The following is a 69,033-nucleotide window of genomic DNA, read 5'->3' as shown; positions in this document are numbered from 1 at the left end:
TTCAGTGGTAAAGAATCCTCCTGCAATGCAGGGGATGAGGGTTCGGTCCCTGGGTCAGGAAGATCCCCTGGAGAAGGAAATGGCAACCCACTCCAGTACTCTTGCCTGGGAAATCCCATGGACACAGGAGCTTGGCAGGCTACAGGCCATGGGGTCACAAGTCAGATATGAAGGAGCGACTAAACAACAACAAATTTACTTATTTGTTCAATCCCCTTATGTGTAACCAATCTGCAAACCCGCCAACCAAGGACTCTTCAGCTTTGTGGCAACTACACGGGCCACCAACACAGAGGGGGAGCGGCAGTGCTTCGGGTTTTGACTCTGTGACTCCATAGCGTTGTGTCAGTCCTCTGATGCTCTCAAGAGTTGTTTACTCTTTTCTTAACAATTTTTTTTCTTTTAAAAAAATTTTTACTGAAGTACAGTTGATGTACAGTTGAAGTACAGTACCCTGGAGAAGGAACTAATAATACCCACTCCTGTATTCTGGCCTAGAAAATTCCATAGACTGTATAGTCAGTGTGGTCGCAAAGAGTCAGACACGACTGAGCAACTTTCACTCACTCACAGTTGATTTATAACGTAATGGTAATTTCTGCTGTTCCGCAAAGTGATTGTTTCCTCCGCATTTCTAGTTGTTTTTAACAAGACTACATAGTATCCAGAATAAAACTGCCTGCAATATTCTCATCAATTGAACTAAGTCTTAGTTTTATGTGCTCTTGGAGGAGAGATGGTCGGGAAGCACTTCTTCGGATGTTGTCCATTCTTCATGTCCAGTTTTGCCTGGATCAGGGTTAGTTGTGTTCCCCACAATCTTGCCAACTTTAGACAAAATCTTAAACTGAACCACTTTCATTATATCCAGTTTTTCAATGGTAGTTCAGTTGAAATTCTCATCCAGAAAAGGAGAAGCAACACACAGCTCTCACTAGCCTACACCTGCCTTTCCGAAATGCTCCAGAATCACCCAGAGATCTGAAAATGCTGAATCTGTTTCTCCTAGTCTGAAGTGGAGCCTGAAATTCTGCACGTCTCACAGGGTTTTGGGTGATGTGATGCTTGTGGCTGGAAGACTCTGCTTTGAGTGACAAGAGTCTTCATCACCTTTATTCCAATGGAAAGTATATAAAATTACAAACCAGCAAAACTTAAAGATGTATTTTTAACCTTTTGATTTTTTTTTCATTTTCAAATGCACAGAGAAGAACAGAGTGAACCCCTAAGTACCACTGGCATTTACCAATCTTATTTTATAAATTTTCCCTGCCTCTGACTTTTCTATTCCTAGAGTATTTTTTTTTAAGAAAATCCAACCATTACATTGTTTCAGTGTGCACGTCTGACAGACAAGGCTTAAAAATGATAACCAGTGTCATTTTCACATAAAATGAATAATATATAACACAAAATTAACCATAATTCCTTAACATCATCTAATACTCAGTTCCTATCTGTACTCTCAGATGCAGGCAATAGATGAGTGTCTGCTCAGATACTCCAGCACCTGGTTCACATCCCTTAGCTGAACATCTGTTACCATGGTGCTCCGGATTTCCTTCGAGGCTGAGGGCACAGATATATCCCTCCCCAAACCATCTTTTATGGCCTGCCAATTTCATTCTTAGCTTTTCTGATGGCTCAGACGGTCAAGAATCTGCCTGCAATGCAGGAGACCTGGGTTTGATCCCTAAGTCAGGAAGATCCCCTGGAAAAGGGAATGGCAACCCACTCCAGTAATTCTTGACTGGAGAATTCCATGGACAGAAGGGCCTGGAGAGCTTCAGTCCATGGGCTTGTAAAGAGTCGGATACAACTGAGCAACTAACACTTAAATTTCATCCTTGAAAGAACTCTGCTAGTAAAATAATAACAGCGCAACCTACCTGGGTCTCCTCTCAGTCCTCTAGCCTTGCGGCTGGGATAGGAAACAGGAGGCCTGGACAGTTGACCCTGTCACAGGTTGGCAGACAAGGTGACTGTGATGTAAACATTTGAAAGAGAAGAGGCCTGGGGGGATCAGGCTTCCCAAACTCTTCTAGCTACAAACTCTGAACTCTTCCCAGGCATCCTCCCACTGCCAGGACCCACTAGGTGGTGAAGGGTCGTCTGACTCTCCACCTGTCCAGTCTTCAGCTATGGGCACAAAAGACTTCCCTTCACAAAGGATCACACGGAATTTTGCTCCTGCCCGGCTGTAGGGCCACCTGCTGGGCTGGTGCTTGTCTCCCTCACAGCCCATCCCTGAAGCAGCCGGCACACTCTGTCCCAACATTTTCCAACCAAGTCCCAAGCCTCTGGTGATCCCTGAACCACAAGAGACAACACATGGCTGTGTGTGACAGAAGTCAAACTCAAAACCGTTTCAGTGGAAAGGGGTTTATTTATTTACCGGGAGGGTGTGGTGTTCGCACGGAACAGCCTGGTCTCAGGAAAGGCAGAGGGAGCGGGGCTTCCTTTCTGCCTTTCGAGACTGCCTCAGAGGGGCAAGAAATGTGGCTGTCACAGCCCCGAGCTTCACAGAAGCTCTGAGGCCTCACAGAAGTGCCCTCAGTGTGCTGACCTTGGTGCCCGGGTCCACCGCATGGCCACCTCAAGTCCATTAGGTTGGGATGCCTGGAGGCGGCGGGGAGGGCTGGACATCAGCTCCCCAGGTGACTTGAATGTGCGAGCAGAGCCAAGAACCCCTGCGTTACAGTGTCAGGCACCCAGAGAGACCCTGCCGTAGCTCTCGTTCACCTCACCTCGTTCGAGAGGCAGGGCTCTGGTGAACCCATTTAGGCGCAGCCACCCACCCCTTCTAGCCCCTCAGGCTCCCCCATGTACGCACAGCTGCTGCCAGGCCAGGCCGCCCGTGGACGATCCCCCAGCAGCTCTGCCGTCTGCTTCTCCCCTCCCTTCTCCTGGAGCAGGACGGTCATCTCGTCTTACTTCACCTCTCAGAGGCATGTCTGGGGGAGACGGTTGAGCTGCGCCCTTGGGATCTTGACTGGGTAGGAGATGTCGCTGGACGGGTGGTGGAGGAAGCCAGAAGAGAACTGGCTGAGGAGGGCAGGGGAAGGCAAGGGACAGTTCTTCCCGAGAGCTGTAGTCAGCTCCTTCTGGTTGGGAGAGACAGAGGGCAGAGGCCAGAGAGAGACCCAGGGTCCCAGGAGGACGTCTGGGGTGGGCAACACCTGAGCATGAGGGCAGGGGCTCATTTTCCCTACATTCCTTTGAGGACGTCTCTTGCTTCTATTGGAAAAGGAAATGGCAACCCACTCCAGTATCCTTGTCTGAAAAATCCTATGACAGAGGAGCCTGGTGGCCTACAGTCCAAAGGGTAGCAAAGAGTGGGACGCGATTGAGTGACTAACCCCGCGCACACACTTGTTTCTGTACTAAGGAGGTGATAACTGTATTTCAAGATCCAAAGCCCTCCCAGCTCTGCCCGCAGCCCTGTGTGAGGCCACAGCTCCAGCCACTGTCTCAAGCAGCCTCAGGCTGCCCCCCCCTACTCTGGTTCCAGGGCAGGAACGGTGGGGTCTCAACAGACTGGAGAGGAAGAGGACAGTGGCTGTGGGAGAGGTGGCAGCCCTGGGCTGGGAGCAGAGCTGCCGCCACTCCTGCAAGGCCCTAACGTCCTTCCCTCAGGCACTTCTCCCGGCAGCCAACGCCTCCTCGGTGTGCTCTCACCCGGCTCTGACCCCCAGCACCAAGTGAGAGGGCCTCCCCGGGATCACCCCCTTTCCCAGGAGGGCTCCAGGACAGCCAGAGCAGCAGGGCTGCGTCTCTGACCAAGGAGGTGCTGGTGCCAGCCCAAGGACGGTCAGGGAGGATCCTGACCAGCTTGCATGTGCTGTGTAACCCTTCCTGGACCTGTCTCCCCGTCTTTGTGCCCAAGGAGCCCAGGGTCCAGCTCTGCCATTCCAGAGACGGATCAAATGACACCACACTCGGAGCTGGATGTTCACTTTTCTTTCCAAAAAAATATCAAGCACATAGTCTAGGTGTGGCAGGGCGGGGCAGAGCCAGGCTGGGGACCTGGACATTACACACCCAGGGGGCCCTTGGTGGAGGCAGACAATTTAACAACTGGTCTGAAAGTCAAAAGAGAGGAGAGCTAGTTAGTGGGGTGAGCAGAGGGCAGTGGGGCTGGGGCAGGGGCTGTGGGGTTCAGGCCCAGACCCAGGGACTGGCAAGTGCAATTCACAGCAGCCCTGCGGCGGGAGCCCATTTCTGGGGCAGGGGTGACATGGCCTGGCTCAGCCATCTGTGCGAGTGTCCACGCAGCTCCAGGCATACTGGAAGACCTGAATTCAGAGGCAGCAGGGCCATGCCTCCTGGTCTCTCTGAACCTACTTCCTTGTGTGTGTAATCGGGGACAAGTGTCATCCTGGCGCTACTTCCTTCCTGGGGTTGTGAGAAGCCCCGTGGGCCAGGGGGACAATGGGCTCTGGCCACCCCCAGGGCGTCTTTATTGCTGCGTCCTCCAGGCCCAGCACAGAGTAGTCACTCCCTCAACCGGTGGATGAGTAAATAAGCGGCCATGAAAGGAACTGCAGCTGGCTGGGGTGTGGACAGGTCCCTGCTTGTCCCTGGCCCTGGCCCTGGCCCCAGCGGCACAGGAGGGCTGAGGCCTGCCTCCCTCCTCTCTCTGAATGTCTGGGTCTGAGTCTCAGAACCCAGACTGGGTGCCTAGGTTGGGGACAAGCTGCTCAGAGCCCTAACTGACCTGGGGGACCCCCTGAGCCCCACCCAGGGTGCTGCACGGGCCGGCGGGTGCTGGGCAGGCTCAGACGTACTCTCGGGCTGCCGTGGAGGGGCCTGGCCGGTAGGGCTGTGGGCTGTTGTTGGCTCGTTCAGGCTCCGGACACGTGCAGCAGAGGAAAGAGCCGCCCAGCAGGGCCAGGCCAGCGGCCGCCCAGCCCACAAACAGGGCCGGGCCGAACTCATACCTGCGAGGGGTGGAGGACACCATCAGGTGTGACTGTGCCGACCCCCGCCCTGCCCCGACCTTCCCCGGGGGACTCCCAGCCTCCACCTGGCAGAGTGGAGGGTGGGCAGGGCATGGGGAGCAGAGGCTGGGGCCTCACAAGCCTCCTCGGGCTCTCTGGGGAAGCTGGGGTGAACCCACATCTGGGGAAGTTGGGATGAACACACATCCTTTCTTCAGCCCCTGTCCCAGCACATCAACACCACTGACCCAGAGTGACCCAGGTCCAGGCTGTTCTGCTCCGTGCAACCTCAGGCCTCTTTCCTCCTCTGGCCAGTGCAAGGGTGTGTGTGTTGCGGGGAGGGGGCGGGGGAGGGGAGGTGCCCGCCAGGCCATCAGGGAGGGGAGGAACGGGGCAGTCCAGCCACCCCTCTTGGTCCTGGTCTGGCCCATGGAACTCGCACTGAGCTCCCACTGCCCTCTGGAGAAGGCCAGACTCCGCCTGCTCCATCTGGCACTCCAGCCTCTCCACCCCTAGGCTAGGTGGGACGCGTCCACTCTGCAGCACCCAGGTCTCCCCACCTTTGGTTCTGAGGCGCCCCCTGCTGGAGGGTCCCGCTGCCTGCATCCCCTCTGCCTCCAGAACCCAGTGCAGATGCCACCTCCTCCAGCAGCTTTCGCTGACCCCTCTTTGCTCGCCACCTGGCACTGACTCTCACATGGTGGCTGATCAGTTTCTTGCTTGTCTGGCTCCCCGGGGAGCACCTTGAGGGCAGACAGCACCAGATTTGTCCATGTCCCCAGGGCCCAGCACAGGGCCTGCAATTCAGGCAACCTTGAGGAGTGCTGAAGGGACAGGCTGAGTGTCAGCCTGGCATCTCTGAGCTGCGCTACCTCTTGCTTGGCAGGTTTTCGTGGTTACAGCTGCCAGCCTCGGGGAATGAACCTCACTCCTGAAGTCTCCTTCTCCTCCCTTCTCCATATCGCTGCCTCCTCCAGGGAGCCTTCCAGACTGCAATGACCCAACCATCTCTCCTCATCCTCCACCCCAGGTCTTAAGGTCTGTTGGGATATCTGGGGTTGAGACTGTCCCATTCTCTGCTCCTTGCAGAGCTGAGAGGTAAGGGGAGCCTTCATAGAGCCCCTTATTTGGCCCCACACCTTGACCTTACAAGTCCTGACCATTTTAGCCTCTAAATATCTCTGCCCCTTCAGCCCTAAGCCCTCTGCTCCAGACCTCTGCAACAGAACCTTACTGGCCTTGCCCATTCCCCATCATTCTCACACCACAGCCAGAGGGATTGTCCTGCCTTCCACCCCAAGAAGGGAAAAGAAAGCTTCCCATGACTTCAGGGCCTCTGCCATCTGCCCTTAAGACTTTTCCAACCTCAACTCTTTGGCTCAAAGTCATTGTGCCTCCTAGAGAAATAACAACCCAGGCACTGTGCTAGGCCCCTCCTTACCTGCACCGTCTCACAGAACCCTCCCAACCACACTGAGCTGTGTCCCTGGTCCTAGCTGCATGTTCCAGGGCAGGAAATCAGGCACAGAAAGATTAAGGAACTTGCCAGTCAGACAGACAGCCTGTGTGGAGCTGGGATTTAAATCAAGAGCCAGGGCGTTACTCCTTGGGGTGGCTTCCATAGGCCTCCCACCCCGTTGGAGGGCCCAGCCACATGCTGTCTGCTCCCCATGCCAAAGAACTTCTCAGTGACAGCTCCTGGGGCCTGTCCCTTGTTTCCCCTCCAGTCGCCCTGCTGGATGAAGGCCAGTGGCCTCAGAGAAGGTGGAGCGAGAGGCCCAGCCTGTCCCCTGGCTCAAGCCATGCCCTGGCACTCACCTGGCGTTGACAGGTGTGCTGGGGTTGAAGAACTCTTGGGTCACCAGGGTGGCATACCATGAGACGGCCGTCAACGTGCAGAGGCCTAAGGACAGGGGAGGGAGGTCTCAGCTCTGCTCCGGCCCCCAGATGACCACCCAGCTTGGGGCTACTTGCTACGGTCAAGATGGTGCGGGAGGAGCTGGGCACTTACCCGCCAGGAGGAAGAGGGCACCCCCGGCGATGGCGACACGGCCCTTGGCGACGGGGTTGCTGTCTCCGACCCGGGTGCACTTCATGCCGATGACACTGAGGACCATGCCCACGAAGCCCAGGAGCACAGCCACCACCATTAGGGCTCGTGCTGACTGGATGTGACCTGGGAGGAGCGGGAGGGACTGAGCGGGGGTGGGAGCAGTAGGCGGGTGGGAGGAGCCCAAGATGGGGGGCCTGGAGCTGAAGCTGGAGGTGCTACTTGCGGCAGCTGTGAGGGGAAGGGGAGGGTGTGAGAGCAGGGTGCGGAGCTGAGCCACACCAGTGAACTCCACCACTCACTCTTGTGTGGTGACGGGGGGCATGAGTTCTCCCATCTGCTGCTTTCTGGCCAGGCGACTCCCTTTGGGGCCTGGCACAGCCCTCGCAGGCAGTGAGGTTGGGAGGCAGCTTCTCCTGGGGCCTTTCAGATCCGGCAGAAGGAGGAGCTGAGGGATCTGACTCTGGTCACCTTTCCCTATGCCCCTTGAGTCACCCATGGTAGCTGGATGCCTGCTGCTGGGGTCAGTCCCGGGCCCAGGGGCAGCTCAGGGGATCTGGGTCCCTGATGGAGGCCAGATGACCTGTCTGGTCTGCAGTGGCAGGGGCCATGTGACAGTCGCCTGGCTCAGGCCTGTGGGGCCCTGGGCAGAGGGCGGTGGGTGGGCTCCCAGCCAGGGTAGAGCTAAAGTGGTGTCTGTTTACGAGCCAACTTGTCAGACGCAGCCCCACACCTCAGGAGGAGGAGAACTACCTGCCTGCTAAAGTGCCTGTGTGTGGATGTGCATGTACATGCACATGTTCGTGTGTGTTAGTCATGCCTGACTCTTTGAGACCCCACGGACTGCAGCATGCCAGGCTTCCCTGTCCCTCACCATCTCCTGGAGTTTGCTCAAGTTCATGTCCATTGAATCGGGGTGTGTGTGTGTGTGTGTGTGTGTAGGTGCACCCAAGTGCCCACATACTTGTCTACGTGGCAGGACTGACAAGAAGATATGTGCACACAGTGTGTCTGCACAGAGTGTGGGGAGAAACAGAGGGAAGGGTCTTGACTGAGCCCCTCTGAGTGCTGGCAGTCATCTCCTCTGACCCTCCCAGAGCCCTGCCAGAGTCCTAGTCCTCCCCTTTCCAGATGAGGACAGAGAGGGTCAGTGACTCCTTCAAGGTTACAGCGGCAGAGCTGGCATGTGGACCCACAGTTGCCAGAACCTAGAGCCCCTGTTCCTGGACAGGGGACAGGCTGACCTGGTTCTTCACGAGTGCACAGGGGCAGGGGCTGGCGAGTGCAGCCCAGGGCAGACAGCAGACTGTGGGAAAGCCTGCTCTGGGCCCCCCACCCCCACTTCCCGCCTCCCATCCCAGCGGGCATGAGGCCTACCTTCCAGTGCGAGCAGCGAGTCATAAAGCTTGCACTGCACCTGACCTGTGCTCTGGGAGGCGCAGGACATCCAGAGCCCTTCGTAGAGGCCCACGGCGGTGATGATAGCGTCGCCCGCGTAGGAGGACTGCTTCCACTGCGGCAGGGCTGTGCTGGCGATGATGCCCACCCAGCCACCCATAGCCAGGAAGTAGCCCAGGAGCTGAAGGCCGGAGTTGGCCATGGCCAAGGGAGGGGACTGGGGGTTCCAGGGCTCAGGGCTGGGCCAGGATCCCTGGGGGGGCCGAGGTTATGGCCAGGTGACAGGAGCAGCGGGGTGGGGGTGGGGAGCAGCAAGTGGTCAGAGGCTGAAGAGGAGAGACGGCAGCCCTGCAGTGGCAGCAGCAAAGGCAGCGGATCCAGGCTCTAGAATGCAGGGGGAGGCCCAGGCTGGAAAGGCCAGGGGCCCGCCCACAGTAGCCGCCTAAGCCAGGGCAAGGTCCCCAGCAAAGCTCCTCCTGCTCAGCCCCCTTGGGGGTGGGGGGTGGGGTGGGGCGTGGCCAAGGTGGGTTCCCCTCTCCAGGGATAGAGAAAGGAGGGGCTGGGAGGAGTGACCTGGGCTGGCTCTCAGGGCCTTTCCCCCAGGGGAACCCCTTTAGAAGCTGATACAAGTGCCCTAAATTTCTCATTCCTACCCCAAGCATCAGCCCTGAGATGATGGATGTTGCCATCGAACAGTTGATCTGACCCTTGGGATTTTCTGTCCCCTGCCTGTAGGACGGAAAGAGAATGGAATTCCAATTTGCAAGAGGTAAGACTAGGGTTAGACATCAAGGAGAACTTTTCGGAGCAGGTTCTGAGGTCAGCTATGGAGAGACTGGGCTGGGGAGGGGGTGTTGGGGAGAGAGGTCCTGGGTCCCTGGGACCATGTGTATCAAAACAGGGGAGGGCCAGACTCACTCAAACAGGGGTCTGTTTGAGATCTGAGGTGGGGGGCAGAAGAGAGACCCATGAAGGCTGGGACAGAGCTGGCTGCCAGCCAGCCAGGAGCCTGGCAGGGAGGTGGGAGATATCACCAACCTTTGGCATCAGCCTGAAGGAGGGCAGACTGCTCAGGCTGCTAATCTCTTTGCTGGCTGGCTTAACACTCCTGCTGGGGCCTGAGGCACCAGGCCCTGGCCCCCAGCTCCAGAACAGCCTGGTGGGGAGCAGTGGCCTCTGCACATTCCTGCTGTTCAGGTTGTCCCCTCCGAGAGGCCCCCCTCCCCTCCTCTCTCCAGTCCCAGCTCAGGTCTCTGGAGCAAGGGAATGTTTAACTCTCGTCGACCTCATTAGCAATCCCCTCACGTTCAGTTCGGCTCGCCAGGCGTGGGTGCCGGGGAATGTCACAATCCTGTTCCCGCTCCCGCCGACCCCCCCCCCCAAACCCGCCCCCGCATCCCCTCCTACCCAAGCCTCCCACTAGCCTCGCCTTTCCTCTTGCTGCGCTGGGGGAAGGCAGGGTCCTGCCACCGACCCTGGGCTCCAGGCACCCTCCACCCAGAACCCCTCCGCAGGGGCAGCCCCGCCCGCTCCCTCGCATTCTTCACGTGGCTATGCAAACGAGAGGGACAGGCGCTGGGGACAATGCTGCCCTGTGAGGCCGCCGGGGCGTGGGCCCTGGTATGGCCCGCGGCCCCGTGGCTGCCAGCTGGGGGCAGGGCCTGCCCTCAAGGGGGCGGTGGGCGCTGCTGGGCCTGTGGTTCCCGATACTGCTCCCTCCACCCCCTCACCGCCCACCGCCGTCCTCCAAGCTGGAAAGTCCCAAGCCACGTGGACCTGGCCGTCCCGGGGCCGCCGGCGAGTCCCCCAAAGCTAGCCGGGCCTAGAGCCATGGTACAGTCAGTCCCCAATTCCGATCCCTCCACCACGGACAGCAAGAGACTGACGTCGAGGAGCAGGGGACTGCCGGCGCCCAGGGTGGAGACTCCAGGCAAGGGTTTCTAGGCCTTATCCCTCTAATCGTAGACAGCCCCTCACAGTGGGCGCCCCTTCACGGATAAGGAACCTAGACTGAAGGAGGTGGCCTACCCCAAGCTAGGAAGCTGGGGTCAGGGTGCTTTCCTATCAGGTCTGTCTAGCCCACACCCCACCTTTCTTGCAGCACCAGGAGGAACAGGCCTGAGCTGGCTGGCTATGGAGCCTGTGTCCTCACCGCTAAATTATGGAATTAGATTCATGGAATCTAATTAGCTTCATGGAATCACCCAGAGAGCTGCCCAGTGTTTGAGAGAGTGTGGGCTATCTGCATGGGGCTGCCACTCAGCAGTTATTCCCGAAGGACTGACTGCCCTCTCCCGGCTGGGCTGGGCTTCTCCCAGCCGTTGTTGTTGCTAAGCCATGTCCAGCTCTTTGTGACCCTATGGATTGTAGTCCTCCAAGGTTCTCCGTCCATGGGATTTTCCAGGCAGGAAAACTGGAGTGGGTTGACATTTCCTCCTCTGGGGAATCTTCCAGACCCAGGGATGGAACCTGTGTCTACTGTGTCTGCTGCAAGGCAGGTGGATTCTTCATGGCTGAGCCACCAGGGAAGCCCTCTCCCAGCCTTATGCAGGGCTTCCTCTGTAAGGAGGATCCAGGGGTCATTCTGGTCCCGAGTAGCGCCTGAGTCAGGTCTCTGAGCCTTAGGATCCTCAAGGCCACACAGTCTGGGAGACCAGGGACTACAAGGCCCTCCACTGACAAATGAAAAGCTGAGAATCAGAGACAGGAAGCGAGATGCTTAGAGTCACCCAGCTGCCCCCAGGACATGCTCGCTCCTCCTGGCTGGGCCCCCCACCCCCGAGCCCTCCCCATACTGGACCAGACCCACTTTATGACCCAGAATGATGCTCACATCTCCCTTGGAAACTCTTATCCCTTCTGTTACTTGTGGTCTTGAGTCTGTTCTACCAAAACATTCTCTCCTACAAAGGCCTTCTCTCACCCATGTCCCAAATCCCTTCGAAATCCGGATCCTGCTTCTGGAGTTGAGTTCCCTAACCAGGCGCAGCTTCTCCACCCAGGGCTTCTGCCACCCCCATCGCCTCCTGCAGTCCAGCAACTCCCAGGCATGTGGGGAGAGCAGCAATGCTCAGGAACCCACCCCAGCCTCCATTAAGAGCTAACTAAAAACTTCCCTGGGGTATCACACTTCACTGTTTAAAAAGTGCTTTCACTTACATTACAAGAAACTTAGGGGTACTAGCTTCATCTCTGCCACTGAAAAGCCGTGTGATGCTAGGCAAGTCCCTTAGCCTCTCTGGTCCTGGTTCCCCAACTGAAGAATAGAGACAATAGCATTCATCTGTTTGGGTCATGAGGGAGTTTAGAGGGATCAAAACGGGTGAGAAGTGCTTTTGGAAAACATAATACGCCTGAAGAATTGTGGCTAATGAATGCTCTGTTCCCCCTGGGCGATCTGCCCCTCGTGCCCTCTCACCGTGGGTGCAGCTCGGCAGCCTTCTCACCCTGCGTGGCTGAAGACCCACTGCCCCTTCCTGCCTGGCAGTGTCTGGCGGGGCGGGTGCTTAGTAGGTAGATCTGTGCTGACCACTGACTGATGGGTGTGGAGATGACATTTCTGCCTCCCTCCCAGTGGGACAGAGGAGCACCTCCCCCCGTCCTTTCCCCCTGCCAGTTAAGAGGGTCTGACTCAGTTGGTTGCCGTCCAGCACATTCTCTGCAGCCACCATCTGAAACGCTGGCGGCTTAGGTGGTGGTGCTGGCCAAACACCCCCCAGCTTGGAGTCTGACTTTCCCGTGGAATCCAGGGCTCAAAATGGAGAGGACTTGCCCTAGGCGCACAACTAGAAAGCAGTGCAGCTAACAGCGTGGCCACCCCAATGTGACCCAGCAGGGTGGCCACCCCAGTGTCTCGCCCGCTCCAGCAGGGTCAGGTGCTCTGGTCTGGATCCGTCATGTTCTTTGCGTATTTCCTTTCACAGCACTTGGCTCATCGTTCCATTGCCTCCCTCCCAAGGACTAAGAGATTTGCTGGCCCTACCACCAGCCTCATTTCTGTGTCCCACGACTAACTCAGGGCAAATAGATGGGGGAAAAGTGGAAACAGTGACAGACTTTATTTTCTTGGGCTCCAAAATCACTGTGGACAGTAACTGCAGCCACGAAATTAAAAAGATGCTTTCTCCTTGAAAGAAAAGCTATGACAAACCTAGGCAGTGTATTAAAAAGCAGAGACACTTTGCCGACAAAGGTCCATCTAGTCAAAGCTATAGCTTTTCCAGTAGTCATGTATGGATGTGAGAGTTAGAACATGAAGAAAGCTGAGCACTGAAGAATTGATGCTTTTAAACTGAGGTGTTGGGGAAGACTCCTGAGAGTCTTGGACTGCAAGGAGATCAAACCAGTCAATCCTAAAGGAAATTAACTCTGAATATTCATTGGAAGAACTGATATTGAAGCTCCAACCCTTTGGCCACCTGATGCGAAGAACTGACTCACTGAAAAGACCCTGATTCTGGGAAAGACCGAAGGCAGGAGGAGAAGTGGGTGACAGAGGAGATGGTTGGATGGCATTGCTGACTCAATGAGTTTGAGCGAGCTCCAGGAAATAGTGAAGGACAGGGGAGCCTGGCGTGCTGCAGTCCATGGAGTTGCAAAGAGTCAGACATGACTTAGCAACTGAACAACAACTAAACCAGGGTGCGGGTGTCTGGCAGTGCCCTCTTCTCCTCCCCAAACAGTCCTGAACACTGGCTCTCTTTGGCACCTCTGCTGAGAGCTCTGCCAGTTGCCCTGAGTGCTGAGACAGACGTCTTCCACGTCCACATCCTCCCCGAGTTTGCTGAGTTGCCTCCGTCCCCTCTCATGCTCCTGTGGCTGCTCTCTCTTCATTTCAAGCAGCCTTCCCCAGTGCTGACCCGCTTGTGTGCATGAGTTACACACACAGGCCAAGCAGTCTTGGCTTGGACCGTGCCATCACCTCCTGCTGCTGGGAGGACTCACCCACCATAACCATATGCACTTATTCCAATTCTGCTGCCGCTGAAAACATCTGGCGTTTCATGAGCTACACTGAGACGGTCTGTTGTCTCTATGGTTTAGCATGCTTTAAAATTGTGAAGTTCATCTGCCTTGAGGTGAAAACTCCTGGAAGACCACAATCAGGCTGATTCGTTTTCTGTGATGTTGAGTATCTCCTGTGTGCCAAGCGTCATGCCAGTCTCTCTATGAATATTCCCTCATTGATACTCTCAGCCATCCCAGGAGCTATGGGCTATAATCTCATGTTATAGCCCTTGAGTGTGTGAGGAAACACACTCAACAGATCACACAGCCGGAAGTGGTGGGAAGTGAAAGTCTTGTCCAGCTCAGCATGTGGGTGAAGTTGGTGTTCTTTCCATTAACGTGGTCCTTTCTCCATTGGGCAAGTAGGTCATCCAAACAGGACACCAGACCACCAATGACTAAAGGAATAGTGACTGTCCCTACAGGATGGTTCCCACGAGCAGAAAAACAACTGTTCCTTCATATCTCCCTCCAGCTCATCCTGCCCCCGAGTAGAGCTAAATTCCTGAGAAGAGTGGTCTGCGCCCGCCAGCACCACTCATTCTCCTCCCCTTCTCACTTGAAAGACAACTGAAACATCTCTTGCTAAAGTTCTCACTGATCTCCACGTCCATCCCCAAATTCAAAAGCAGGTTCCCGGTTCTTAGCTTGTTCAACCTCTCAGCAGCTTTAGACACCACTGCTCACCCCCTCCTTCCTGAAACACTCTCATCAGCTTCCAGGACCAGACATCTTGGCTCCCTGCTCATGGCTGGTCCTCATGTCCTCTGCTGGACCTCACTGCCCTCCAGCCACCTGCAGCCCGGCCCAGTCTTCTGACTCCTTCTGTCTGCACTGACCTCAGCTTCCTGGCTCTGAACACCCACCATGTGCTGATGGCAACCTCCAAAATGTCAACTCCTGCTTCCACCTCTCCCTGAACTCGATTCAGGAATCTTCTGCTTAATAGGCTCTTCAAACTTGAGCAAAACACACAAAACCAGATTCCTCATTTCCATGCCCATAGCCCTCTCGTCTGCAGTCTGCCCAACATGGGGAAAGGGTGGCTCCACTTCCCCAACTGCTCAGGCTAAATCCTTGCTGTTCCTTCTTTTTGTGCCAGCCAACCCATCAGTGACTCCTGTTGGCTCTACTTAAAAAAAAATTTAACAATATTTATCTACTTGGCTGTGCCAGGTTTTAGCTGTGGCACGTGGGATCTTAGTTCCCTGTTCAGGGATCAAACTCTGGCCCCTACAAAGTCAGGAATGCGGGGTCTTGGCCACTGGACCACCAGGGAAGTCCCTTTCGGTTCTATTTTGAAGAGATCCAGAACCTGACCTTCTCCACTGCCAACGCCCGATCCACACTGCCTCCATCTCTCCCCAGGGTCCATGCGGCAGCCTTTGCTATGCTCTCCTTGTCTCCATACTTGCTCCTGTAGCCCATTTTCCACCTACATTCTTCACCGAGGCCTTTAGAAGTCAGACGCCCCCACTCCCTGCTCAAAATCCTCCAAGGGCTCCTGTCCCACTGAGTCAAAGCCCAGGTGCTTCCTATGGCCCCCAGGGCCCCCAGGACCCTGACCTCACTGGCTGCCCTCCTTGCCCGCTCTGTGCCACCAGGCTGGCCTCTTTGTTGCTGCTCCCCACTTAGGGCCTAACCTGCTCTCTTATCTACTTCAAAGGATCACACACACACATATACACACACATTTATGTGTTTGTTACCTGTCTCCCTTACTAAAGTATAAGCTCTACAAGGGCAGGGACTTGTTTTGTTTGGTTCCATATTCCCAGCACCAGACACTTAGCTGGTGCTCAATAAATAAACTCGGCTTAAATGAATAAATGGGCTCTCAGACTGCAGGTTCCCAACTTACGACCCCCCTGCCTCTCAAGCCCAGGATGGGAGATGAGCTTGAGGCCAGAGGAGCTGAAGCTGTAGGTCTCTCACTCTGCCTCCTAGAGGCGTGTGTTGTCCTGCACATGGAGACCCTGAGGTCTGAGGACCCAGAAGCCAGACAGCAGAGCAGGATGCATGTGGCCGACACGGGGGCACCACGCCAGGGCACTGCTGACCGATGCTGGCTGCCAGAGAAGGATTAAAGATAATCCTTGCCATCCACCCAGAGCGTTCCAGTTTACAAAATGCTGTCACATCCGATACCGCCTCTGGGCCACCAACTGCCCAGGAGGTGGGCAGACCGGGGATTATGGTCCCCCTCGTACATATGACAACCCTGAGGTCCCCGAGGTTAAGTGTCTGGCCTGAGGCTGCACAGGAAGTGGCCAAGCCAGGTGCCTCCTCACACCGGGCCTGCCACTGCGTCCTGCCCAGAACAATTTTCATCAAGTGAGACCTCTGGGGCCAATGGGCATATTTCCACACTGAACAAACCACCAGGTAAAAAACCACGAATCATTTATTCTTTGGTCGTCTACACAGGCACTTAAATACTGTATTGCTGTCACGTGGCTGCCTGTGCGGGCCCCCAGAGTGGCTCGTGGCCTGCGTCCTGAGCCCTCAGTCAGGCCCGGAGGGGAGAGGGCCATCCCGCCATGTCCACTCCGAGAGCAGTAGCACCATGCGGATGGCCGTGAGCAGAGCCCCCTCAGCTGGGCGGCAGGCCTAGGTTCCCACTGCTCCTCACCCGGGGCTGGCCAGTCCAGGGTGCAGGACAGAGTCCCTCGTGTGGGTCTGATCACCATCCATGGGAGCTGTCAGAGCTCATCCTTGTGCCCTGACTCACTGCTGGAGACGGGCTCCTGTAGGGGATTGGAGGTCCCCTCCTGGGCTTCCTCGGGCTGCTCGTGGGGGAGGTCCATCTCTTCTGGGCTAAAGAGCATCTTTACCAGGTCATCCGCCTGCACTCGGTCCTGCAAGGACAAACCCTTGGCTGTTCAGAGAGGCCTCTGGACCAGGTACTCACCATCGCCTAGGTGCTACTTCCTGGAGAACAAGAAGGTGCTTCCTCTGCGGCCTCCGATCTCATCCTCTTCCTAGCAGGTCATGGGCAGAGGCAGCAGAGATGGTACCCAGTGAGGGACCGAGAACTAGGGTCACCCCCCAATCCTGTCCCCCTAGGTCCCTACCTGGAGCCCTACTGACAAGGAAGGAAGGGCCGGGGACCACGGTGACACAGTGCCAGAGCAGAGTCTCCCTGGACCCCCCAGCCCAGCGTTTCTTTCCCGCCTAAGCATCGGCAGTGGGACTGGGGAAGGAGGAAGCAGAACAGGGGCCCCACCAGCAACAGGCCATGGCAGCACCAGCTGCTCTCACCCTCTCGCTGTGTCGAGCATCCAAAGTGAACCAGAGGGCGATGGCACAGCGCTGCCCTCTGGTGACGGCCTTTACTCCATGCGGGTTTTCCGTGCCGGAAGAGAATCCCACAGCCCTTCCGCACTGGGGCTGCACCTCTGCCTAAAGGGGACAGCGAGGCGGGTGCACTGGTCAGAGACTGGAACCTGCCTTCAGAAGGGACATGGGGTCACTCAGGTCGGGCTGGGGGGTGGCTCCTCTGCCTGGCTGCCCAAAGCCCAGCACTAAAGAGGAAAGGTGACGGGTCAGAGGCCTCCTGGTTTGGGGAGGGGAGTGCTGGCTACCAGGAAGGCCAGTCGGCCATTCTGCCCACTGCACCTTGAGGGTTTCTGTCTCCCACGGACGGGTGCACTCACCGTCACGGTCTTGGCATCTAGTTCAGTGAAATAGAAGTTTCCTCCATCGAAGTCTCCGTTCAGATAAAGAATGGCACTGGGAAAGGCAGAGAGGGCATCTCGACACCAACTTCCTCCTCCCGCCCCCGAGAAAACCCGCAGCTCCAGTGCCTTCACCTCCAAGTGCTCCCAGCCAGCAGCTGGAGGGGGGCCTTTCATAGGAAGAAAGCTTTCCAGAACCTTCTCTGAAGCCTCACGAACAGGACTCCTGACCTTCCTGCCTCCTGACCCTCAGCCCTGAGCACCCAGCATGCCCTTCTCTGAACCACGTCCTCCTCTCTCCATTCTGTTCTCCCACTACACTGTAACCATTCCCATATTGTCTGATTTCCAACCCAGAGGGTCCTGGACTCTGGCAAGAGCTGGTCCCAAGCATGCATGTGTTTGAGGAGGGAGCAAGGCACGGGGCCCTGGGGACCTGAGGACCACTGGCACCTGAAGTCCCGGAAGGTGTAGGCAGGGGGCTCCTTGATGCACACGAGGGCCTCGGCGTTCAGGATACAGTTGTCCACGTGGACGGGGTGGCTCCCGTCCTTCCTCTCAGCCTGTGCCTCTGCGGCCAAGGGGACACACGTCAGCACCGGGGCTCTCAGGGGACTGCCGTGCAGCTCTCCTGCTGGCCTGGGGGTGAGTTTGGGTCACTGCCAACCAGCTTCCCTTCCTCTGGTTTGATCCACACCTTCGAGTCTTTTGACACAGCAGCAAGACCAACCTTAAATCCTCAACACTGGTGGAATAAAGACAAGGCCTGATCCAGCCCTCCCCTGCCTGACCACTGGCCTCCTGCTGGCCAGGCCCCAGGGCGCCCCCACCTGGAGACCGTGCATATTGCAAGCTTGGCATATTCCTTTGGTATGCCCAGATTATGGCAGGATTCCAGACATTCTGAGGGACAGTAAAGCCCTAACCTCTGCCACCATCAGTGGAACGTCAGCGCCGGGCCACTGAAGGCTCTGGCAGGACAGACCCGGCTGTGGGTCATATGTGAGTCCTGGACACTGGGCGTACCTCACCCCTCCGCAAGGACGCAAAAGGGAATGTGACAGAGGGGGAGTGAACGGTGAGTGGCCGCCAGTGTGCCCTAACTCATAAAATAGGGAGTTCCCTCACAAATGTGGTACTTAAAACACAGCTCATGGTTCATCTAAAGACACCTGTATGCCCAACCCTGATGCTGAGAACCACTGACTTAGAGGATGAAAAAGGCTCTTGAAGGTTGTTGTTTAGCCTCTAAGTCATCTCCAACTGGAAGCACCCTGCGATTCGGCCTCTGAGGCCCTGCCAGCCTCACCTGGCTGCCCGGTCCCCCTACCTCCCTGACCTTCCTCTCCAGAAATGGCAACTTTCTTAGTTCCCCCCAACTCCTGGTGGATCAGTGCTGCCACTCCTTTGTACATGGCTGCGGTTCCCTCTGGCTTAAACATCCTCCATCGCCCCATGTACTCCACAACCCCCATTCATCCTGTGTAACCGCCGTCACCGCCTCTGGGAAGCCCTCCTGACTGCCCAGGGAGACTGCCTCTAACTTCCTCCGCAGCGCGGACTGCGCTCGTTTATGCTGGTTCCCCAGCAGGATGAAGGGGCCCGTGCCTGCTCTTCTCCCCGTCCCGGCGCGCCCGGCCAGTGCCTGGGGGTCTGCCGGGCGGGGTTGCAGGGTGAGGGAGGCCCACCTTCGATGGCGGTGCGGCACACCAGGTGGGAGTAGGAGAAGTAGAGCGGGGTGTCCAGGCGGAAGTACGACTCCATGACGCGGCGCACCTTCTCCGTCACGTTGTAGTACAGGTGGGCGCTCTGCAGAGGAACCTTCCCTTCCTGCCCCAGCTGCCGAGGAAAGCAGTGGTCAGCCTGGGTCAGGGGCCCTGGGCGCCCCTCTCTCTGGAGGCCGACAGAGACCAGGGAGGCACCTGGCCCCACTCCTCGAGCTCGTGAAGGCGCAGTCCCTCTGCTTCCCGCACGTGACCCTCTGCCATCGCCCGCTCCCCTCCCCTCCACACTTCTCTTTATAAGTAACTCATGCATCCTGCTCAGAAGTAGAGCCATTCTGGGACTTCCCTTGTGGTCCAGACTCTGTGCTCCCGATGCAGGGGGCCCAGGTTTGATCTCTGGTCAGAGAACCAGATCCCACTGCTGCAACTAAGAGTTCGCATACCACAGCTAAAGCTCTCGCATGCTGCAACTAAGGCCCAGTGCCACCAAATAAATAAAAATAAATATTTTTCTTAAAGTATAGCTGTTCTTCAGAAAGCACTCTCAAACTCGGGGTCTTTAATGTGCTTACTTGCTTAGTCTTACTTGCTTGCCTCAATTTTATTACACTTAAGAGCCATGGTTCAAAGGTCAGCCTCACCCAGCGTGGTTTATCCTGCCTCGGTGGCAGCCGGAATGCTGACAGGCAGATACTTTTCCCCTTCCCGCCACCATCTCCAACTCCCCATCAAAGCCTGGGCACCTTCTCCCTCCTCTCCACACTTAGAACAGAGTACTGACCCTACCTTGAGGGCCTTGAAGACGGTGACACCGTAGAACTTCTCGCTGGGGGTGTGTGGGGAGGTCTGACCCCGGTAGCCATCTCCTGAAGTTGCTGCTGCCTAGGAGGCCCCCAGAACAGGTAGAGTTAGCCAGGCAGCTGAGAGCCCGGGACGAGGCGGTCGACTGCCCAGAGCAAGGGGCAGGCAACTGTCCAGACCTAAGAGGCACCCAGTCGGGGGATGCTGGGCCCTCAGGGAGGCAGTGTGGCCACCGGGCTCCCTCACATTGGTCAGTCTCTGCAGCTCCTGGCACTCCGCGTCGGAGATGACGCCATCCATCACTACCCGCTGGGAGCCATTCAGGACTTTGGAGTTCATGGTGAGTCTGATGCCGTCATACAGCAGGGGGCCACCTGCAAAGCAATGACAAGACTGGCTAAATCCAGCAGTGGTTCAGACACTCTCCATCAGATACTACCTTCCTGTAAGGAATAGAAATTCCAGTTGATTCCTGTTTACCAGAGAAACCTTCCATTTGGTCACTTCCAAAGGTGGGCTGAACCAGAGGACGGAACTTAGGACAGGAGGTCCAAGCACTGTTCCACAGCTGCTGGCTCCTGGGCCTTCACACATCGTTGGGGAAACATCATAGACGTTCCTATAACGTGAGCTCAAGACCAGAAAGAACTGGATCCTCTACTTACTAGCTGTCTGACCTTGGCAAGTTACTTAACCTCCCTGAGCCTTATCTCATCTGCAAAATACTATCTTAAAGGCCAGTCCTTCTCTCTTCAATTTCTCCTGGTATATCATAAGCTTAATATAAAGAATAATAAGACAACTTAAAAAGTTTAGCACAATATTTGGCATGGAGTAAATGCTTAAAAGTTTACCTATCACCAGCACCACACTGTAAAGTGATTATCCTCCAATTAGGAAAAAAAAAAAAAAAGTTTAGCCACCATCATATCATCATCTATTTAAAAATGAGGATTTTACAATCTGCCCAAACCCACCTCTCAGGCAGTTATGAGAATCAAGAGAAATAACAGAGTAGAGTGAAAGCTCTCTGAAAACAAACGAACAATGAACAAGTTCTTTAATGTGCTAATCTTCTTAAATTAACCACTGTTCATTGAAGCAACCATAACGACCAGTCTTTCTCTCTTCAGTTCCCCCTGGTATCTCTTTGTGCTGGGGACATACCAGAGACCAAATCAATTCTATTTACTCCAGCCCCAGCATGTGCCAGGCACTGTGCTAGAAGAGGTGAAGGATTAACACCTGAAGACAGAACCTGTTTCAATACTCACACAATAAGCGGCACAAAGCAGGCCTTGTGAAAGCACAGATTGTCTTGAAAATTCAACAGAAAGGAGGAGGGGAGGGAATTCCCTGGTGGTCCAGTGACTGAGACTCTGTGCTCCTAATGCAGGGGGACCTGGGTTCAATCCCTGGTCAGGGAGCTAGATCCCACATGTTGCAACTAAAGATCCTGCATGCCGCAACTAAGACCCAGCGCAAACAAATAAATAATAGGCAGGGGCTCCTGACTGGCCTGGAGTTTAAGAAAGACTCTGTGGGGGTGTATCTGAGATGCCGCATGGGTAGGGATGGTAGGAAGTGTGTAGGAGGACAGATAGACCTCAACAAGGACTTGTGGGCGGAGAGAGGCTCAGGATGAGGAAAGGTGTAAACAAGGCAAGAGTGGAGCCTACGGTTAAAGGGGAGACAAGGAGGATGGTGTCAGAGTCCCAGTGTTCCGAGACTGGTCTTGCCCCCCGATGGGAAGGGGCAAGGACAGACTGGAAGAGGAAAGAAGGGTGCAGATGGGGGGCCTGGGAGCCTGTCATTGGCCTGAGGCAACGGGACAGGAAAAGGATTGGGGAGATAGACAGAGAGCAGAGTCCCACTTGCTAGGCCTCGCCAGTGGACTGGAGGGGACAGGCAAGGGGGGACCAAACGACATCTGAAGATTCTGAGGCTTGCTGACAGAATGGATGATGGCAGTCGGGAGGAAACGGTCAAGGAGACGAGTTTTCTCCTCTAAATACTTACCGAAGTGAACTAAACTAATGTCCCCGTGACACAGGCGTCTTATTTCTTAACCAAAGGCCAATTCTCAGTTATCTTTGCAGGCAGAAGTCCCGTGGGTGAGTAAGGAAGGGTGACCCTGACTGTGACCCGTGCCAGCTCAGCTCCTGAGGCTGCCCTCTCACGGGAGCTGCCCAGCGGACATGGGGACCCTGGCCCTGCTGCCCCCACGATGGCCAAGGTGGCCCCGAGCCCATCCTCTCACCTTCCCGGGTCAGCCTGCTCACGTCCAGTGACTCCTTGGTCTTCTCCTCCACGAGGGTCTCGATCTCCTTCATAAGGTTCCCGATCTCCTGGGAGATGCGGGCGGCTGTTTCCCGTTCTGACCTGTGAGCACAGCCACTCTGAGCGCTGCATCCCAGGGCCAACCCAGGTTTCCACCCCGGCTCCCCAGACTGGACCTGCCCACCCCTTGCCAGGAGTTCACATCTGCCTGGGCTCGGGAAGCCTCAAGTGCTTCATCACACCGATCCACTCATGCAGTTTCTTCAAGGGCCTCACTTCTGTTTCTCTTGCAGTCTCTTAGGAATCACCTCCACTGGAGTCCATGAATCCTAAAAGCAGAGCAGGAGGAAATGAACAGTGCCAGAGGGCCTGGTGGATCCTTTAGGTCTTGATGCGTGGACCAGGGCCTACAGGAAGCCCACCTCCTCACCAGACCCCTTCCAGGAGACAAAGGGAGATGTCTTTGGGACCAAGTCACCTATAACTAGCCAGCCAGAATTCCCCCTTGTCTCTTGTCCACCGGTCTTCTCCCCGGGGTCACCTGGTGTACAGCTCACCCCATCCCTTGCCCACCCCTCACCCCCACACCCTGGCTCACCGGATCAACAAAGGGAATTCCGAAAGCGTCATAGGCGAAGAAGAGCAGCTCCTTCTCCAGCAGGCTCCGCTGGCGGTACTCCTGGGCACTCTGAGGACACACAGCGGGAGGGACGCTCTGGAACTCAGCCCTGCCGCTAGCTCTCAGCCCCCCACACCCCTGCCCTCCACCCCGCTTCTACACTTCTGCTCCCAGTGCGGCCCGAGGCTTCCTCTCCTACCACCATTCGTGTGTCCGTCCCCGTCTGGGACAAAAACCTCACTTTTGTGCTCGAGGGTTCCTCTTGCCTGTCACAAGCAGCGTATCTGAGGGTGGCGTAGCCAGGCTTCCCTTGAAGGGAAAATGTCCCCTTCCTTCCTCTGCCATTACTCTCTGAGACAGAAAACCTGAGGATTCTCAGGAACACTTAGTCTTCAAAGAAGGAGTTTGGTACTTTTACAGGAGTTTGGTACTCAGGGAAAAACAAACAACTTAAAAACTAGGTGTTAGGTGACTCCTGTGTTATTCATTCAGTCTTTACTGCCACCTTGAGGCTGATCTGACTATCCCCATTTTACAGACGGGGACACTGAGGTACAGAGGGACAATATTGTGTCCTATTGTGGTGTGACACAACAGGAAACAGCAGAGCAGGGACCCATGTCCAAGGCTGGGTCTCTCTAGTCCTAAAGTCCGTGTGCTTTATCCTGTGTCATGTGCCTCCCCTCAGACTTGGAGCAGAGGGATCTCTCCCCGGAGCCAGGCAGCTGCAGAAAGAGCACTGGGGTCCAGCACCCGGCCCTTCCCACTGGTGGGCTTACCCGGGGTAGGCAAACTAAGTGCCTTCCGGATCCCACCTTTCCCTTGGTGCCCTGCTAGTCTCCTAGCAGCAGAAGAAGGAAGGAAAAGAAAAAGAAGACGGTGTCAGTTGAAACAAAAGATGAGGGCAATAAGGAAAACTTCAAAGGCGTCAATGAGGCCTACCTATAAGAGGAAGATGGAAATTTTCAAGGGAGTTCATTTTTAAAAAATTTTAAGGGATAAAATTATTTTAAAAAATATTTATTTATGTGGATCTTAGTGTCAGGTCTTAGTTGTGACACTCAGGATCTTCGCTGTGCATGCAAGATTTTTTTTTTTTTAATGGAAGATCTTTAGTTGCAGCATGTGAACTCAGTCATGGCATGTGGGATCTAGTTTCCTGAGCAGGGATGGAACCTGGGCCCCCTGCATTATATGGAGTCTTAACCACTGAATCACCAGGGAAGTCCCTCCTGAGGAGCTGAAATGATTGGCCTCCTGCACCAAGTGCTGGACACAAAGCTAGATATGTGTTAACTCCTTTAACCCTCTGCAGCAGCCCTATGAGGCTCAACCCCCACTTCTACCACTTACTCTTTAAACACTGATTTTCCAAGTGGCAGCTTTGTGTCAGAACTATGCTGGCACTGGGAGAAAGCAGGGGAGCAGAGATTCTCATCATTATAGGCAGTGACAGGCCACCGTGCAGGTTAACTCATTTCTTGGAGCCTAAATGTCCTCATCTCTAAAAAAGAAAGAACAGTGCCTACCTCACAGGGCACCCGTGATGACAGAATGAGATGATGTGCGTTAACACCCAGCTCAACGAGTTGATGGGTGTAAAGATCTGGCTCAATTCTTGGCCTGGGATGGGGCTCAACAGACGTGAGTCACCTTCTTACCAGAAGGGTGGTGCTAGTTAGAAATGGTAGACTGACCACTCATTTTCTCTTTCTGCCCAAGACTCACTAATATGGCCATCAAGGGCAAGGGTGAGGGGAATCTTAACTGAGCAAAGAGGCCAGAAGTGTCATCTCAAAGCCAGGTGGCCACCATCTGGCAGCCAAAGCAGACCATGACAGTCTCCGCACGGCAGGGGATGGCAAGAGGAGGACTCCTTTTACTGGAGACTCTCAGGACGCCAGATCTAGGAAGGAAGAACCTTGGTTTCTAACTTCAGGGTAGGTTGGTGATGCCACCTCACGGGACTGTTATGAGAATCAAATGAAAGAAAAGCTATGAAAGATTTTTGTAAACTATAAAATGCCACACACATTTAAAGGGTGCTTATTTTCAACACGAAAGTGCCCCAGCAACCAGAATGGGAAGTCTGTTTCTACCACATCATGTACCTGCTTCTCCCAGTGAACAGAGGAAAAGTTAGCCACCCTGGGCTGGAGAGCGGGCAGGAAGGGAGGCTGTGCGTCCCTTCCACCCTGCCACCTGTACACTCTGGAGCCCTGTGGCCAGCAACACACACAGGTCTCCCAGCCTGGGAATTTTGGGTGTGTGCTCTATCGCTCAGTCTGTAAGTCATGTCGTACTCTTTGCAACCCATAGATTTTAGCCTGCCAGGCTCCTCTGCCCATGGAATTTTCCAGGCAAGAATACTGGAGTGGGTCCCAGACTGGAACAGGGTACCTAATTAGACATGGAGAGAAGGGAGGAGTGAAAACCACCCCCAACCCAGGCTGCCAGTTCCACCTCCCTCCTCCACCTGGTTGGCGCCCCTGCCTCGCTCAGGCCTTGGCAGTTCTCTCAGTGCCACACGGCCCCCAGCACCTCCCATTCTGAACCCTCCACCATCATAGCTCATCAGGCTGCTTCAAACCCTTCCAGGACTCACCACTCCCCGCCGCATAGAGTCCAAGGTCCTGGAGAGGCACTCAAGAACCTTCAGAATCTGATCCTCCGGGCCCCACTGCCTGCAACTCCCTGGCACCCTCCTCCATTTGCGTGGGATAGTCGTGTAGGTGTTGTACATACTGCTCTCCTCTAAACGGCCCTTCCCTGACTCATTCACCTACTGTAGGCTTTAAAAACCAAATGTCACCACCACTGCCTCTTGCAAAGCTCTCCCTGACTCTCCAGGCACTCCCTTCTCTCCCATGTGTCCACTCTAGCTCGCTGGCACCTCTCTTAGTCTATTCACTGCAGTACCCTACAAATGTCACACTGTATACCTTTCCAAGGTGGTTTCAGATGGCACTCAAAAAGACATGAAGGTAAAACATGCACAGCTAAACCCACAGAGAGCTGGCAGACATAAACAGAAATGTTCAGGTCTTTCCTCCAACCCCTGACCTACAGGCCCATGTCTGGGGGTTGGGGGTGGGGAAATAATCTCCAGGAACAGTTAGGTTAAATGTTTTTCTTTACCTAAAATTATTATCATGGAGACAATATCATATTGGTGCATAGTAATCTACTCATGCAATTTACGAGTTATCTTCTATGACACTGAATGAATGTACCAAAATTGATTCAACCAGTCTCCAAATTGATGGCGTTGAGCTTGTTTCTAGTTATTTTGCTTTCAGCAGCAGTGTTCTGATGCACAGCTGTGCACATTACCTTTGCACAAGTGTGCAGTACAGCTGCGGGGTGAATCCCTGGCCACTGAATCATTGGTTAAACAGCCCAGGGGTGGACCTGTTTTCTCATCCCTTTCATTTGTCCAAGAGATGTGATGCATTAACAACTGAGGGGCTTCTAGAACAATCATAGCTATTTATCTTTGTTGTTGCTGTTGACAAAGTGAAAGGTTAATCCAAAGTTATAGCCAATTTTACAGGCTGGGGTTTGGGTGAGGCCAGCAGGACACAAGTGATTGAGAGCCACAGTGATAAGCCCCCTAGTTTCAAGAGGTAACTGAGGTTAGAGGTGAGAAAACCCTCCAACTGCTACTCATGTACCATTGTCCAGACCCCTGTGATGCTACCTGTCCACACAACATGTTGTACAGTGCCTGTTGGCTTACTCTCTCTCTTTTTTTGACTGCACCCCGAGGCTTGTGGGATCTTGGTTCCCTGACCAGGGATTGAACCCTGGCCCACAGCAGTGAAAGTGCTGAGTCTTAACCACTGGATCGTCAGGGAAGTCCCAGCTCACTATCTCATTTGACCTTCACACTCATCCTGTGTTGAAGCCAGAGCAAGAACCACAGTCCTATTTTATAGCAGAAGAGACAGACTCAGAAGGGCAAAGCAGCATGACTAAGATCCCACACGATGTGCCAAAAATCACATGGCTAGTAAGTGGAAGAGTCAGGACTTGAGCCTATATTAGTGATTTTAAATCCACCTCATTGTTCTGGGCTCAAGGAGAGGATCCAGGGCCTGTGCATGGCATATGCACAAAAAGGTTCACAGTGCCAAACTTCACTGAGTTAAAACAGAGAACTTTTCGTGTGTGTGTGTGTGTGTGTGTGTGTGTGTGTGTGTGTGTTTTAGGCTATTTTATTTTATTATTATTATTTTTTTTGGTCATGCCCTGAGGCATGTGATCTTAGTTCCCTGACCAGGGATCGAACCTGCATCTGCTTCAGTGGAAGCGTGGAGTTTTAACCACTAGACATCTAGGAAAGTCCTCTCTTTTCATGTTTTTAATACAAAAATAATACTCATTCACTGCAGGGAATTTAGAAAATACAAATGAGCAAAATAAAAAAGAATCACCTGTAATTCCTGAAATAGCCATTGTTAAATGAACAGCACAATGTACAGTCCTCCCAACAGTGCAGGGGTGGGGGGGTGCTTTCACTTCAGTACTTTTCATTTTAGACTTTGTATCACATAGATTTTCCTTCCACTTTTGGAAGGATATGGGATTAATGCTGAAACAGGGACAGATCAGACAATGGCAGAAAGAAGAGGGGATAGGAAGGAAAATGGAGGCAGAAAAGTAGTGAGTGAAAAAAAGTTAGCATGAAGTAGAAAATGATTAATCTTGGCCAAACAGTATCAAGTCTTAAAGTAGGGATGCTAAAAAAGGCAAAGAACGTGGCTGCTTTGCAGTTCTGCTTTTCTTTGCCAACTCAGAGAACAGACTTCTGGGCCCAGATTGTGCTAATGAAGGCTCCGGCTTATTCCCTACGCTTCCCATGCATTCACGCCTGCCTGGGAACCCTGCCTCACCCTGCCCAAGCAGCAGCTGGCTCCCCCTTCTCTATCCCACTCTGCTCTCTGGTCTGGGTTCAGCTGGCAGCGGCCCTAAGTAACGCAAGTCTCTCACCTCACGGGGGCCAATGGATCTGGCTTGCTCTTCTCCAAGCATGGCTGTATAGTAGGCCAGATTCTGGCTCATCACCTCATCATTGGGGAAGAAGAGGAGATAGGTCTTGGCACATTCAATGGCCTGTGTGTAATTCCCAACTGCAAAGGGGAAAAAATGGCTGAAAAGAAAGCATCTCATTTTGGGTACCACGAACCACCTAGAGTTCAGTCTCAGCACAGCTCAAGGTGATGACACGGCCAGGAGGCACCAGCTACATAACACAACTGCCTGATTAGGGGAGAGAAATGACAGAATCCACGTAGAATATGTAATTGATTTTAAGGTGCTCAGTGTCCTCAGGTAATTCAAACATTGGCCTTAATAGTCCAACTCATTAGACCAATATCAGGAATATTCCCATCTTCCTATTTTTTTTTCCCCTATGGCCTTTCAGAAGAGAAGGGAAGATTATAATAGCAGATTGCCTCTTTTGTTGATATGTGTTGGTTTCCTCAACTATAAAAGCATACATTCTTAAACACGCTACAAGGCTTACTTTAGCACACAGCAGGAACTCGGTAAATACCCGCTGACTTGTTTTTCTGGATATTGACATGCCCCTCTCTCTTCTCTAGAGCCTCAGTGCTGTTATGAAGGAGAAGGGCTGGGAAATGTCCTGTGAGCTGGTTTAAATGGAAATACATCCTTGCCTTTACTATAACTTAAAGTGAAAAAAGTGAAAGCGTTAGTCACTCAGTTATGTTCAACTATTTTCAACCCCATGGACTGTAACCCACCAGGCTCTTCTGTCCATGGAATTCCCCAGGCAAGAATACTGGAGTGGGTAGCCATCGCTTCTCCAGGGAATATTCCCAACCCAGGGATTGAACCTGGGTCTCCTGCATTACAGGCAGATTCTTTACCATCTGAGCCACCAGGGTAGCCCTTACTATAACTCAAGTGCAAAATCAGATTATAAATGTTATAGAGGGGACCAGTGAGGTCCTAGAGTTTCCGTCTCCCAGCTTCTCAGGCTGCTGATACTGGCTTCCCAGGAGGTGGCCTGTAACAAGGTACCCAAGGATCACCTGGCACAGTGCCTCCCAGAGCCACAGAGAGAAGCCAAAGGGGCCAAAGAAGCACAGTGGCCACGATCCCTGCCTTCCTTGCCTTAGGCTTAGTTAAAAGCAGCTGAGAAAGAGGGAAGTAGACCTTACTGTTATAGTAGGCAAACTGCAGATAATTATAATGAGATGGCAGGAAGTCTTCAAAGGGCTTCTCTCGACTTGGGTGGGAAGCAAGCTCGGTGACACAGTTCTGCTTACAGCTGAGGACCTGGATGTAATGATCTGAAAGGAATCGAAGAGAGGGAGAACCGTAAGGTCAGCTTCCAGGATTCCAATTCTGCTTAAGATGAACAAATCAAGAGGAAGCAGTTTTCAGTCGGATCCCCAGCTCTAGGAGATTCAGGAATGAGACCTAAGAGGCCGTGTCTACGGAACCACGTTGCCGCCCCGAGAGCCCAGCAGGCCCGATCAGGAGCGGGGCTCCGGCCCGCACCTGTGATGGCCTGGAAGAGGTCGGCGTTGTACTCCAGGTAGTTGTAGCCGTCGTAGTCATAGGGCCCTTCACAGAGCGCGCGGCACTCCTCGTCCGCCACGAAGTACTCGCGCAGCGCCGCCTCCAGGTGGGGCACAGCTTCCTGCGGCTGCTCCTCGGAGTAGAGGCGCACTCCCAGCCGAAATTCGTGCTACTGGGAGGAAGGGGTACTCAGATGCCAGGCAGGCGGCAGACGGCTCTCCCTTCTATCCCGCGGCCACCTCGGCGAGCGTCCCCCTAGACCTCGCAGGTTACCGACGGAAAGGGTGGCTGCTGTATAATGAAGGCATCCTAGAAAAGGTCTTTCCTTGTTTCTTTTGAAATTTAAAAGCATCTAACTTAATCTAGATGAAAGCTATATGGGAATTCACTGTCATTTTCTTAAAAAAAATTTTTTATTTGGCTGTGCGGGGCGTCTTAGTTGCTGCACGTGGAATCTTTAAGTTGCAGCAGGCAAACTCTTAGCTGCAGCGTGTGGGATCTAGTTCCCTGACCAGGGAGCAAATCTGGGGCCCCTGCATTGGGAGCTCAGAGTCATAGTCACTGGACCACCAGGGAAGTCCCTCATTGTCGTTTTCCTGCACTTTTTCTTGGTAGGGCTGAAAGTTTTCAAAATAAAATTTAATTTAAAAAATTGAACTCTTAGAGGTTAGAATGTGGTTTGAGGGGATGAAAGCAATCTTTCTGGCAGTAAGGACTGCTGATTACAGACTCTGCTTCTGCTCTCTGTGGGACACAGCTCCCTTCTTGTGGACAGTAACCATTTTCATTTGTCACAGAATCACTAAAAACAAACAAACACAAAACCTAAACTGTGTAGAGTTGTATAAAGTACTATATGTACACATTTTACTTTCAAAGCTATTCTGATACTGTCTCTAATATGCCTATTTCTATTAATATACTAGAACATAAGCCCTTTATAAAAATACTATGCCATTGGACAGTAGCCTGCCAGGCTCCTTGGTCCATGGAATTCTTCAGGCCAGAATACTGGAGTGGGTAGCCGTTCCCTTCTTTAGAGGATCTTCCCAACCCAAGGATCAAACCCAGGATTGGGTTCTACATTATATGAGGATTCTCTACTGTCTGAGCCACCAGCTGCTAAACAAATAGAATAAGAACACTGAGGAATATGGTACCACCCACTGTTGTGAAAAGCAAAAATCTACACAACCAAAAATATTCGATAAGTAAATGAATACAATTGATGAATAAGATGGATTACCATGCAGCTATTAAAAATTGTGTTTTCAAAGAAAATTTGAAGACATGAGAAAAAGTACATGATAAAATGTTAATTCAAAAGGATGATTAAAAGTATATACACAATATGACACCAAATTAGGTTTAAAAACTAGATTTGTTGCTGTTGTTTAGTCACTAAGTTTTGTCCAACTCTTTTGCTACCCCATGGACTGTAGCCCACCAGGCTTCTCTGCCCATGAGATTTCCCAGGCAAGAATACTGGAGTGGATCGCCATTTCCTTCTCCAGGAATTTTCCTGACCCAGTGATCGAACCCTTTGTCTCCTACATTGGTAGTTGGATTCTTTACCACTAAGCCATCAGGGAAGCCCATGAAAATTAGGTACTGAAGACTTAAAAAATAGACCAAAATATCAACCACTGGTTTTCTGAATGCAGCACTGTTAGAGATAATTAATTCCGGTTTTTTTATGTATTTGCATTTTTCTAACGTTGTACAATGAACATACATTACTTTTGTAATCTGAAAACAACCCTAGTGAATGTCACTATAATAAAGAGTGAGATGGGGAGGGAGGTAGGAGGGAGGGTCAGGATGGGGAACACATGTACACCCATGGCTGATTCATGTGAATGTATGGCAAAACCAACACAATACTGTAATTAACCTTCAGTAAAAATTTAAAAAAATAAAAATTAAAAAAAAAAGAGTGAGAGAAGAGGATAACATTTTTTGTTTTTTTTTCACCATATGGGGTTTGGCCTCAAGATCCTTGAAGTCAGCCTCCTTCACCCCAGACATGGTCTGGTAATAGTCCAGGTTCTGTCGCATCTCCATGTGCTCAGGGTTGCCCACGAAGAAGGTATGGGCTGCTGCTACGGCTTTCTCCAACTTGTTTATCTAAGGATGAAGAATAAAAACATTGTTGTCACATGCAAACTCTGAAGTCTGAATATGCAGTTCACAGTAAACAGGAAATCCCTGCCTTCCTGAGCCTTCCACTCAGTGTGTCCAAGCCCCTCCCAAGCCCAGAAAACACACCAATTGCAAGAAACTACATACCAGAGATTAGAAGCACAGGGCCCTGAACAGATTTTCATCTATTTTTCAAATCAGGATTAGGGATTCCTCAAATTACAGGAGGTCATGCTTCAAAAGTATAAACATTCTATTCTAAAACAAAGGTGTTATTGTAGGGGGAATGCTATGGAAGACTGACTGCCTGAGATAATACAGTCTCGAGATTCAGATGTAGGGATTGAGCTGAAAAAGTCCAAGAACTCAAGGATTTAGGGGTAGGGGGAAAAGTGCAGTTAACAATTAGACCATGCCTAAGAATTTGCCTAGAAAAAAAAAAAAAGCTTTTTTTTTTTTCGCATATGTGTTTTTGACTCATTCAAGGAAAAGGTGGGTGGCGAAAAGTCTTAAGGTCCTATACAAAATCCAGACATGACATCTTCTGACTTTTCAAAGCCCAGGGCTCATGAGGTTAAAACTGGTGACTTTACAGAAATATGAGAGGGGAAGAAATGTGCTACAGGCCACAGTAATGCTGAGAGCAATGGACTCCAGACACCAAAATTACACAGCTTCATATATAGAGCCCAGAAGAAATCACTGATGATATAAGGATTAACAACATGGGTTGTGGTATCAGACTGGTAACAGTGGTAGGTTTAATTATTTTCTTGCTGGGGCTTTAGACAAGTTAAAGTTTATTCTCTAAACTCATTCCCGGGACTCTGCTAGTGGTCCCGTGGTTAAGAATCTGCCTGGCAATGCAGGGGACAGGGGTTCAATCCCTGGTCTGGGAAGATTCCACATGCTGCAGGTAATTAAGCTTGTGCACCACAACTACTGAAGCCTGCGTGCCCTAGAGCCTGTGCTCTGCAACAAGAGAAGTCACCGCAGTGAGACGCCCGAGCACAACTGGAGAGTAGCCCCCCACTCATCGTAACTAGAGAAAAGCCCCCGAACAGCAACGAAGACCCAGCACAGCCAAAAATGAATAAATAAATATATAAATACACCCCCTAATCTCACAGGATTGCAGGGAAAGTTAAATGAGAGGATATATATGCAGCTTTTAACACATGGCACTGGGCACATATTAAATGCTTAATAAATGCCAGCTCAATGAATGTAAATCCTCAGTTCAGTTCAGTCGCTCAGTCGTGTCCAACTCTTTGTGACCTCATGGACTGCAGCATGCCAGGCTTCCCTGTCCATCACCAACTCCTGGAGCTTGCTCAAATTCATGTCCATTGAATCGGTGATGCCATCCAACCATTTCATCCTCTGTTGTCCCCTTCTCCTCCTGCCTTCAACCTTTCCCAGCATGAGGGTCTTTTCCACTGTGTCAGTTCTTCCCAGAACATGACTGATATGCCAAGAAAACATTTTTTCTTTTCTGACTTTAGCACTAGTAAATGCACACTAGACAAGGAGTCAGCCCTGGCTGTGACCCCCAAATAGCTAGGTGACCCAAGGTCAACAATCCCCATCTCTGTCCCTCAGTATCCCTAACTGTAAAATCAGAAATTCTCTCAAAGTGAAAGTGAAGTCGCTCAGTCATGTCCGACTCTTTGTGACCTCATGGACTGTAGCCTGCACCAGGATTCTCCATCCATGGGATTACCCAGGCAAGAGTACTGGAGTGGGCTGCCATTTCCTTCTCCAGAAATTCTCTCATGTCTGTCCCTTTTATGGACTGACTCTCTTGTATCTTTCAGCACTACTCTTGCCTTTCTCCATTCTCCTCCATCTCTATACTCTTCACTCCACCTCCAGCTCTTTTTTACCCTCTGAGCGCAAGGCACCTGATTTCTCTCTCTCGTGTGGACAACTGCAGTCATCTCCTAATGGTTTACTCTGTCACCACTTTCTCCTTCTCCCAAGGGTTATCCCACATGGTTTCCAGAATCAGCATCCTACAACCCAGTTCTGATGATGGGTCCATGAAGTCTGCAGAATTCTCTTCCTACTCTGGCCCTACTCTGTTGGAAATGGCTATCCTTCCTCTCCTCCAGCAATAGTTGGGATCAGCTTCGAATGTCACCTCTTCTTTCAAGTCAAACTTCTCTGACACACAGTTAGATTTTCCCTCTGGTGTGTTTCCACAGCAGGATATAGATACTCTTTCAGGAGCCCTTCTACTAAAATGACTCTTAAACTGCAAAGCGAAGTAAAACAAAAACATACAAAGTCAAGCACATTACCTGTTCAAAAACTGGAATGTGGTAAGTGTTTAGTAAATGTTTGTCAAACAATTTTTAAGTGTTGTTAAGTGACATAACCAAAGACGCAGCCCAATTATTTTCGTGTCAAATCCGGTATTCCTCTGGGAAACTAGGAGGAATGGAGCAGAACTGTGTAAGCAGAATGCTTGTGCAGAGGTGGAACTCTGAGGTCCCCACGACTTTGTTAAGTCTCTAAGTTGAACTGAAGGTCTGTTAAAACTATGGATATAATAGATAAGCCTGCACAGCTCCTCCTTCCATTTCCCCCAAACAAAATGGGGCTATTAATAGCATCTATTTTACAGGATATTGCCAGGATCTGGCTAAATGAACTAACAAACACAAAGTACTTAATAATGCCTGGAAGTCTGTTTTGGCTATTATTATCATCATAAACCAGCAACGCTCCAAATTTGGGTGCACACTTGGAGTTAAGGCACTCTGGAATTCCTAAAAATGTTCATTTTCTTTGGAAACCTGACACACTAGCCAGAGGGTCCCTCACAGGGAGGGGCCAGACAGCCCCTACTGGCGACGTGGCAACCTCACGTCCTTAAAGAAGGCTGCTGCACTCAGGCGGCAGGAAGAGCATCACTGAAAAGCAAACCGGAAGATATTGTAGAAAGGTCTTAGCTTCTCACTGGGTAACTTACAATGAAATCAGGATTTACAGCTGCCGCTGTAGTTCCCTATAAGCAGCTTCCTGAGTAACACAAGACCAAGTTTTGCTTGGCATGTGCCTAACCCGAGGCTGGACTTTTGGGGTCACCATCTGCCTATGCGAACCCGGAGAGGCTGGTCTCCTGGCAGGGTCCCTGCTCTCCCTGGATCCGGAAAAGTTTCTCGTCCAAGAGGCCACTTTCCCTCTCCGCGGACACGTCCCTCGCCCCCCAGATTCCCCGAACCAACCACGCCCAGAAGAACCCCAGCCGCCCGGGGCTCGGGCAGGTCTGCACCTTGAAGTAGGCGACCTGCAGGTAGTTGTAGGGGCTCCGCTTGCGGAACTCCAACTCCAGCTCCTCGCTGAGCGAGTGGGCGGTCGACGGCCCGAGGCAGCGGCGCAGGCAAGCCGCGCGGCGCAGCAAGCCCCCGAAGAACCGCAGGTCGTGCAGGGCGGAGGCACCTGAAGCCTGCGCCAGGCTGGGGAGCGAGTCTGGGTCCACCTCCCATGGGAGGTCGGCGGCACACCGGGTGCGGCAGCGCAGGCGGAGGGCGCGCAGGGCGGCCCGCGAGCGCAGCGCCCGCTCCATGCTCAGAACCACACCGGCCCAGTCCCCGCGAGCATAGGCCGCCGTCCCCTCCGCGAACAGCAGATCAGGCGCCGTCAGGTCCCATCCTGCCTCGGACTCAGCCTCAGCCTGGGAGGCAGTGGCGGCGACGGCTAGCAACGTGGTCAGCAGCCTTAACGCGCGTGCCGCCATGACCGCTCAGACCTAACGGCACCCCGGGTCACCGGCCAGGGAGGTTGGAGTCCCACCGCCGGGAAGCCCCGCCCTCGAGGGAAGCCCCGCCCTAGACGAAGCCCCGCCTCCCAAACCCTGCGGCGTCTCCCAGGAGGCGCCCACCTCTTCTGCCTTCCCCCAGCCTTGACTCCGCCCCTCAGAGGAACGCTGAGCGTCAGCAGGAGCCCCGCCTCCGGACTCCGGGCAGTTCCGACGCCTAGTGGTCAGAAGACGCGGAAGCTCCGCCCACGGGCTTTTTTGCGCATGCTCTGCAGTCTCGCGCCGCCTGGGTAGTGAGAAGAGCAAAGTCCTGTCATGGAAGATGCGGCATCGCCCGGGGGGACCCAGGGAGTCACAGAAAACCAAGGAGTTCTGTCGGCGGCAGGTCGGGGAGGTAGGCGGGAGTCAGATGGGGAAAAGAAGCCCTTCCGGAGCAGCTAGTCTGCCGGGCTCCACGGGAGGCCGAGGGCGGGCGCTCACGGCCTATGTTCCTGGGTATGTGTCGCAGGAGCCCTGGTGGAGCTCACCCCGAATCCCGGCGGCCTGGCCCTGGTGAGCCCCTACCGCACCCACCGGGCCGGGGACCCTTTAGACCTCGTGGCGCTCGCAGAGCAGGTGCAGAAGGTGAGGAGGCGGGGCTGGGATAGTGAATGACTATCTTCTTGCATATTTGGTCCTCCCAGCCACTTAGTGTAGTGTTTTTTCTTGACTCCATTTTACACTCGGGGAATACATGTTCATGGCCCCTTGGTGGCCTGACTCCAGCTGATCTTCTGAGACCAAACACCCCTTCAGCTGCAGCTTGAGTGCCCATAATCTCTGAGAAATGGAATATTTCATGCTGTATGGGTAAATAAGGATGTCACAGCCCTTAGCAATTGCTGCCTTCACAGGTAGTGAGCCCTGAGGGAACTCAGGAAGGAGAGAATATCTCCTATCTAGCAGTCATCTGTCAGACTGTAGCCACTCCTTATAGTGAGCACTGAGGAAGCTCAGGATGAAAACAGCATGCTGCCTCAGATAGCTGAGGTGCGTATCAAAGGAATGATTTCAATGAGTCCAGACTCTTGTATCTTCACATATATAGAAAAGCGCTTAATTCTTTAATTTGGATTACCTGGTTTTCTTTAATTAGTAATAGTCTTTTGATGTTCAGACTACCTGCCCTTTGTTGCAAAACTTATGTATAACCTGGCTCCTCCCCTTGCTTCCTCGAAACAGTTCTCCCAGGGTCACTGGGAGTTTGAACACATGAATTTTTAATCCCAGTTTTAATATTAACTTGCACTGTGACTTGAGGTAAATTACTTTTCTCTGGACCTCAGCTTCTTTATCTGTAAAATGCAGGGTGTGAACTAGGAGAACTGTTAGGTCTGAAATTCTTGAAAATCCAGGTTTCCTTTAATCTTTCTTCCCAAGACTTCCAGTTGTAGAACCCTCTTTGAGTTGTTACAGGGCATTGCTACTTTAAAATTTATGATATCCCCTCATCCTGGTGTATATGATCACATTTGGCCTTGGTTATATTCAAAGGCCTTCATTTTGCTCAAAAAAATTTAATAATGTGCTCAAATTCCGTTACGTGTCTCGGTACCTCAGTTTTGTTTTCAAATGCTTAGGAAATCTCCTTTGATAAACTGTGTGCTTTCTCTTTCCTAGAGAGGTGAAAAGTAAAATATGACTTTTGTGGATTATGAAAACATTATGTGGGCTTCCCTGATAGCTCAGTTGGTAAAGAATCTGTCTGCAATGCAGGAGACTCTGGTTCGATTCCTGGGTCGGGAAGATCCCCTGGAGAAGGGAAAGGCTACCCACTGCAGTATTCCAGCCTGGAGAATTCCATGGACTGTATATTCCCTGGGGTCAGAAAGAGTTGGACAGGACTGAGTGACTTTCACTTTCACTATGTGTCTGTTGAATCAAATCACTTATTGGCAGGGAGGCTCCCAGAGTCACATCTTAGGCAAACATTTTTGGTGGGTTACTGAGTGACATGTTTATTACAGTGACGTGGAAAAGAAAGAAGGAAGACAGTTTTTGTCCTTCAGTCAGTCTGTAATCTAGTGAAATACAGAGTATGCATCATTGTGCTGCCTCCGTTTTTCCATTTTCTTTGAGAAACTGAAGAAAAAGCACTCTAAAGATAAACAGAATCAAGAGTATTTCAGTTTGTGAACTGAAATGTACTTTGTAGCAGGACTGACTTCTTACATGCAATTTAGGTATTCATGTGTGTTGGAAAGTGCAAGAAGCCTGGTATTAAGGCAGGAAATTTAGAATCAGACTGATCTGTGTTGCGATTTGTGGATGTGTGTGTGTGCTCAGTTGTTTTTGTGACCTTTTGGATTGTAGCCTTCCAGGCTCCTCTCCATGAGATTATCCTGGCAAGAATAGTGTCGTATTTGGCCATTTCCTTCTCCAGGACATCTTCCCAACCCAGGGAGCCTCTCCTCCATCTCCTGCATTGGCGGGTGGATTCTATACCGCTGAGCCATCAGGGAAGCCTTGAAACCTTGGACAGACCACTTCACCTGTCTGAGTCTAATCCTAAAATGAGAAAGTGAAGTTATCATCTCCAACTTCATAAGGTATTATGAGAATTAAATGAGATACTCTGCAAAGAGCCTCAGTGATTAGGGCCAGAGTTTGTGCTTAGTCGTTAGAGGTAGTCTTTCTCTTATTTCTGTTTTAATTAGGATCTTTTATGTACAAAGAACAGATTTGTTGCCACCTTAAGAAAAAAGATTTATTTCAAGGCCACTCCTAACCAGAGCTATCCTAGCTCAGGAACCACCTACTCTCTGCTTGGCCATGAGGTACCTCACTGTCCCTGGAACAAAGTGCAAGTTCTTGTATCAGGGGTCATAAAGCCTTACGTGATTTGATGCCTGCACTCTTTTTTACATCTCCCCTCACTAACTGCTCAAGCTGCACTGGCCTCGGAAATGCCTGGAAGCTGCTTCTCTGATTTTTTTGCATGGCTAATCCTTTGCTTCAGACCCAAGTCAAATGTCACAACCTCAGTGAGACTTTCTTATCTATTAGTGCAGTTGAGAAACTATTTTAAATTTTAATGTGATCTTAAAAAAAAAGTTTTAATGTGATCTTAATTTAAATTTTAAAACCTGGTAATTGAGTTAATGACTAGAAACTTTTAAGTATATTTGGAACAATTTGAGTATGTGAATTGACTCTTCCAACTATAAATTTTATGAAGTCTCAATACAGATTTTTTCCAATGAAAATATAGCATCCAAATTGATAGGTGCTGTGAATATAAAATATACACTTAATATGAAATGTAAAATATCTTTTAACAATTTTTATTTGATTACATGTTGAAATGATAAATTTTCTGATCAGTTCAGTTCAGTTCACACAGTCATGTCAGACTCTACGACCGATGGACTAAAGCATGCCAGGTTTCCCTGTCCATCACCAACTCCTGGAGCTTGTTCAAACTCATGTCCATCGAGTTGGTGATGCCATCCAACCATCTCATCCTGTCATCCCCTTCTCTTCCTGCCTTCAATCTTTCCCAGCATCAGGGTCTTTGTTCCAGTGAGTCAGTTCTTTGCATCAGGTGGCCAAAGTATTGGAGTTTCAGCTTCAGCATCAGACCTTTCAATGAATATTCAGGACTGATTTCCTTTAGGATTGACTGGTTTGATCTCTTGGTAGTCCAGCGGACTCTCAAGAGGCTTCTCCAACACCACAGTTCAAAAGCATCAATTCTTCAGTGCTCAATTTTTTGATATATTGGGTTAAATAAACTATATTAGTAGTTTTTTGTTTTGGGGGGTTTTTTTTGGCTGTGCCATGTGGCTTATGGAATCTTAGTTCCCCAACCAGGGATTGAACCCAGGCCACCACAGTGAAAGTGCCAAGTCCTAACTACTGGACTTCTAGATAATTCACTACATTATTACAATTAATTTTACTTATTTATTTTTACTTTTAACACAGCTACTAGAAAATTTACAATTTCATATGTGACTTGTTTCTGTCCTCAAGGATAGTTACATTAGACTCTAATCTTAACGAAGGCCGCAACCTCTTTCTCATGTTTGCCAGTGTGTCCAGCGCAGTGCCTAGCGTGGTGTTTGACCCATGGTAGTTGCTCAGTGTGTGTCTGTGAAACAGATAAAGGCTTGACTCAGCCTACTCAGTTGTTTTCTCTTCACTCAGAACACGACTTATACCTGACCTTTATCATAAGCTTCCTCAACTAACCAGCAAATTCTCTTAATATTTCTTAGTTCAAGTTTAACCTCTTGCTTTCTTTTCCGTAACAGCTGTATACCACTAAAAGTTAATCAGTGTTGTTATTTTTTTTGAAACTCTTCTGGTGGTCCATTGGTTAGGACTCGGTGCTTTCATTGTTGGGGCCTTGATTCAATCTCTGGTTGGACAGAGCCAAAAAAAAAAAAAAGAGTTAATCAGCTTTTTGTGAAAAGAAATCTGGAAGTTTTTTGACAGATTTCTGATGTGTGGATGATAATCCTTCTCAGTACATGAATTGGTTACATATGTATCTCCTAGCTTTGAAAGTTTTTATTTTTAAGCAATTTCCAGTGCCTTCAGTTGAATTTCCTAGGACATGACAATCTTCTGTATATATTATAATTGTTCCAGGTCTATATCATAGTGGTGGTGGTTTAGTCACTAAGTCGTGTCCAACCCTTGTGACCCCATGCACTGTAGCCTGCCAGGCTCCTGTGTCCATGGGATTCTCCAGGCGAGAATACTGGAGTGGATTGCCATTTCCTTCTCCAGGGTATTTTTCTGACCCAGAAATCAAACCTGGGTCTCCTGCCTTTCAGGCATATTCTTTACCCACTGACCTTACAGTCTTTTAAAAACACATTTTAAGTAATAGGAATGCAAATATAAGTTAAATATAATTAAGTGTGATGTAAATAATTCAACTGAATAATGGTCAGTTTAACAGATACCTTCTAATAGCATTGAAACATGTATATTATCATATGTGAAACAGATCGTCAGTCCAGGTTCGATGCATGAGACAAGGTGCTCAGGGCTGGTGCGCTGGGATGACCGTGAGGGATGGGATGGGGAGGGAGGTGGGAGGGGGGTTCAGAATGGGGAACACATGTATGCCCATGACTGATTCATGTCAATGTATGGCAAAAACCACTGCAATATTGTAAAGTATTTAGCCTCCAATTGAAATAAATAAGTTAAAGAAAAAAGATACCTTCTGTATATAGTCAGGTTTCTATATCGCAGGCCATAAGAGACATACCCCAAGTGTCTTCGGATTTTCATTGTAAGATCCACCCCTGATTTCAGTAATGTTTAAATGTGAGAAAACAGATGGAGACCTGAGGAATAAGTGGGGTTAGTCAGGCCAAAGAGCAAGAGGGAAAATGTATTGGATGGAGGAGAGGCCATATGCAAAATTACTTGGAAGCAAGAGATTGGGGCATGTTGGAAGACTGAAAATTTTGAGTGCAACCAGAATGTAGAGTGAACAAGATAGATGCTTTGGATGATAGAGAAAGAGCACTCATTTCCATGGTATGGAGTCGTGGGGTCATGGCAGCATTGACTCCTAGGCAGTGCCTTCTGAGCTAGGCCTTGGGAGGAGTGGGTGTTCATGGGAGAATGGTGAACATGGGAAGGGTATGAAAGGCATAAGCCAACATGTTGACATAATTTCACATTGGGATCTAAATAAGAGCATCGTAAAGTCTTACCCTTTTCTGACCCACAGTTCAGTTTTTCTCACCCTTAGGCTAATGAATTCATCAGAGCAAATGCCACCAACAAACTGACAGTCATAGCTGAGCAAATCGAACATTTGCAAGAACAAGCCAGGAAAGTAAGTAGTAGCTTTTTGGTAAGCTTTCATTTTCTTCATTTAGTTCACCGGATTGACTGAACTTGCTTATAATCACTGTAACTTAACTTGTTTCGGTACCTCCTAGAAATATAGAAGAGTTGAGCAAAATAGAGTAAGCCCAAGAGGTTAAGTATAAGGTTTTTCACTGGGAGAAAGCTCAGTGAGGTAAAGCATCTTAAGGGGAAAATTTTTGTTTTCAGTTATAAAAGAAATGTACGTACCACTGAAAAATTGGGAAGAAACATTTTGAAATATAAGTTTTCCAAAGGCATTTTTATAACATAGTTGCATAATGTAGTCTAATTTTTCTCTTCAGTGTCATCTGAATCTCAGTCATGATTCATTGATGTGAGGGAGCAAGACCCTAAGCATTGAACAGGTTCCAGCTTTCGAGTGGGGTGATCATTGAGTATGAGTGCTGTTTCCTCTTACACCCAGTTGGTTACGTCTCTGTGGATTTTAGGTTTTGGAGGATGCTCGCAGAGATGCTGACTTGCACCATGTAGCCTGTAACATGGTGAAAAAACCTGGCAACATTTACTACCTTTATAAACGGGAGAGTGGTCAGCAATATTTTTCCATTATTTCTCCAGAGGTAAGAACATTTAATTGTTGCTACAAATACCTACTCTTGTCTTTAAGAAATTCTTGGTGTAGTGTGTGTGTATGTGTTATGTGTGAGAAAATGTAGGCATAGGGCTTGGTAAGTGATTTTCTAGAAAACTAGAGGTGGCATGAGCCCAGAGATGCTTCTGTAAAATATATGCACTTAAATTATTTCACAATCATTATCTCTGTTCAGGGAGGTACCTGATGTGTAATGCAGTGCTTTCCAAGGATGATTCTGACTGGTCTGAAGTGAAAAGCCAAAAAAAGAAAATTATGGTATAATTAGAAAATGGACTCAACTTCCTTACCTCCTGCCCTGATCAGAACTGACTCCTTTGCCTTCTCTAGGAATGGGGAATGAGTCGTCCACATGACTTCCTTGGTGCCTACAAGCTACAGCACGACCTGTCCTGGACTCCGTATGAGGACATTGAGAAGCAGGATGCTAAAATCAGTGTCGTGAACAAGTTGCTAAACCAGCCAGTGGCTCTGCCTCCAAGCACTGAACCCAACTTCCAGGGGTTCAGGTCCTCTGAGAGTGGACTCTGACAAAGGCCATCAGGACATGGACCTGTCACCTCCTTGTTGCCCCAACCTCTGCCCTGGTGGGAGGTAGCAAGAGAGACGAAGGCGTGTGGGTGAATCATGAACTTCTTTGAAGGCGAGCCTGTGTGAATGGAAATGCTGTTGTTATTACTTTTATGTGGGATGGTAGAATCATACCAGTCTCTCCTGGGATCCTCTCTGGGTCACATGTACCCAACCAGTCAGTTTCAGAGGACCAGCCAGTGTACTTTCCTTCTCCTTCATCTCCATCTGTTCTCTCATGAGTTAGAGCATTAAAGAAGGAAAGTTTTCTTCTTCCTGCAAAACAGGCTGGCGAGTCATTTTCCAGAAACACTGTTAACAGTCTTTTGTAACTAGAAGTGTTTAAGATTGGGGTTGAGGCTATTTAATAGTTTGTGTAACTCTAACTTCAGATTCATCTGGGAAGCAGACTACTGGGTACTGGAGGATGATAAACAGCCTGGCTTGGCTAGCGATAGTGTGTAATTCCGGTGTGTGTGTGTGTGTGTGTGCACTAAGTTGCTACAGTCATGTCTGACTCTGCCGCCCTATGGACTGTTACTTCTACACAATTGATAAGGTCTGGCTTACTTCACTCTACTCCCTACATTGACCTATAGGTGGTGCCATTGTGATTTCCTGGTTAAGCCAGTTACCAAGTTCAGAGAAAGGAGCGTTGTGAAGTTATTTTGGAGGTAGCATCTCCTAGAGTGACTAATACCCAGTGATTATATACATTTTTCATTTACCCATCCATCCACCCATCCATAAGTAAATAATACTTAATTACTAAGTATTAAGTGCCTTCTAGCTTCCAGATTCTGGAGAATGACACAGCTGAGTAAGACAGGCCCCTGTTTCCAGGAAGCTCACAATCTAGTTGGGGAGAAAGTAAGTCAGCCATTACAGCATAGTATAAAAAAAAAGGCTATGATGGAAGTACACATGGAATATCATGGCGCACCAAGGAGAGCTACCTAACTCAGCTTAGAGAACTTAAGAAGACTTGGAGGAGCTGACACCTGCTTGGGAACTGAAAAACAAGAGTTAGAGCTTATCTGGAGGGTACCAACTGTCCTCTCTATGGGAAGGGTGCCTTTCGGAGTAGGGGGAGGGTTTGTTTTTGGATAGAATTTATTTGTGAATGAACAAAGGAATATCCACTTAACAAGCCACATCAACCAAAATAATCCTGCCAGTCACAAAGAGTAGACTGAGATATCTCCTGACCAGAACAATCTTCTAACAGCTAGGAGATAGGTAGATGAATAGGATGATAATTCTAGACAAAAAAAATTGCACGTGAGGGACATTGACAAGAATTAATATAACATTTGGGGAATTGGAGCTAGTTTAAAGTGAAGAGTATTGGCCGGGGGGTGTGAGAAAAGAGCTAACTGAAGGATTGGGGTAGGGAGTTGATAAAATTGACCTTTTAGAAACCTCATTTTGACAACAGAGGATGAGTGGAGGCAAAACCTCTATGAGCCTTCATCCCAGTCCAGGCAAGAGATATTGGAGGTCTGAATTAGAGGTGCTGTATTTTATCGATCTTAAGATATACTTTTCTTCCTCCACATTTAATCTCTTGAGACCTGGATGCTTCTAGAAGTCAGTGGTAGGTCATTGTTTAAGTGGCAGCATTTTTTTTCTTTCTTAGAGCTACATGAAATAATCGTGTGTCTTAACAACGGATGCCATCTTGGGCTTGATGAAGTGTGGCATTTAAAAAGTACAGTAGATCACCGTCTTGTTAACTGGTACCACGTGGCAGAAAGAATGGAAGGAAAGACTCTTAGGTAATGCTTGAATCTCTAGCTTGAGTGTGTGGATGGTAGGAGTGCACTAACAACAGAAAAGTAAGACATCCCTGATAATTTTCCAAAATAATTAGCAATCTGGTTGGCCCTGCCTAGGTTCACTGAGTATGAGTAACAACTGACTGTACCTCCCATTCTCCTATGAGGGCTCTAGAAGGGGGGAAAGGAGGCCTGATTGTGTCCTTGGCTTCTGAGTCATCAGTCCACAAGCACTGAGATCACTGGTGGTACAGATTCAGAGATGATAAATACTGTTTAGTGAGCTCTTTTTCTGCCAGGCATAGCCATTGTCTGATTTAATTTTATATAATCACCATCTATAAGGTATTATATGGTATTCCTGTTTTACAGAGCTGGATCGTCTCAGAGATTTAAGTACCTGACCTGTGATTATATAGGTACAGAGTGCTAGAGGTCAAGTTCAGACATTCCTGTTTAATTCATATCCATAAGCTGTTGTGGCTGATTAAGACAATCCTAGAAGATCTCCTCATAGAAGTGTGAAGAGATAAATACAAAAGTGGCAGAGTAACATGTGTAGGGGATACTGTGGAAGTAGTTCACTGGAGTATTTAGTGATGAACATGCAGAGGGTGTATGTCAAAGTCTGAGGAAATTAAGTAACTTACCTAAGGTCACACAGCTTAAGAATAAAGAATAATTGAGCCCACACTTCTAGCATGAAAGCCCATGTGCAGAACCCCGCCCCCCCCCCCCCCCCCCCCACACACACACACAAGATGAGGTGCGTCTACCCTAAAGAACCTGGAGCTTGGGAGGAAGGAGACTGAGTGCTTGGAGTAACCGGACCTCTGTAGTCCAAGCAGCATTCGATTCGTGGACTACTCCCTTCTTAAAAGCTTTGTTCTTCATTTTGATTTGGAATATTAACCATCTTCCGCTTTACCGCCTGCATCTTTTTTGTCTCATGACACTAATAGTTTGGACTGCTCTGAGGCTGAGTCCTTGGTCCTCTGTTCTTTCTCTGCTAGGTGATCTAATCATTTCCCTTGGCTTTAAATGCCACCCGCATGCTGCTGACTCACACGTGTGTCTCCTGATCTCTCCCTGAGTTTCACGCAGACTTAATTTATCCAACAGTCTCACTTGATGTCATTACAAACCTAACGTGTCCAAAATGGAAGTCTTGAGTTATACCCCAAGGCTGTTTTGTCACCGGTCCTGTTTGCATCAGCACCTGCATCACACTGCTGTTGAGATCCCAAACCCAAGCCATCCTGTTCTTCCCGCACGAATCAGCAAGTCTCAGCTCTGTCTTCAAAATATATCCCACTCTGACTGCTGCTCAGCGCCTCCGCCCCTACCCTCTTAGTCCACGCTGCCAGCGTCTCTGGCCTGGATGGGTGCAGTAACCTCACGTGCCTTTGTGCCTCTGTTCTCAGCCTCCTTCAGTCCATTTCTACAGAGACTTGTCATCACATCTTTTAAAAGTATATCAGGTTATAATCCTTCTATAAAAACGACCCCCAGGTTTCTCTTTACACTTAGAATAAAGTCCAGACTCTTGCCGCCTCAATTTGGACTAGCCAGAAGCACATGTTCCCCTATTCCTGTTCTCCACTTTTGTGAGATCCAGAATGAGAGGAAGCTAGAAACTTCTGCCAGTTCGAAAGGAGGGTTTTTATTAGACCTCCCTACTTCCTCTCCCCCTTCTGAAGGAAGCCTTGGGGTTGTCTGGGGTAACAGATGCATGATCATGTCCTTAGAATAATGATGATGATGGTTGAGCTTCTGTCCTGTGCTGAGCATTATTTAATATATATATTATTTGTATTTTTTATTTAATATAAATTATAAGCTTATTGTTACAGCAATCCCATTTTACAGATTAGGAAATAGGTTCAGGAAACCAAAGTAACTTGTTCAGATGTACACCTCTGTTAATGCTAGAGCTGGAATGTAAATCTGGTTGAAAGTTAAGGCCAGTATTATAATCATTATGTGACAGTTTTTATTTTGCCACTTCAGTGATTTATGTTGCCTGGGAAAATGAAGAGAAATACAAATGACATAAAGAAGCTGACCTGACACTTGGGCTTAGACTTGTAGCACAGCTTTACTTGCCTCCATCCTGGATCTCCAGTTTAGTTTCTCAAATGCCTTAGGTATGACTTTAGTGTCAAACTGTTCAGTTCTTAGAACCAATAATTAGTAATGGTAAAATTGACTAATGCCCATTTCCTCTTCTGGAGAATGGGAATGCTAATACTAACATTAGGGGCATTTGAGAAAATCCAGTAAGATGACCGTAATGTTTGTAAAGCGTTGAGCACAGTGCCCAGTGGCTAGCAGCCACTCAGGACAGGCTAGATCCTATTCTCCCTCTCCAGGCTGCCAGGTGAGGCAAAGGGTCACCTGACCTGCCTCCACCCCTTCTCTTGCATATTCTCCTGTGCGGCCCTGGAAGCTCTTGCTGCAGTGGCTTAGCAACAGGGTAGGTCAGAGAATGTGGGTCAGGTATTAGAAGTGGTGCTTGGGATCCTCCGGAATACTAACAGGTGTCTGTGGCACATACTCGTCCAGTTATGGAACCTGGATACCTCAGAGGGGCTCTTTCCTCCGCCCTCTCACCCTTCTGCCGTCTTGGCATTCCCTCTCACAGGGGCTCTTGGTCAGGCTTCTTGGTCCTGTCTGCTGCTGTCCAGTAAGATGTCTTTGCTCCAGCACCACACCCCCCAGCTCATGGGGTGTTTGAGAGCCTTCCTCCACAATGGCTGCCAGGATAATCTTTCTAGATCAACTTGACCTTGTCATTTCCCTACTTAAAATGTACTAGTTTTCAGGACTGAGTGTAAATTACTCAGCTTTTCATTGATTCAACAAATACTGAGGCTGGGGGCGGGAGGGTACTCTGTGCCTAGCATTCATACAGACTCAAAGATACAGCAGTGATCCAAGCAGAGCTGAAGCCTTGCCCACGAGGAGGGGCCTTATATTTCAGGGGCCCTGTACAGCTTTACCTGCCCCCAACTCCCCGCCTACCTCCCATGCACCATGCATACGCTGGTCTCTTCACCTGCTGAGCCTTTGCACATTCGTCATGTTACACTAGTCCACTCCTTCCAGATCCCTCCTTTCCGCCACCCCCAACCCGTGCCGCCGCTTCAAGACCTCGGGGTCCCCTGCAAAATGAGGCCCCTCTTCCTGCCAACTGAAGCCCTGTTGCCCCTCCCCTGCCTCCTGGGGATTGTGAGCTAAGAGCCGGGGGTGAGAGGCTTAGGTCGGCAACTCCCGCTCGCCTTGGCTGGCCCCTCCACCGCACAGAAAGCCGGGGAGTAGCGTGGGCCCCCACCCCATCTAAGAATGTCTAGTCCCCAGGTAAGCATCCGCAGCAGCACGTGCTTCCTCCACGTGCTGTCAGTGATCACGGCGGGGGGTGGGGGGCGTGGGGAAAGAGCTCTCCGGGGGTATGGGCGCCCAGCCCCGGCTTGGTCTCGTCCATCTTTTCACCTGAGCATCTTCGCCGTTGCTGCCATCCCGCAGGGCGCGAGGAATAGCGGAGGGGGAGGGACGAGGACGAGTACGCTGATGTCTTCAGCTTGGACCGAGGCCGGTTCTCTGTTGGGCTGTTGGCCTCTAGGGGAGCGGGTGGAGTCGGGTGGCTGCTGGGAGGCATGTCGTTTCTCACACAAGTGGCTGTGCCCGGGGCTCACTGCCTGCCCACGGGGAAGTGTCACTTGGAGCGTTCTCGCACCAATGCTGCTGGGTTCCTGGGCACAGAACTCACACCGTCGCCGTTGCCTTTCCCTAGAAAGCCCCGAGTCACACGCAACCCTCCTCGCTCCTTTCAGGAGCAGCCCGAGTCTAGTCTGCCGTTCCGGCTCGCTCACCTCGTTCTCCTTACCATACTCATGGCTGATTTCCTTTTCTTCAGCCTCTCCCCTTGAGACCACCCTCCACTCGCAACCCACATCTGAGCAAGACACCCTCATACACCCTCTTACTAATTAAACATTACTGCCCAGTCACAGCGGCAATGCAAGATCACACCAGCTATCACAACAGTGACCTCCCTGCCGGCTCTGCCTCCAGGTGCCCCTCTCTCCATGGGATCCAGCCTCCTCATTGTACTTTCCTTTTCGCAATTTCCTTTGCCAAGAAGCTACCCTCGCCACCGCCCCGCCCTCCCTGCTACAGCCCACCCCTTTTGTTTATGCTTATAGAGTCGTAAATATCCTGTTGGTGGAGCCTTCCCCTGCACGCCTCACAGACTTAGTCTTCCCTGGACACACTCAGCAACCTGACAAACCTTTGTGCAACAACACTCGACACACCGCCTTCACTGTCCCTGCACACATCTGCCTCCCCCACCAGATTCCCAGCCTCCTGGGGGTGCTCTGTGTGCCCAGAACACGCAGGCTGGGCACAGGGCAAGCATCAGCAAGCAGTTTTTAAAATGAATAAATGGAAGATCGTAAGTATCGGGTAGATGCTTGGGTGTGTTGAAGAGGCTGGATTGTTCGTTTGAGAAGGCTTCTCATGGGACAGACTAGACAGGCTTCGAGTGACTGAGTGCAGGGAGAGGATCTCAGGTAAGCACCAGAGTGCTCTATTAATTTAACAATCACCAAACAACGTCTATTGTCAGGCCTCATGCTGGGCACCGGGGAACTCGGTCGGCACTCAAGTTCCTTTCCCTGTACTGGAGAAGGAAGACTACATAGGCGGTGCCAATACAGAGTGCCAACTGTCACACGGTGAGCAAGGAGGTGTGGCAGTGCAGAGGAGGAGCACCTCAAGACTTGAGGGCGTGCCAGGCTTCCCAAAGAGGACCACCACCCAACCTGAGACAAGAAGCGGGCAGAGAAGGGGTCAAGGAGCGATGCAGAAAGGACTTGCATACCAAATGAAGGAGTTGAGCTCCATCTTGAGGGTGCTGGGAGCCACTGATGACCTCCAAGCAGCTGGGGAGCGACACAAGCTAGTCCTGCTGGCCACTGCTGGGCAAGGCCTCGGCTCTGACCCCTCCTCTGAGGAGCCTTCTCTGAGCCCCCTGACAGGCAGGACCCCTCCTCTATGCTCCCTTAGCAGCCTTGTCACCTCTTCCTTTCTGTGCAGGGTTGAAGCCTCTGCCAGACTAGGTTTTTGAGAGACAAGACCAGGTTTTAATCTTTTTTGTCCCAAGACCAAATGTTTGCTGAATGAATGGATTGTTCTTTTTTCCTCTAAATTTCACCAGCCCTTATTCTCAGGTCCACATCCTTTCATACCTGGAGCCTATGCATTATGCTGCAGATGGGTTTTAATTGGGAAAGAGGAGGCCCAATTCCAATCCTGGCTCCGCCATTTACTGGGACAAATTGTTCAACTGTCCTGAAACCTCAGTTTCTCCACCTGTAAGATGAGTTATCACCATGAACAGTCTGTAAGTCTCCACATGGATGCATGAGTCTTTTCCTGAATAGACTGTAAGCTCTATGGTCTAGGCAGGTACCAAGGACTTTCCTCAGCACCTTGCTTGATCTGAGCTTACAACAAATAAAAAATGATCAGTCCTGTTGGTTGGTGGACAGCAGAGTACACAGGAAAGAACCCTTAAGGTGAAGTTGGAAGTCTTGTTCTGCCACTTCCAGTGTGACCTTGAATGAGGTTCTTCCCCTCTCTGAGTCTTCTCTGCTTTACCTGGCAGACCTCACAGGGCCATTGGAAACCACAGAGATGAGTGTGCTTTGTGAATGAACAAGATAATCTGGTAGACAATTAATTGAACATTCGTTAAACGGTGAAGCAGTGTAGATGAGGTGTGTCTCGTAACTTTTGGACACACCCCAGGTATCTCTGCAGAGAGGCAGAGATGCTAGGATGCTGCTCTTCCAGGCAACAGTAGGCTAGACTGGAACAGAGGTGTTTGGTCTCGCCAGCTGAGCCCTGAGACTCAGGACAGACCAGGAGGGAAGGGTTGACAGGGAGGGAACATAACTCTGGTCCTTTGCTCCCCTTCCCATCCGATTTGTCTGGCTAGCATTGCTTCCTGTCTTACGTTTTGAGGGAATCTGGCATGACAAGGTCTCAGGAGTCCCAGTGGCTTTGGGATTATAGCTACTGATACCCCTTGGTGAATAAAGCTGGCCTACGGGAGCAGTTAGCTCTGCCATGCTGCCTGATAAACTCTTAGCTCTAAACTCCAAATCTGGCCCCTTCTCACCCTCTGCATCTTGGTGGCAGTATTTATGGGAAAGGACAATGACTTGTCCTAGCTCTTGCCCAGACCAGAAACGCCTGGGGCTGTACAGAGGGGGTATATGGAAGCAGAGTCTCAGCTTCCTCACCTCGAAAATAAGTGGGGATTAAATGAGAAAACAGATGTGGAAACACCTTGGAACTTGTATATTGTACTCAAGTGCAGGATTCTGTATGTGGGTAGTGTGTTTACAACCGGTGGGGCCTCCCTGTTTCAGAGAGCACTGGGGCTCTTTCTCCAAAAGCAAAGGTTCACAATGCAGTTTATGTGTAAGGAGTGCACATATTTGGTGAACACAGAGTGAACACAGACAGAGCGGGACTGTGAAAATGGCCAGGGCCAGCTGATCCCTGCTGCCAAAGGAGGCTGGGGGAGAGAGGAGGACTGGCGGGGGCTGCTTCTGCGTGGAAAGGCTGTATTTGCCCCGCTGGGCTGGCCATCGGAGCTCCCTCATCACCCCCCTGCCCCAAAGACCTCCTCCTGCTGAGATCACACCCCTAGTAAGAAGCACCAGATTTAGAATCAAACAGGTGGGATTGATTCTACTCACCTAATATGTGACTGTGAGCAAGTATGTCCATTTCTCAGGACCTCAGTTTCCTCAACCATGAAATGGGGAAAATTATAGTAGCATCTCCCCAGGTCTTCAGGATCAGGAGAGAGAATGTGGTAAAAGGGTCCTGTGAACTATCCAGCGCTGTCTGTCTTTATTTCGTGTTTCTCATATCTTCCGCTGTTGGTACTGGGCCTGCTGCTGGGGGCTGTCTGAACTAGGACCCTGAGGCACCTCAGCCACACCCTCTCCTTCTGAGGGAGGGAGTGTGGCTGGAGGGGCAAAGGAGCCTGGATCTGCAGCAGGCCCTTTGTGCTTCCCTCCCATCAGACAGCCTCTCGCCTCCTGGGCCACTGCTAGGGGTGAGGGGGTTACCTCTTGCCAGTGTTTTGATTCCTGTGGGCTCACTCTAGAGTATTAAAAGTAGCTTTGTCTTCCCTTGTAGCTCAGTTGGTAAAGAATCTGCCTGCAGTGCAGGAGACCGGGGTTTGATCCCTGGGTTAGGAAGATCCCCTGGAGAAGGAAATGGCAACCCATTCCAGTATCCTTGCCTGGAAAATGGGGTCGCAAAGAGTCGGGCACGACTGAGCAACTAACACTTAACACTTACTTACTTTGTAATGTAAAAATAAAGGAGGCTCATTTATGATGAAGGTCTTTATGACAAGGGGCTCATCTCTCAGATTGGGGAATGGCCCGTACCCCTTGGACCCTGGGCCATGGAGGTGCCAGGCGGGTCACTGTATGGGCTGGAGAGAGGTCTGTGCTGTAGCGCAAGAGGTGTCAGAGACAGGTGGAGGCTATGGTTCACTCATTTTGCTATTGAACGTTCCCAGGCATTCATCTTCAGCAGCTTTGTCTCACCTCCTGGGTCTCCTCCATTAACCTGTGGTCTCCTTCATTCCAGCCAGTGAAATGATGTTGGGAGGGTGTAGTTCTAGGGTGGGGTCTAGGGGAACAGGAGGTACCTGGTCCCTGAGAGATTCTTTTGGGACTCTTTGACCTTGGCAACCCTATGACCCTCTCTCCTGGGCCCCAGGTGAGTGCAGCAGTTTCTTCCTGACCAAAGAGCAGAGCCACCCCCAGATGAATGAATTTACCTGGAAGGATGTTGTCAATGCCTTATCCCTGGCCAACATGATCCTGGGGCTCTTCTCCATCTTCTGCAGCTTCTGCAAGTATGTCTAGGGGCCCAGCAAGCTCTTAGCCAAGAGCTGGAGCCAGTGGCATGAGGGAGGGAGGGGTTTGTCTAGAGAACAAAGCACTGAGGCATACAGATTGACTCGGGGCAGGAGAAAGTGCAGTGGGTTAGGAGTCAAGGGGTGAAGATCCTAGCCTCAGTTCAACTACCAGCCTGATATGTAACCTTGGCTAGGTCACATCTTGAACCTCAGTTTCTCCCATCTTTTTTTTTTTTTTGGTGCAGCATACAGGGTCTTAGTTCTCCAACCAAGGATCAAGCCCATGTCCCTTGCACTGGGAGCACATAGTCTTAACCGCTGGACTGCCAGGGAAGTCCCTCTCCATCTGTAAAGCAAGGAACTATGATCTCTATAGATCTTTCCAGATATGGCAATCTAGAATGGTTTCTATAAGAAAATCAAGAGATTCCATTCCTGTAGCCTTTGCACAATCCTTGGGTAGGCAGGCTACCATTAAAATTTTTTTGATTCTTAAATTACAGCATATGACCTGGCAGAATAGTTAAAGTTAACTGTTCTGGAAAGTCTGAGACATGAGTATGGGTCCCCCCCAAAATTGTAAGCAAATTATATTTCTATAAATTGAATTGTATTTCAATGCCTTTGTGAAATCAGAGGTTTAAAGATAATCTTTTCATGGAGACTTAACCATTAGCAAGTAACTTCTCTGGATCTGTTTCTCATCCATAAAATAAGATGGTTTTACCTAATGATGTTTAAGTTCCCTTCCAGTTTGAAAATTCTCTAAATCTAGGTTTGGGGGGTCTCATAAATTGGGACATATCTGCAGCAGAAAATCTCTGTCTTCTTAGTTCAACCTAATCTTCTGGGAATGTAGTATTTAAGGCCATGATGGTGGGCCCAATTCCCTTTAGACACATAGTGAAGTGAAAGTTGCTCAGTTGTGTCTGACTCTTTGCAACCCCATGGACTGTTTACTCCATGGAATTCTCCAGGCCTGAATACTGGAGTGGGTAGTCTTTTCCTTCTCTAGGGGATCTTCCCAACCCCGGAATCGAACCCAGGTCTCCTGCATTACAGGGGATTCTTTACCTGCTCAGCCACCAGGGAAGCCCCTCTAGACACATAAATATGGGTCTAAACAAAGGAAATTCTAAGGTTGTTTTAGGACTGCTGAGGTCTAGGGTCAGGCTCTCTGCTTTTGCTGGGCCACCCAAGCATTGCAGTCAGTGCGTCAACTTGGGTGTGGCCTCCTAGGGCAAGTTGGCCTGAGATTGTTATAGCTGCTTTCAGACGGGGTCTGGGAGCATGTGCTGGAGAGAAACACAGAATCCTTGAAGGTGGGATTTCCCTGGTGGTCCAGTGGTTAAGAATCCACCTTCCAATGCAAGGGATGTGGGTTTGATCCCTGGTCTGGGAACTAAGATCCCTCATGCCGTGGGGCAACTAGGCTGATGTGCCGTGACTAGAGAAGTCAGCTCCCCACAGTTACTGAGCCTGCATGTCACTGTGTACCACAACTAGAGAAAGCCTGTGCACTGCAACGCACAGCCAAAGAGAAGGAATCCCTGAAGGAAGGGTATGAAAGATATCTTGGAAATCATTTAGAGTGTCAAAAATACATGAGATGAAAACTAATAGAACTACAAGCAGAATGTTATGGATCTATTACCATAACTGGATGTTTAGCAGGCAGAAAATCAGTAAGGATATAGTTGAATAGCACCCTTGACCCACTGGATCTAAGTGATAGTTTATATAATATTTGATCCAACAATAGCCGAATACATGTTATTCTCAAGCTCACCCAGACAGACCACATTCTGGTCTGTAAGACATACTTTAACAAATTTGAAAAAATATAAATCATAGAAAGTATGCTCTTAGACCATATGGAGTTAGACTAGAAAGAACAGAAAGATAACTAGAAAATTCCAAAATACATGGAGGTTAACTCATTTCTAAATAATACATAGACAAAAAAGTCTCAGGAGAAATTAAAAAATATTTTGAACTAAATGAAAGTGAAAATACAACTTATCAAAATGTGTGAGATGCAGTGAATGCAGTACTTAGAGGGAAATGTATACACTGTGTGCATATATTAGAAAAGAAATCTGCTCTGCCAAAGTCCATGTCAAGAGAACTAGAAAACAAGCCACGGACTGGGAGAAAATATTACAAAGGATACGTTTGATAAAGAACTATAGTCCAAAATATACGAAGCTTAAAATTCATCAATAAGAAAACAATTCAATTTGAAAAGGGCCCAAGAATTTAACAGACACCTCACCAAAGAAGATATACAGATGGCATTTAAGCACATGAAAAGATACTCATTAAATGTCGTCATGGGAATGCAAATTAAATAACAATGAGATATCACTACACACCTATTAAAATGACTAGAATCCAGAACACTGACAATAACAAATGCTTCTGAAGATGCGGCACAACAGGAGCACCTGCTCATTGCTGATGGGAACGCAAAATGGTACAGCTCCTTTGGAAGACAGTTTGGTGGCTTCTTACAAAACTAAGCATACTCCTACCACGAGTCAGTATGTCAGTGTTAGTTGCTCAGTCATGTCCAACTTGTTGCAACCCCATGGACTGTAGCCTGCTAGGGTCCTCTGTCCACAGAATTCTCCAGGCAAGAATACTGGGGTGGGTAGCCATTCCCTTTTTCAGGAGATCTTCCTGACCCAGGGATTGAACCCAGGTCTCCTGCATTCCAGGCAGATTCTTTACCTTCTGAGCCACCAGGGAAGCCCAACTTCTACCGTACAATCAAGCAAATGAATTGAAAACTATGTTCAAAACCTGTACTTAGATGATTGTGATATTTTACTCATAACTGCCAAAACTTGAAAGTAACAAAGGTATCCTTCAGCAGATGAATGAATAAATAAATTGTGGTACATCCAGACAATGGACTATCACTCTCAGTCTTAAAAACAAATGAGCTATTAAGCCCTAAGAAGACATGGAGGAACATTAAATGCATATAACCAAGTGAAAGAGGCCAATCTAAAAAGGCTACATATTATATGACCTCTACTACACGACATTCTGGAAAAGGAAATATGTCTCCAAAAATATGGAGACAATAAAAAGATCACAGTTGTCAGGAGGGTTGGGGAGGACATAAATAGGTAGAGCACAAACGACTTTTAGGACAGTGAAAATATGCTGTATGATGTTATAATGATGGATATATGCCATTATACTTTTGCCCAGAACCACAGAATGTAACACCAAGAATGAACCCTAAGGTAAATTATGGGCTTGGAGTGATTGCAATGTGTCAGTGTAGGGTCACTTTTGGTATATACCAAGGCCAGAATGTATCATTCTGTAATGATGTTGATAATGGGAGAGGCTATGCATATGTGAGAACAAGGGTAATGGATCTCTGCATTACTCTCAATTTTGTTGTAAACCTAAAATTTCCCGAAAAAATAAAGTCTTTGAAAAAACTGAAGAGAAGGAGGATCTAAAATCACTTATGTAGGCTTCCATCTTAGGAAACTAGAAAAAAAAAAAAAAAGAGCAAATTAAATCCATAGTAAGCAGAAGGAAAGAAATAATAAAAATTAGGATAGAAATCAATGAAGTTGAAAACAAGAAGTCAATAAAGAAAATCAATGAAACCAAAATCTAGTTCTTTGAAAAGATCAATATAATTGATAAACCTCTAGCCAGGCTATCCAAGAAAAAGAGAAGATACAAATTACGAATATCAGAAATGAAAAATGAGGAATCATTACATGGACATTAAAAGTACAATAAAGGAATATTGTGAACAACTCTGTGTCCACAGACTTGATAGCCTAAGATGAAACAGATCAACTTCTTCGGAGATACAAAACTCACATTGGAGAAATAGATAATCTAAATAGGCTCGTATCTGTTAAAGAAATCATTTGATACAAACCTTTCATTTTACAGATGGAGGAACAGAGGCCACAGTGAGATGGTTGTGGAGGCTGGGCTAGGACCTAGGATCTCCCTTGCCATCAAATACGCCTGGAATTTAGAATTGGAAGGGACCTTGTTTCTTAATGATTACCTATAGAGGGCAGCCCTTTGAGAATGTGGGTTGAGAATATGAGTATGAAGGGGATGTAAGTCTGTGTGTGTGTATGTGTGTGTGGTGTGTGAGGCAGGACAGATCAGAAGGGATGTGAGTTAGGGAGCATGTAGGAGTGTGTATATGTGTGCTGGCTAGCACAGGAAGCGTATTGGTTTAGTTGCGGGTGGGTAGGGGTGGAGTCTCTTTGATACTACGAGAGAGCTGTCCTGTTTGGCCTGTGGGCCTGCACTTTAGGAAATGCTCCTGCGCCTCCTGGATGGTTTTGGTCAGCTTTCTATTAGACATGGCTATCGGGTCAGCGACCAGACACCTGAACATCTGCTCCAAATCCGGTGAGTCCAGGCCTCGGATTCATCATCCCTGACCCCAGGAGCACCCATTCCGGTCAGCTCCACTGTCCTGTAATATCCAGCAGGCTTCCGGCAGTCACCACCCCTGTTCAGTCCCTCTGAGTGTAGCCGAAGCAGCCCTAGAACAGGAGTCTGTGAGCCCCGCAGCCTAGGTCTGGCAGCTCTGCTGGTTCACCTGTGGGTCTCTGGCTGCCCTTCTCCTGGCCTTTACTTGGCTTATCTGCCCTGTCTCCCTCTCAGGGCGGATCTGGGAGTGGTAGCTGTGGTTGTGGCAATGGAGGTGTGGAGAAATGAAAAATACCCCAAGCAGAGCAACTCAGTTAAAAGATAATAAAATATTCCCAAGTAGGATTTTGCTTGAAAAAAAAAGGGTTCCATATCATTAATTTGTTTCCAATTGTGGTCCAACCCTCGCATGTTGAAGGACAGGAAAACTAAGACCTAGACAGAGAAAGACTTGCCTAAGGCCACATGGTCAGCTTGAGGCAGAGCCAGAAGGAGACCCTAGTCTTTGATCAGCTGACCACCCCAGGAAGCAGCATTGCCTCCCGGCCCCTCAGAGACCTGACAGCAGGATCCTGCTTGTCACCACTCCAGCTCCCCCAGCAGAGGGGACTAAGATACAAGACATGTGAGCGGAAGTTCCTCTAACTTTGGCCTTCTGGAGCAGGAACCGAACTGAATGACTTCGCAGTCTTCACCACCTTCGGCCTGGCCTCAGCCCTGCTTCTAGGTGTGGATGGACCTCTGAATGGGTTACTGGCCATCATCTATGTGTTAGCTATTTCATTCCGCCTCTGCTTTTATTCGACAGGTGAGTGGAAACCAGACTTGTGGCTGAGGGTAGGAAACTGGAGGGGAGAAGCTGTTGGATGTCAGAAACCCGGGAGCAATAACTGACTCCTCTCCTTCCTTTCATGGAGACTCTTGCTTCCTTCTCTCTCCTGCTGCAGGCCCACTGGAGGTTTCAGGTTGCCTTGGCTGAGCCCTGGTCTAGGGGGCGGGAACCCTTGGTTCTTAAACCAGCTGTGCTTTTTTCTTGCTGTGTGACCTTTGGATGGAGCACATGGCTTCACAGACCCTAAAACTAGAGGTCATACTCCAGTTTCCCAAACAGATGGGGAAACTGAACTCCAGGGAGGGTAATTGCCTTGCCTAAGGTAACAATGCAAGGGATTGCGGAGGCAGACAGAAATATCTCAAAGGCCTCTTCTACAGAGGCTTCCTAGGTGCCAGGGCACAGGCCTGGTCCTAGCTGCCTGCTTTACCTTGGGGATCCAGTGCAAAACCCACACGTCATCTCTGAATGACTAAGTTCTTTACAGCTGGCCGCTGCCCTGAGAGTGAAGGAATTTGGAAAATGGGGTAGGGAAGACCCAAAGAGAGAAGGGCTTCCTCCTGGGGATGCTTTAGAGCAGTGGGAAGCAGTTAACCCCATCTTTTCTTTCCCTGCAGGCATTCCTTTCACATACAAGGGTCTACCCTGCCCCTATGCTTCCTGTGTTTTGGCTTCCACCTCCCTCCTGACCAAAGGCAACACGTTCATTCTCTCTTGCATGGCCTCACTCATGATTCTGTTCATGATGGACCAGAGCTACTACCCACATGATGAAATCCTGGAGTCTGAGAGCTGGAAAAAAATGGTCTATCTGGGAGGTAAGTGAAATGTATTGCTCTTAACGTCACTAGTGATCATTTATTATCATTGCTGCTCATTGCCATGATAATGGCATCTCAGAGGGCATCAGAGGATGACCTAATTTAGATGGGAATGCCTAGAGGGAACGAAACCTGGGTGAAATTGGTCAAAAGGTAAAAACTCCAGTTACAAGATAAATAAGTTCTGTGCATGTAATGTACACCATGGTGTCTACAATACTGTATTGCCTATTTGAAAGTTGCTAAGATGGTAGATCTTAAAAGTTCTCATCACAAGAAAAAAAAATTTGTAACTTTGTGAGGTGATGGATACTAACTAAATTTATTATGGTTATCATGTTGCAATATACACAAATGTCAAAGTTGTTGATATATCTTAGACTAATACTAAGTTATATGTCAGTGATATCTCAATAAAACTGGAAAAAATTAAAAACACATGAAAACTACAAGATGATTTGCCAAGCAGTGGGAGGGGTGGTTCAGAAAATGAAACAGAGCTTTGTGAGTGCTCTGAGGCAAGGAGCAGCCAGGTGCATTTGAGCAGCAGTGTGGCTGAACTTGCTGAGAGAGGGCTGGCAACAGACTGAGGCCAGTGAAGCGAGCAGACTGGGTGGGATTGGGGACTGGATCCTGGAAGCAAATGAGAAGTCTCTGCAGGGATTTCTGAGCAGCAGTTTTCCATGTTCACTTTGACTGTAATGTGGAGAATAGACTGTAGGAGACTCAGAATGGAAGTAGGAAAACCAGCTTTTTATCACATGAAAGGTAGTGGTGGGGGTAAAGATGAAGTGATGTGACATGGTTGTTGGAAATACTGTACAGCTGATACTGAGGAAGCAGGTTCTGGGCTATAGCAATTGAGTAAAGGGTCCCAGGCCCTGAGGCCCTGGTCACACTGGGGCCCTGGAAGATGTCTCCCTAAGATTTCCCCGACTGATGGTCTTCTTCAAGGAACACTGATTTTTCTTCTTTTGAAATGCGCTCATGTAAACAGGATGACATCTATGCTTAGTTTCTATGTGGGTCCACTTGGTTTGAAGTGGTGGCTCAGATGATAAAGAATTTTCCTGCAATACATGAGACCCAGGTTCAATCCTTGAGTCTGGAGGAGGGCATGGCAACCATTCCAGTATTCTTGCCTGGAGAATCCCATGGACAGAAGAACCTGGCAGGCTGCAGTCCATGGGGATGCAAAGAGTCAGACATGACTGGGTGACTGACACTTTCGCTTTTGGTTATTTGAAGGTCCTGGGTTCCATCCTGACTCTCCCCTTTAAGCTCACGCCCTTTCTTCTGTAGCATTAGCACCCACAGCCCTGTCCAAGTTCCAAGTGCTGGCTCCTCCTGTGTCCCAGTTGCCAGAGGCACAATGAGGGGAGAAGACACCTGGTTTGGAGCTAAACAGACCTGAGTTCAAGTTCTAACTTCAGCACATATTAGTTTCCTGAATTTGAGCCTGCTGCAGTTTTCTTCATCTCTAAGACGAAGCTGATAATCCCTACCTTGCAAGATTCTTGAGATTAAATGAGGTAATGTATATAAATCCTTTGGCACAGATGTGTCCTGTAAATGGAAATTTCTTAGCCCCCTTCTTCCCTTCACTAGCCCTTCTCTTATTTCATTGCAGCAGTGTTTCCCACAGTGTTATTTGTAGACACCATTGATCCCCTCTTCTCAAAATAGATGGCACACTTGACAGCCTTCCATGGATTGTCTGTGCTGTGTGGGTAAAGGGGGAGACTGCACCTCAAAACCTGATACCAGTTGATACTGAAGCCCTGCTGGATAGATTTCAAAATACCTGCTGTGGATATTGGAGGACAGCCAGTCATCCTTTTAGACCAAGTTGCCTTCTCCCCCAGCAAGAGCTCTGTACATGTGAGGAACTACTCTATGGCTACTGAGACCTTTTTTCAGGACAACTTTGGTTTAAAATATTATCTCATTAACTCAACAAATCAATGACTGTTCTCTAGATGTAGTATTCCAAAAAGTTATGACCAACCTAGATAGCATATTCAAAAACAGAGACATTACTTTGCCGACTAAGGTCCGTCTAGTTAAGGCTATGGTTTTTCCAGTAGTCATGTATGGATGTGAGAGTTGGACTGTGAAGAAGGCTGAGCGCTGAAGAATTGATGTTTTTGAACTGTGGTGTTGGAGAAGACTCTTGAGAGTCCCTTGGACTGCAAGGAGATCCAACCAGTCCATCCTACAGGAGATCAGCCCTGGGATTTCTTTGGAAGGAATGATGCTAAAGCTGAAGCTCCAGTACTTTGGCCACCTCATGCGAAGAGTTGACTCACTGGAAAAGACTCTGATGCTGGGAGCGATTGAGGGCATGAGGAGAAGGGGATGACAGAGGATGAGATGGCTGGATGGCATCACTGACTTGAAGGACGTGAGTCTGAGTGAACTCCAGGAGTTGGTGATGGACAGGGAGGCCTGGCGTGCTGCGATTCATGGGGTCGCAAATAGTCGGACACGACTGAGCGACTGAACTGAACTGAACTGAATGCCTTTCTGTAACTGCTTCTTATCCTTAGAAGTGGTCTTTTTCAGGTCCCATGTTCTGATTTCTCTTGAGGAATATATGCCGGTTCCTCCCATGGAAATGCCATAGACTACACACTCCCTCCCTCCATTTGAGCTTTCTGAAGCAGACTGTGTCTAGTTTTTAACATCCAAGCAGATGGGGGATTGAATCAGGACCTTGTCCGAATTATATACCCTTTGTTTCCTTATCTGAAAAACAGACTTAATCCTAAATCACAGGGTAATTCTGAAATGCGCATAAAGTACTTTTTGTAACCTACCCAGCAGACTGTCTAGTGCAAAGAGTGCCTGTGCTCTATTATGTACAATTCTTGGTGACGCTATGGACTGTAGCCCACTGGGCTCCTCTGTCCATGGGATTTCCAAGGCAAGAATACTGGAGTGGGTTGCCATTTCCTCCTTCAGGGGATCTTCCTGACCCAGGGATCGAACACGTGTTTTCTGGATTGGCAGGCAGATTCTTTATCACTGAGCCACCTGGGAAGCCTCTAGTGCAAAGTAGATCTCCACAAATGTTGGTGCCCTTTGGTGGTAAATCTGAGATTGAAATTGTGTTGCGGGAATGGAGGGGGGGCGGTCCCTCAAGACCACCCCTGGGTCAGTGCTTCTCTAGAAGGACTCACAGGATTCTGCAGAGAGTCACACATATAGCTCAGATTTGTTATAGCAAAAGGATAAACCAAATCAGTCAAGGGAAACTTGAAAGGAACCAAGTCTGGAGGGAAGCAAGTGCAAGCTTCCAAGCATCCTCTCCCTGCGGAGTCACGCAGGACACAATTCTCCAGCCTGAATTGTGACACTGCTTGTGAAGGTCTGTCTTCTAGGAAGCTCTTTAGAGACTCAGTGCTGAAGGCATTTACAGGGGCTGGACACATAGGTCCCCTCTGCCTGGCGGTGGTTTAGTTGCTCAGTCGTGTGCATCTCTTGTGACCCCACAGACTGTAGCTCTCCAGGCTCCTATGTCCATGGGATTTCCTAGGCAAGAATACTAGAGTGGGTTGCCATTCCTTCTCCAGGGGATTTTGCCAACCCAGGGATTGAAGTCTCCTGCGTTGGCAGGCGGATTCTTTACCACTGAGCCACTAGGGAAGCCCCTCCCCTCTGCCTCAGTTCAGTTCAGTCTCTCAGTCGTGTCCGACTCTTTGCGACCCCATGAATCGCAGCACGCCAGGCCTCCCTGTCCATCATCACCTCCTGGAGTTCACTCAGACTCACGTCCATCGAATCAGTGATGCCATCCAGCCATCTCATCCTCTGTCATCCCCTTCTCCTCATGCCCCCAATCCCTCCCAGCATCAGAGTCTTTTCCAATGAGTCAACTCTTCGCATGAGGTGGCCACAGTACTGGAGTTTCAGCTTCAGCATCAGTTCCTCCAAAGAAATCCCAGGGCTGATCTCCTTCAGAATGGACTGGTTGGATCTCCTTGCAGTCCAAGGGACTCTCAAGAGTCTTCTCCAACACCACAGTTCAAAAGCATCAATTCTTCGGCACTCAGCCTTCTTCACAGTCCAACTCTCACATCCATACATGACCACAGAAAAAACCATAGCCTTGACTAGACGGACCTTAGTCGGCAAAGTAATGTCTCTGATTTTGAATATGCTATCTAGGTTAGTCATAACTTTTCTTCCAAGGAGTAAGTGTATTTTAATTTCATGGCTGCAATCACCATCTGCAGTGATTTTGGAGCCCCCCAAAATAAAGTCTGACACTGTTTCCACTGTTTTCCCATCTATTTGCCATGAAGTGATGGGACCGGATGCCATGATCTTAGTTTCCTGAATGTTGAGCTTTAAGCCAACTCTTTCACCCTCCTCTTTCACTTTCATCAAGAGGCGTTTTAGCTCCTCTTCCCTTTCTGCCATAAGGGTGGTGTCATCTGCATATCTGAGGTTATTGATATTTCTCCCGGCAATCTTGATTTCAGCTTGTGTTTCTTCCAGTCCAGCGTTTCTTATGCCTAGCATGTACCAAAATTCCAGACTTCCACAGATGGAAATCAATGTTCTGCATTAACTACCTCACTTGTATATCCAGTTGCTCTCATCAGTTTTTATCAGTGTAGGAAACTTTATTATTCAAGATTCTAGGCTCTTGGCCCACCTTGCAAGCAGGATTTTCTAAGGATAGCAGTCTTAGGCCTGCTATGTTAACTCTTCCACATGTGTATAATACTGTATTGACCCCTATCACATGTTAAACTTGAAACAATATGAATACACTTTTTTTTTTCTTTTCTTTTTGTAGCAAGAGATCCAGGCAACTCAAATGTATTCTCGGCAAGACTGATTTCTGATCTGAATTTGACAACACAGAATCTGGCATGGCATTGTTGTTGTTCAATTGCTAAGTCATGTCTGACTCTGTGACCCCATGGAGTGCAGCACACCAGGTTTTCTTGTCCTTTGCTATCTCCTGGAGTTTGCTCAAACTTGTCCATTGAGTTGGTGATTCTATCCAACCATTTTATCCACTGTCGCCCCCTTCTCCTCCTGCCCTCAATCTTTCCCAGCATCACAGATTCCAATGAGTTGCTCTTCGCATTAGGTGGCCAAAGTATGGGAACTTCAGCTTCAGCATCAGTCCTTCCAATGAATATTCAATAGTCAGAGCTTCCCTGGTGGCTCAGATAGTAAAGAATCTGCCTGCAATGCAGGGGACCTGGGTTTGATCCCAGGGTCGGGAAGATCCCATGGAGAAGGGAATAGCTACCCACTCCACTATTCTTGCCTGGGGAATTCCATGGACAAAGGAGCCTGGTGGGCTATAGAGTCCATGGGGTTGTAACAAGTCAGACACAATTGAGCAATTAACACTTTCACTTTCAGAATTCCAGAGAACAGCGAGGAGAGATAAGAAAGCCTTAAGTGAACAATGCAAAGAAATAGAGATTGCATTAGATTGTAATTATCTAGTTACACAAACTTCATAAAGGTAAGGCTCATGTGCCAATGGTTTTTTAGTGTGAGTAATAACTGAAGGCTGGAAAGATGGGGATTGGACTTAGAGGGTGGAAAATACACAAGACAGCTTCATAAGAGTTGAGTGTTTGCCTTTTTCCTTCTTCTAGGTGTCATCATGCTGTTTTTGTGTCCATTCTCGATAACTGCTTTTTACTGCCTGACGTGGTCACTCTCCTACATCTTCTTTCCAGATGCTCTGTGGGGCAAGGCAGCATGTCTTAGGCCGCAGTACTGAAGATATTAAAACAGCCACTCCCACGGGCCTCTGTGGGGTTTCTGCCAGCATGGTGGGCCAAAGCTTGCCTTACCCTCACTAAATCTTTCCTTGTGTCTGTGTTGTGCAGTGCTAGGTACATATGGCCTTGAACCAGAGCAACCCACAGTAAGGCCAGTGGCCTGTACTTCTTCCTCTTTGTTCAGGATTCTGAATCCCTTGGTGACAATAGTTGTTTGTGTCATACAGAACAGCTTTTTCTTCCAAGCTAAACTTGGGCTGGGTTTGAGTTCTAGTTCTGTTACCAGCTGTGTGACCTGGTGCACTAAGGTTTGTCCCTTAGAAATGAATGAAACCCTTCAGAATTGGTGTCTTCTCCACCTTGTCCTGCCTGAATATAATAACTCCAGTGGTAAGGTGGGGCTTACTAACGGGTTTCTTACGTTTATAGACTCTGGCTCTGTAGAGCAGAGCTGATGGCAGGGCAATCCTGTTGCCCCATTTATGTGCAGGAATTTTTTTTTTTTTCACAATTAAAACTTCTGCCTTTTGCTTTGTTTAGAGATTAGACACATCGGCATCTTGAGGGCATCATTTGGCCTCTAGGATCTCATTATGTGTTTTTTTTTTTCCCCCTAAGCTCTAAAAATATTAAACTGAAGATATTCAAAGGACATTTCATATTCTAAAATCCAAATTGAATAGACATAAAGAGAACTGTGTGGAACCCTAAAGTGGCCCGTCATAGAGAACTCAGGCCCACTAAAAGTCACGCTCACGGCACTGCCTCTGGACTTTCCACCTCCAGCTGGTGTACTAGAGGAGTATTGGCTCATTCTGCCCCTTCCTCGGCCAGCGCACCAGACCTCCTTTACCTCAGGTCTAACTTCTTGAAGTTTGCAGAACAATATATATTGCAAGTATGCATTAACTCTAAAGGTATATGAAAAAAGTCCAGTGAGGTCCCCATTGCTATGATTTGGCTCTACAGGAAAAGACAGCACCCTCTTTTCTCCATGGCTTTCTCTTCATATCTGTTATAGTACTTACTTTTTTTTTTTTCATGGATAGATGAATAGATCTGCTTCCTAGATTTTTAGGTTCCTTCAGTTTACATTTTCGTGTTTCTGCTGCCTGCCACAGTGCCCCACACTCAGAAACATACACTTTGTAGATGAATTGATTTGGTTGTACATTCTAGTGAGTTATGTACAAGGTTAGAATAATATAGTAGGAATCTTACAAATATACATGGGCTCAGACATTTCAGTGTGATGCCCTTAAATGCTGAATCCTCATTTCACTGTTGCTATCCTTCATCAAAATATTTTAGGAACTCCAAGATGATAACTGTCTTCACATATGCTCTTAGAGGTCAGCACTTATCACAGTACCTAGACATAATAGGTGCTCAAAAAATACTTATTTTGCTCGAGCCAACCAAATTTAGTCTAAAAACCTAATAATATTTAATATTAGCCAATGATATCCTCTTTTTAAACCAAAACCAAATTAGCTATTGATTTTGGCCTCAGATGACTTCTGGCTATTTCTAGAACTTGAGCTATGTTCAAAGCAAGAAGATGCAATTCTGAAAGAGGATTTCCACATCCATTCTGAGCCATAGCAGCAGAGCTGAAATAAATATGTAGACTTCCAGAGAATGCTTTGAAAGGGAAAATACACATTGTACTTTGTTTATACAATAATAATCATACTACATCGCCTCAAACAAAAGTTTAGGTTAGCAATATGAGGATAGTTATAGATCAGCTGAGAGCTGACAAACTGTGAGACTCACTAAGGAAAAAAAAAAGAGGAGGTACCAATAAACTCAACAATGGAAGAGGAGAAATAACAATGGATATGACAGAAATACAAAAGATTAGATCAGCTATAAATCAGCAAATTGGACAACCTAGAAGGAAGGTCTTCCAAGAGTGAATCATGAAGAAATAGAAAATCCTAATAGATCGATCACTAGTAGAGACTGAAAGAGTAATCAAAAACTTCCCCCAAAACAAAAGTCCAGGGCCTGCTGGGGTTATAGGTGAATTCAGAAGACTTAATATCCTTCTAAACTACTCCAAATAACCAAAGAGGAAGGAATACTTCCTATTTTGTAAGGCCCACATCACCCTACACCAAAAGCAAACAGAAAACACACAGAAAAGGAAAATTACAGACAAGTGTCACTACTGAATACAGACACAAAAATCCTCAACAAAATATTGGCAAACCAAATGCACAATATATTAAAAGGATTAAGGGATTCTAGGATGCACAAACCAGTTAATGTGCTCTACCACATTAAAAAAATGATGGATAAAAATCATATAATCATCTCACTAGATGCAGAAAAAGTGTTTGACAAGATTCAACACCTATTTATGATAAACTCTCAATAAAGTGCATATAGAAGGAACGTACTTCTACATATTCAAGTCCACATATACAAACACACAACTAACACTGTACTCAATGGTAAAAAACTGAAAGCTGAAACAAAAGCTTCATGAAACAATATCCTCACCACACTGATATTTTAAAATCTGTTCTTTCTTTAAAAGCTTTTTTTTAAAAAATGCATTTATTTGGCTGCACTGGGTCTTAGTTTTGGCATGCCGATGTTTAGTTGTAGCATGTGGGATCTACTGGCCTCCCCTGCGTTGCAAGGTAGACTCTTAACCACTGAACCACCAGGTAGGCCCCTATTGTTTAATTATAAAGATAAGCTAGTCATAATTTATTAAACTGATTTGACAACCACCTACAGTTTGCAATACTAGAACACTTCTCTAGGATAAACTATATCCAGGGCTGTGACGTGTTAATACAAGCAGTTCCCAACTAAGGATCAGAATCTTTCCAACCAACACTCATATATTAATTGGTTATATGAAATTTGAAACATATCCCATGAAGGTAGCTGGGAAGTAATATTTACTGAGTAGTTATTACATATATTATTTTTTTGATGAATGATCTTGAGAGGAAGAAAATATTACTCCATTACACAGATGGGAGATGAGTGAGGCTTAGAGAGGTTAATAACTTATCCAAAGTAGTAAGAAGTATACTTGACCCCCAAACACTGTTGTTTCTAGTATACTACAGCATTTCCTTATGTTCATGATGACAGCTTACTCCAAACCCCCATTCCTCCAAAACATAATATTGAAAAATTTGCGTTCAATCCAAATTCAATAGGACACTATAGAACCTAATTACTACTTCTGGGGATAATCTGTGTAAAGGTTATCCTTAACTACGACTTAGGCTCTCAGAACACATTCTCCATAGGGACAGCAAGTTCCTTAACATCATGGTTTATTGCCAAAATAAGCATAGGAATGGGAACAGAATTCTCAGTGACTTCAGAGTGGTGGGGAGACAGAGGAGGTGGGAATTGCTAGAGATGTTCCCAGAACCACTAGGGAAAATACAGGTATTTCTAGCACAGAGAGTAACAGAGGAGGCAATGTTGGCTGTTGTGCCCTCTGAGTAATCAGCCTCATTTCCATGCTTATTCTGCTTCTACACCCAATAAAATACAAAATGAAAAACCAAAAGCTCTTTGCTCCCCTCCTCCCCTTGTTGGTACAAGCCTCCTGCTAGCTCTCCACATTCATAGAGTGACAGGAATCTTAGTTTCAAGGCTCTGAGTAGTGGCTCATCTGGGAGTAAAAGTCATATATTTACACCTGTATAGGTAAAGACTTAGGATCTATAGGGTCTGCAGAGCCTTAGCCTCAGGAAGAATGAATCTGGAAACAGACATGTTCTTTCTGTCCTCTCACCTCTGCTCCCTTCCTGAAGGAAAAAGGCTCCCCTCTGCTCATGTCAACTTTTCCGACTTATTACATTCATTTTGACTCCACTTTCTTATGACTAGGCACCCCTAAAGTATAAGCAAACAAACATTTTATTAGTATTTTATTTGTATTTTTGGAGAAGGTTTACAGTTTCAGAAGAAACACTATTTTTTTCAAACAATAGAAAAAGTTAAAAAAAAAAAAGTATTGTCTTGGAAGAATAGAAGAAGTCTCTTCAGCAAGTAATGGGCCAATTCAGATTGGAGGAACTAGTGAAGCAAGTTACATACAGGAAGTTCTGATTTACCCAGTTTCAGGAATAACACAAATCTCTTCTTGTCTAGCTGTGTAAGGCGCCAAATGGGCCATCTCAGCTTCAAACTGGTAACACGTTCATAAACAAAGCTTCCAGGGTCCCAGCTAGTGTGAACGCAGGGGTGGTTCACTCTCCGGGAGGCTGCATCTGTTTACAGAATTCATCAAACTGCTGCTGCTCCAGCTCTGTCATGACTCTGTTGAGGGCATAGATCTGAATGGGAGGAAAATATATGTTAACAATGGAGGCAGCTGCTCAACCTGTCTTCAGACACCACAGGCTGTGTCATGTGAAAATGCCAGAACTGCATCAGTAATGCAGGGGCAGTGATAAAGCAACCGGAGAGGCAAACCGTAACTCCACTGGGGAATCAGGAAAGAAGCAGTGAGGCAGGTGCTTGACCTGGTCTTGAAAGGTCTGATAGGGGATTTCCCTGGGGGTCAAGTGGTTAAGAATCCACCTTCCAATGCAGGGGATGTGGTTCAATCCCTGGTTGGGAAGTTAAGATCCCACATGCGGGGCAACTAAGCCCATACACCACAACTACTGAGCCTGTTCACTCCAGAGCCCATGCTCCACAACAAGAGAAGTCACACAGCACTAGAGAAAAGCCTGCATACCTCATCGAAGAGCCTGCAAAGCCAAAAAAAAAAGGGTTGGTGGGATTTCCCTATAGCTCAGACGGTAAAGAATCTGCCTGCCATGCAGGAGACCTGGGTTCGATCCCTGGGTCAGGAAGATCCCTTGGAGAAGGAAAAGGCAACCCACTCCAGTATTATTGCCTGGAGAATCCCTATGAACAAAGGAACCTGGTGGGCTACAGTCCATGGGGTTGCAAAGAGTCAAGACACGACTAAAGACTAACACACACAGGATTTAAACAGGTAGAGACAGGGGAAAGAACCTAAGTGATGGAACAATAGATTTTATGATTAAATAATGTAAAAGCACAGCATTAATTCTAGAAACTTCAAGTATGCTAAATACGAAAGGTTGGGGAGCTGGAGAAAGAAAGAAAGGTATGTTAGACTCTTAAATGCCATACTAAGTAATCTGTACTTTATCTGACCAACTCTGGAGAGATAAGTGTGCAGGGAAGAAACCTGATTATATCTGTGCTTTGAGAAAGAAAACTGAAGACCATGTGAAGGACGCAGTCAGGGAAGAGAGGTCACAGGCACTTAGGAGACATCTGTTACAACAGTCCAGGCAGGAGGGAGTAGGAACGCGCCCCAGGGCAGGCAGTGGAGGGAGGAGAAAACTGCAAGAGCCATTCCAAGGTGAAAGGCAGGGCATCTACCTTACTGCTTCACCTCCCAGT

At 48.9% G+C, this 69,033-nt stretch overlaps 5 protein-coding genes across 7 annotated transcripts in view; 2 read left to right on the top strand and 3 right to left on the bottom strand.

Annotated features, from left to right (window-relative positions):
• Window positions 1–4,033: 4,033 nt before the first annotated feature.
• CLDN19 (claudin 19) lies at window positions 4,034–8,590 on the bottom strand. Its single transcript, XM_068966131.1, has 5 exons — window positions 8,368–8,590; window positions 6,952–7,116; window positions 6,759–6,843; window positions 4,788–4,940; window positions 4,034–4,082 (listed from the first exon to the last, which is right to left on the bottom strand). The coding sequence occupies exons 1-5, from the start codon at window positions 8,588–8,590 to the stop codon at window positions 4,034–4,036; spliced, it is 675 nt and encodes a 224-aa protein (XP_068822232.1).
• A 7,234-nt stretch (window positions 8,591–15,824) lies between these two features.
• Window positions 15,825–34,938, bottom strand: P3H1 (prolyl 3-hydroxylase 1). Its single transcript, XM_068963932.1, has 15 exons — window positions 34,474–34,938; window positions 31,026–31,178; window positions 29,031–29,220; window positions 28,688–28,819; window positions 27,489–27,628; window positions 22,476–22,565; window positions 22,154–22,206; window positions 21,858–21,979; window positions 19,844–19,971; window positions 19,583–19,678; window positions 18,761–18,911; window positions 17,526–17,643; window positions 17,052–17,127; window positions 16,657–16,797; window positions 15,825–16,253 (listed from the first exon to the last, which is right to left on the bottom strand). The coding sequence occupies exons 1-15, from the start codon at window positions 34,936–34,938 to the stop codon at window positions 16,098–16,100; spliced, it is 2,211 nt and encodes a 736-aa protein (XP_068820033.1). The 3' UTR covers window positions 15,825–16,097.
• A 324-nt stretch (window positions 34,939–35,262) lies between these two features.
• C2H1orf50 (chromosome 2 C1orf50 homolog) lies at window positions 35,263–42,301 on the top strand. Of its 2 annotated transcripts, none has more exons than XM_068965797.1 (5): window positions 35,263–35,353; window positions 35,468–35,583; window positions 40,718–40,804; window positions 41,289–41,420; window positions 41,783–42,300. In XM_068965797.1, the coding sequence occupies exons 1-5, from the start codon at window positions 35,275–35,277 to the stop codon at window positions 41,981–41,983; spliced, it is 615 nt and encodes a 204-aa protein (XP_068821898.1). In that variant the 5' UTR covers window positions 35,263–35,274; the 3' UTR covers window positions 41,984–42,300. The 2 variants fall into 2 exon arrangements, with proteins under 2 accessions (XP_068821898.1, XP_068821899.1); XM_068965798.1 differs by having other exon boundaries at window positions 35,271–35,344; window positions 41,783–42,301.
• Window positions 42,302–51,713: 9,412 nt separating this feature from the next.
• On the top strand, window positions 51,714–63,602 carry TMEM269 (transmembrane protein 269). Its single transcript, XM_068962746.1, has 5 exons — window positions 51,714–51,754; window positions 56,070–56,167; window positions 56,856–56,999; window positions 57,641–57,841; window positions 63,475–63,602. The coding sequence occupies exons 1-5, from the start codon at window positions 51,714–51,716 to the stop codon at window positions 63,600–63,602; spliced, it is 612 nt and encodes a 203-aa protein (XP_068818847.1).
• Window positions 63,603–67,557: 3,955 nt separating this feature from the next.
• SVBP (small vasohibin binding protein) overlaps window positions 67,558–69,033 on the bottom strand; it is a 6,272-nt gene continuing 4,796 nt past the window's right edge. For both annotated transcript variants that reach the window (XM_068966035.1, XM_068966034.1), the window contains exon 3: window positions 67,558–67,925. In XM_068966035.1, coding sequence (XP_068822136.1) covers window positions 67,839–67,925 — 87 coding nt within the window. In that variant the 3' untranslated portion in view covers window positions 67,558–67,838. The remainder of the gene's footprint in view (window positions 67,926–69,033) is intronic.

Source organism: Capricornis sumatraensis, chromosome 2, assembly GCF_032405125.1.
Source record: "Capricornis sumatraensis isolate serow.1 chromosome 2, serow.2, whole genome shotgun sequence".
Taxonomy (NCBI): Eukaryota; Metazoa; Chordata; class Mammalia; order Artiodactyla; family Bovidae; genus Capricornis; species Capricornis sumatraensis.
The sequence above is the reverse complement of the archived record's forward strand: the minus strand, read 5'-3'. Positions and strand labels throughout refer to the sequence as shown.

What these genes read in the sequence shown, in the direction of transcription:
- C2H1orf50 (XM_068965797.1), top strand. Translation starts at nt 35,275, where the DNA reads ATGGAAGATGCGGCATCGCCCGGGGGGACCCAGGGAGTCACAGAAAAC. An exon ending in GTCGGCGGCAGGTCGGGGAG is followed by an intron (nt 35,354 to 35,467) that starts GTAGGCGGGAGT and finishes TATGTGTCGCAG; the next exon opens with GAGCCCTGGTGGAGCTCACC. An exon ending in TCGCAGAGCAGGTGCAGAAG is followed by an intron (nt 35,584 to 40,717) that starts GTGAGGAGGCGG and finishes TCTCACCCTTAG; the next exon opens with GCTAATGAATTCATCAGAGC.
- TMEM269 (XM_068962746.1), top strand. Translation starts at nt 51,714, where the DNA reads ATGATCCTGGGGCTCTTCTCCATCTTCTGCAGCTTCTGCAA. An exon ending in ATCTTCTGCAGCTTCTGCAA is followed by an intron (nt 51,755 to 56,069) that starts GTATGTCTAGGG and finishes CCTGCACTTTAG; the next exon opens with GAAATGCTCCTGCGCCTCCT. An exon ending in AAAAATGGTCTATCTGGGAG is followed by an intron (nt 57,842 to 63,474) that starts GTAAGTGAAATG and finishes TCCTTCTTCTAG; the next exon opens with GTGTCATCATGCTGTTTTTG.
- CLDN19 (XM_068966131.1), bottom strand. Translation starts at nt 8,590, where the DNA reads ATGGCCAACTCCGGCCTTCAGCTCCTGGGCTACTTCCTGGCTATGGGT. An exon ending in CTCGCTGCTCGCACTGGAAG is followed by an intron (nt 7,117 to 8,367) that starts GTAGGCCTCATG and finishes CGCTCCTCCCAG; the next exon opens with GTCACATCCAGTCAGCACGA. An exon ending in TGCCCTCTTCCTCCTGGCGG is followed by an intron (nt 6,844 to 6,951) that starts GTAAGTGCCCAG and finishes CCCTGTCCTTAG; the next exon opens with GCCTCTGCACGTTGACGGCC.
- P3H1 (XM_068963932.1), bottom strand. Translation starts at nt 34,938, where the DNA reads ATGGCGGCACGCGCGTTAAGGCTGCTGACCACGTTGCTAGCCGTCGCC. An exon ending in TGCAGGTCGCCTACTTCAAG is followed by an intron (nt 31,179 to 34,473) that starts GTGCAGACCTGC and finishes CTTCATCCTTAG; the next exon opens with ATAAACAAGTTGGAGAAAGC. An exon ending in TTGAGGCCAAACCCCATATG is followed by an intron (nt 29,221 to 31,025) that starts GTGAAAAAAAAA and finishes TCCTCCCAGTAG; the next exon opens with CACGAATTTCGGCTGGGAGT.